Source organism: Lactuca saligna, chromosome 9 (genome assembly GCF_052625555.1).
Source record: "Lactuca saligna cultivar CGN05327 chromosome 9, ASM5262555v1, whole genome shotgun sequence".
NCBI lineage: Eukaryota > Viridiplantae > Streptophyta > Magnoliopsida > Asterales > Asteraceae > Lactuca > Lactuca saligna.
Window position 1 is genome coordinate 131,881,369 of NC_136425.1, and position 70,257 is coordinate 131,951,625.

A 70,257-nucleotide genomic window follows, 5' to 3' on the forward strand; every position below is an offset into this window, starting at 1 on the left:
TCCACTAGAGGTCGAGATAGCAGATGATAGGACTGTGAGGGTCGCCAGGGTGCATAGAGAATGTTCTCTTCAGTTGTTCGACGAGCAGTTTTCGGTGGATTTGGTCCCTATTCCCCTGCGAGGGAATAAGGTTATAGTGGGCATGGATTGGTTAAGCCCCAACGGGGCAGTGATTGACTGCGAGTTACAGCTAGTGAGGGTTCGCACTCCCAGTGGGGGAGAGTTAGTGATTCAGGGCGAGAGGCCACAGCGTGGACCAGCTTTTTGTTCAGCCGCGAGGGTGAGGCGCTATTTTCAGCAGGGTTGCGCCGGTTATGTAGCTTATGTCTTGGATGCCCGGGAGAAGGGCAAGACGATAGTTGACAATGTTCCGGTAGTGCGAGACTTTCCGGATGTATTCCCGAAGGATTTACCGGGAATACCTCCTGAGAGGCAGGTCAAGTTTGGGATTGACCTAATTCCTGGTGCGGCTCCGATAGCCAAGGCACCGTACCGGTTAGCTCCCCCTGAGATGCAAGAGTTGTCTACGCAGCTGTAGGAGTTGCTAGATAAGGGTTTTATTCGGCCGAATAGTTCACCTTGGGGAGCGTTGATCCTGTTTGTAAAGAAGAAGGATGGGTCGCACCGTATGTGCATTGACTACCGGGAGTTGAATAAGGTAACGGTGAAGAACCGTTACCCCCTTCCGAGGATAGATGATTTGTTTGATCAACTTCAGGGGGCATCTTGGTTCTCCAAGATCGATTTACGCTCCAGATATCACCATATCCGAGTTAGAGGCGAAGATGTGCAAAAGACTGCTTTTAGGACCCGTTATGGTCATTATGAGTTTGTGGTGATGCCTTTTGGGCTCACTAATGCTCCAGCCACATTCATGGATCTCATGAATCGCATATGCAGACCAATGCTGGATCGGTCTGTGATAGTATTCATAGATGATATCTTGGTGTATTCCAAGACTCAGGAGCAGCATGAGGAGCACCTGAGGGAGGTGCTAGAAGTTTTGAGAAGGGAGAGACTTTTCGCAAAGTTCTCCAAGTGCGAGTTCTGGTTGCGTGAGGTGTAATTCCTTAGTCACCTCATCAACCAGAAGGGTATCTTGGTAGATCCGGCCAAGATAGAGGTCGTGATGCAGTGGGAGGTCCCGAAGTCTCCATCCGAGATTCGGAGCTTCCTATGTTTGGCAGGGTACTACAGAAGATTCATTCAGGATTTCTCCAAGATAGCAGTACTGCTCACCCGACTGACTAAAAAGTCGGTGGTGTTTTGTTGGGGGCCTGAGCAGCAGGCGGCATTTGAGACCCTCAGGCAGAGGTTGTGCGAGGCTCCGATCCTTACCCTGCCAGAGGGAATAGAGGATTTTGTAGTCTACTGTGATGCCTCAATCACAAGTATGGGAGCAGTATTGATGCAGTGGGGGCATGTGATAGCTTATGCCTCGAGACAGTTGAAGCCTCACGAGGCTAACTATCCTACCCACGATTTAGAGTTGGGGGTAGTGGTCTTTGCCCTCAAGATTTGGAGACATTACCTTTATGGGGTCCGTTGTACCATCTACACGGATCACAAGAGTTTGAGATACCTTATGGATCAGTCGAGTCTAAACATGAGGCAGAGGAAGTGGTTGGATGTGCTGAAGGATTATGATTGTGAAATCCTTTACTATCCAGGGAAGGCCAACGTAGTGGCCGACGCCTTGAGCCGAAAGGTGACAGCAGCCCCTATCAGAGACTTATGTCTGAGGATGACAGTGATTACTCCGTTGCTGGAACGGATCAGGGAGGCTCAAGTTGAGGGCCTCAAGGAGGAGAGGCAGAAGTGTGAGAGGATAGTGGGTCGAGTAGCTTCATTTGATTATGATAGTCGGGGGTTGTTGACCTTTCATGGGAAAGTGTGGGTACCGTACGGGGGCGGAGTACAGCAGGTGTTGATGGACGAGGCTCATAAGTCTCAATTTTCTATCCACCCAGGGGCGACGAAGATGTATAGAGATCTTCGACCTGATTATTGGTGGCCCTGCATGAAGCGGGATGTTGCTTGGTATGTAGAGAGGTGCCTGACCTGCAGGAAAGTCAAGGCAGAACACCAGAGGCCTCACGGCAAGATGCAGCCGTTAGATATTCCCGTGTGGAAATGGGAGGACATCACCATGGATTTTATCACCAAGCTTCCCAGGACCGCACGTGGGGTAGATTCGATTTGGGTGGTAGTGGATCGGTTGACGAAGAGTGCTTATTTCATACCGATCCAGGAGAGCATATCAGTGGAAAAGTTAGCCGATATCTATTTACGGGAGATAGTTGCACGTCATGGAGTGCCGGTATCGGTGATGTCAGATCGAGACGTCCGTTTTACATCCAGATTCTGGAAGCGGTTTCATGACGAGATGGGTACTCGTCTCCATTTCAGCACCGCTTTCCACCCTCAGATGGACGGGTAGAGTGAGAGGACGATTCAAACCCTCAAGGACATGCTCCGGGCATGTGTTCTAGACTTTGGTGGCAGTTGGGATACGCATCTTCCGTTAGCGGAATTTTCGTATAATAACAGTTATCATGCGAGCATTGATCGACCTCCCTTTGAGATGCTTTATGGGAGGAAGTGCAGGACCCCGATTTGTTGGGGCGAGGTCGGTCAGCGAGTCATTGGGAGCACGGAAGTGGTGCTCAAGACGACCGAGTTGATTCAGCAGGTTCGTAGTAGACTGCAGAGTTAGCAGAAGAGCTATGCTGACAGGTGGCGTTCAGACTTGGAGTTCCGGGTAGGTGATATGGTCCTTCTGAAGGTCTTACCTTGGAAGGGTGTCATCAGGTTTCTGAAGAGGGGCAAGCTGGGCCCCAGGTTTATTGGTCCTTTCATGGTTTTGGCCCGGGTGGGTCGGGTTGCTTATCGGTTGGATCTTCCGGCAGATCTTAGCCAGATCCACAACACTTTCCATGTATCTCAGTTGAGGAAGTGTTTGGTGGATGAATCAACAATTGTTCCCTTAGAAGATATTCAGGTTGATAGTAGCTTGAATTACATTGAGAGGCCGGTCGCGATTCTGGACCAGAAGACAAAGACCTTGAGGAACAAGGTAATTTAGCTAGTGAAGGTGCAGTGGGAGCACCGGAAGGGGTCTGAGTGGACGTAGGAGGCTGAGGATGAGATGAAAGAGCACTACCCAGAGTTATTTGCAGATTCAGCCGTAGCAGACTTTGAGGATGAAGTCTGAGTCAAGTGGGGGAGAATTTTAACGACCCGTCTATGCTATGTGTTTTTATATTATTTATTTTAGAAGTTTGCAGAGGGACTCGGCGAGTCTATGGCCCGACTCGTCGAGTAGAGTCGTGATCTTGAGCAGCGTATAGATCGGCGACTCGACGAGTCCATATTCGGGACTCGGCGAGTCGGCCTGCCAGGTAGAAACCCTATATACCCGGGTTTGCACCCTATTTAAACCATCTTATGAGCCCCCAAACTCGTATCCTTCACCCTCAAAGCATCATTTAGCAAACCCTAACCATTCCATTGAGTATCTGAGCATTTCTTGTCTAAATCTTGAAGTTTTGAAAAGAAGAAGGAGGCTAGATCCAAAGGAGAAGAAGAAGATCCAAGGTCTTGCACCCATTTCAGAGTTTATTGAGGTAATAATCAGATTCCTCCTGTTTCTATGATTGATTCTCCTTTATAAGCATATTTAGCCCATTTTATCCATTCCTTAGCTAGTTCATAGTAGAGAAATCATATTAGATTGCTTAGCCTTCAGATCTAGCCATGTTTCAGTTCCAAAAGCGTAGATCTATCACCTTTATGGAGCCATTTTGCATGATAGCCCTAGATCTATTCTTCCAAGTGCCTTTTTAGCCTTTATATCCTTTTTCATGCATTTGTACACGTAAAGTTGGAAACTTTACGTGGTAAACCAGCCTTAGGAACTCAGATCTATAATTTGTATGCAGTGGTTTTGAGCAGAATCGAGTTTTTAGTAACTGCATGCATGTGACTCATCGAGTCGTTCTTCAGACTCAGCGAGTCAAGTCGCGAGTCCCCGATCTTTCCCCTTTGAGTGATTCCGAGTGGGGACCAGTGAGTAGTACCAGGGACTCTATAACGCCCCGGTTTTTCTCGGTACGTTTGGTTATTTTAATTTAATTATGCTTGTAACCTTGGGTTAATTTATTTAACCAATGCCTAATTTCTTATGTTATTGGACTCTTGTGATCATCTTTTAAACTCCTTTTATTGAAGTCCATGGACTATGGGCCTATTTTTAAAGTCCATCTAGTAAATAGTACTTAATGTGTTAATTGAGTCATTTGGAACACACACACACAAGAAAAACACTCTAAAACCTCCCTCTCTCTCTCTCTCTCTCTAAAATCATCCTCTATCTCTTTGGGATCAAGAGCAGCCAAGGGGATTTTTTTGGAGCTTAATTCTTGTTCATTTCCAGCCTTGATTCATATTGGTATGAACCTCCTTATCATTTCTTACAACTTGATTCATAACCTTGTTCTAGTTTTATGATTTCATCTTCACTTCTTCTACTTCTTATTTGATTTGTAATTGTATGTTATACATAATCTCAAGGTCCTATCTTCACCCCATATATGGTGGATGATGGATCTAGGGTTTTACATGTGGCAAAAGATCATGGAAACCCTAAAAGGGAGAATGGTGATTTTATGTGCTTTATATTCACTTTCATGTTGATTGTTATTACAATATTGTGGCAAAATGAAATCCTAATGATACCTAACCCTTTTTAGTACCACCATAATCAAGGGGACTAAATTGGGATGATGAACACATCTTAAAATGTGTTTCAAAGGGAGAAGGATGGATAAGCCAAAAAGGAATCACGGGTGGCTACGATTCTGTTTTCCATCAGATCTGTAGTCATTTTGTAAAACTCATATCTTGAGCTCTAGACCTCAAACGGACCCCAAACTAGTTCCAAAAGTTCAAAATTTTAGTTGAATAACTTTCATAAGAAGGACAATCTCACTGATAAGGACTTTATCTATGGGAAAGAATGGCATCTTTGCTGTTAGGTCTGATCCGGGTCTATTCTGATATGTCATTTTGTTTTCATAATTTCTAAGGCTTGGAAAAGGATCCAAAGTGATTCCAAGTTTCTATATGTTCCTTATATTATTAGTTTATGATATGGAGAAGATTGGGTTTTATTTACAATTATAAAGTGGCTAGAATGGATCCACACTCCAGATCAGTGGGCAGTCACCAGCTTTTGCTAGTGTTGTGATTGTCCACAATGTGAATTTTATATCTGGAGTTTGGGAGATGATTTTCATTCAATTCCAACTCTGAGACTTTCATTTGTATGTGTTTTACTTCTATTAATTTTGGTTTGGACTAATTCTACTCACAAGTTAGGTAGAATTGGCCAACATCACTTGACTGTATTGTTGGAGACAGAAGTGATACACCATTTTGTAAAATTCATATTTAATTCATCTTTTGGAGTTAGAATGAGTTCTTTATAGTTTTGGAATCCTGAGCAATCATAGTTTCCTATAAAATTTATTTAAAGCTATGTTTCTGTTTTAGATTTTGGATTAAATCCCTTTTAAACAGCAAGTCTGTTTTAGAGACCTTGCTGTGACTACTCTTTTCTCAACTCATAGCTTCATTACTTCTCCTTTCTAACCTTTAGTCCTTCTTAGGTGGGGTTTTGAAGTTTGCTCAAGCTTGGTAGAATTATTTGATTCTTAGCTATCCTTACTACTCACTCAAGGTGAGTTCTCTCACACCGTTGTATTGATGATTGTGTTTGCTAGTTAGCTCGTGTGTGATTATTTGAATTTATTATAAAAGCATGCTATATAAGTATTGTTTTAATTCGTACATGTGCACTGTATGTAACTAATCATGGATATGGGGACACCACCAAAGGATACGGATTTACCGGTGCGGTGGGTAGGTAAGATCACCAACGTAATACTCATCGTGAGGTGCGGTGATTAGGGCCAAGTGATACGGGATCTTCCCGGTGCGGCTCAAACCTACAAGTCCTTCTTGTATTACTAGCGTTGATTCGTTCTTTGCCCTTATTATTAAAACTATAATTGGAAAATGGATTAGGGTTAGTAAATATGAATGTTAGTACAATGTCTGTGTTTGAATTCACTAAGCTTTGTGCTTACGGTTTCCCTTATAACTTTTCATGTGTTAAGATTAAAGAGGCTAAGGCTTGACATGGAGCACCGGGACATCACTACTAGTTATTTTTGTTGGGACCTTATTATTATTATTACCTCTGCACTTATTTTATAAGATTATTAAGTAGATGGATTATGTTATGACTATTTCAGTTGTTTTAATACAACTCGGCGAGTCTAAGACAATCTTCTTAGATTCAAGAACAACTCGTCAAGTTGTTCATACAACTCGGCGAGTCGGATGCAGATAGCCTGAGTTTTAGAATCGAATGGGAACTCGTCGAGTTTATGCCATACTCGATGAGTAGCAGCGACCAAGGTTCAGAAATGAGAGTAGGGACTCCGCGATTTGGCGGCCCAACTCGACGAGTCAGGTCAACTGTAAGTTGACTTTGACCAGCAGAGTTGACTTTAGTTCGGGGTAAAAGAGTCATTTTACCCCAATGCAGTTATTAGTATTTGATTGAGTGTATTTGTGGAATTGTAGCCGGGGAGATACCGGAGCAGCAGCAGATAGCTTCCAGAGCCATACACTCAACAGCCAGATCACGAGGTGAGTTTCCTTTCAGTAGGAACGGGTCTAAGGCCACAATGTCGTCCCGTATAGTTAGTAGTAGTTTCCGGACTTTGGTCCGATGCAGATTTTAGTATGTTTGATGCCTTCATGGCTCAGACAGGATTTATGTGTCATGTGTTCCGGGTTACAACCCGATGCAGTATACAGTTTATGTGTTCATGCTACTTGATATGTTTATGCTATGCTATGTACAGTCAGTTCTGGACTTCGGTCCGATGCAGTTAGTTCCGAACTTCGGTCCAATGCAGTTAGTTCCGGATTTCGGTCTGATGCAGGGGGCAAGGCCTCGGTAGTTCCGGACTTTGGTCCGATGCAGAGGGCAAGGCCCTGGTTAGTTCTGGACTTCGGTCCGATGCTGTTTCCGGACTTCGGTCCGATGCAGTGGGCAAGGCCCAGTATGTGTTTATATGTATTGTATGGTATGTGGTAGTTTGGGGGAGCTCACTAAGCTTCGTGCTTACAGTTTCAGTTTTGGTTTCAGGTACTTCCGCAAGCAAAGGGAAGAGCTCGGGTTGAGGGCATCGCATACACCATAGTTTCAGTTGTCCTGGGAGATGTTTTAGTTTTTCATAAATGTAATTTGATACAGTTTTGACACAGTCTACATAACACTTTTCTATTGTTTTGAGATATTAACGTATGAGTTTTATTTTATGATATTATCTTAGTATTTTTAGTAATTGTTAAACAAAAAATTTTGGGTCTTATTTTGGGATGTTTCACAAAGACCACATTTTCACTAGCTCTGTAGAATAGGTAACCAAAGGATTGTTGTGGGTAGCGATGAAAATACACCTCTCGCTCCGGGGTTCAAGCTTATCATGAGTCTCGCGTCTTACGAAACCCTCGCAACCCCAAATCTTGATGTGGTCTAGTTTGGGTAGTTTACCAGTCCACATCTCATGAGAAGTTTTGGCAACTTTCTTTGTAGGGACCAGATTAAGGATATGGGCGGCAGTCTCTAAGGCATACCCCCAAAATGAGATTGGTAGCGAAGCTCGACTCATCATGGAACGAGCCATGTCCAACAAGGTTCGATTATGCCTCTCAGCCACACCATTCAACTGCGGTGTCCTGGGAGGTGTCAATTGTGAGACAATCCCACATTCCCCAAGATAGTCGAGGAACTCTAAACTTAGATACTCACCACCTCGATTGGATCGAAGCATCTTAATGTTCCTGCCCAATTGATTTTCAACTTCCTATTTAAACTCTTTAAACCTTTCGAAAGTCTCTGACTTATGCTTGATTAAGTAGACATATCCATATCAACTATAATCATCAGTAAAAGTCAAATAATAACGATTAGCATCCTTTGTGGTATGTTTGAAGGGCCTACACACATCCGTGTGTACAAGATCCAACAAACCTTCACCCCTCTCACAAGAACCTGTGAAGAGTGACTTTGTCATTTTTCCAAGTAAGCATAATTCGCAACTATCATCTGACTTTAGTTCAAATAACTCCAATACTCCATCCTTTTGGAGCTGGCCTATGCGTTTCTTGTTTATATGTCCAAGACAACAATGCCATAATGATGCTTTATCCAAGTTATTATCATTAACATAATCAATACACAAAACATTATTTCCTAAGTTATCAACCACAGATACAGTTTCATACACACCATCAAAAGGTAATGATTTAAAACAAAGAACATTATTAAAGAAAGCATTAATCGAAACAACTTCATTATCAAATGAAAAGGTGAAACCTTGTTTATACAATGCATGAAAGGAAATAATATTTTTGCCATTTCTAGCGAATAACAACATTTATTCAAATCTAAATTAAACCCACTACTTAGCGATAAAGTATAAACTCCAATCTTGGTGACAGGTAAAGCTTTCCTATTCCCCATGTCTAAGTTTATTCTTCCATGCTCCACATTCTCACTTCTTCTTAGTCCCTGCAAATCAGAACAAATATAAATACCACAATCGGTATCAAGGACCCAAGAGTTAGAATGGGGTGAGTTATTAGATAAGATAGTGTAAATACCTGTATGGTTGGGTTTAACTTTCCCATCCTTCACATCTTGCTGGTATTTTGGGCAGTTCCACTTCCAATGTGACTTTTCATGGCAATAAAAGCATTCAACCTCTTTTGGGTCAGAAGAAGGAGTGACGAAACCTTTCTTGGTTCCACTTGAAGAAGAGCTAACAAGGGTCCTCGCCTTGGTACCCTTCGAAGAGCTCTTTCTTTTCTTCCCTCGACCTTTCCCGATTGCCAAAACCGGGGCGGAGTTTGGAGTAGGAGTGTTAACAACTGACTTACCCTTAAGACCTGTTTATGCGGTCTTTAGGAGTCCCTGAAGTTTGCTGAGTGTGACCTCTTCCTTATTCATGTGATATGACATGTGGAATTGATCATAGCATGATGGTAAGGAGTGTAAAATGATATATATTGCAAGTTCCTCAAGGAAGTTCACATTAAGCTTCACCAATCGATCCACATACCTTTGCATTTTCTGCATGTGGCTCGTAACGGACTCTCTGTCCTTCATCATGGTTGCTATCATGGAGCAAATGATTTCGTACCTCTCTTTTCGTGCACTTAGATGGTATCTTTCCATCAGATCTGGGTGCGTTTCAAAAGGGTAGAAGTCCTCATAGGACTTTTGGAGTTCCGCTGTCATGGTGGCCATCATGATGCATGCTACTTTGGTAGAATCCCTTTCATGTGCCTGGAAGTCAGCGGTCTCCTGGGGAATTGCAGTGATCTCATCAATCTCCTTAAGCTCCTTATCGAGGACATATTCTTTGTCCTTGTAGCGGGTAATCATCCTGACGTTTCAGATCCATTCATTGAATTTGGATCCATCAAAAGTAACTTTCCCACACAAGTTCATAAGGGTAAAGGAGCCATTAGGATTAGAGCCAGAAGCAGCATTGTTTGAAGACATCTAAATGAAGAGAACAAGATTAGCTTAGATATTAAAAGAGTCCTTAATAAAACACCCAAATGTAATATTAAGGCTAGGATCCAATCACAATATATTATAACTTAGAAGAGGTATGTCGTAATCCAAACTATAACAAATTTGAAAGGTAGGTGAATGACGATTCACCGATTTCCACCATGAGAAACGAAATACAATTATTAGGTTTTTAATTGGTTATTAGAAATTCATAGATTCTTTGAGATTCATTGAACTTTTCAATGGCATGTTTCAATCTCGAGTGTGCCCTCCAAGTTTTGTGACTAGGATATCGAGGATCACAAAACGTGGTGTGAAGTAACCATGCAAATCACTTGGTACCCTTAAAGTTGATCACTTAATCGATGTGCCAGGAAACCACACACGCTCCACTGATACTATGATAAACCTTAATTTACCCTTTACCTACGTTGTTAAGTCCAAGTTAGTATGTCGGTTAACCACACACGCTCCACCACCGACTTAAACAAAGTGTAAAGTGTAATTTCATGGATTAGCACCTTATTCACATTTTTCCTAAAGTAACTAACATTAGGAATTTAATAAAAGCATTTAGTTACTTTATAATATTCATCATACTTTTAATGAGAATTTATAAGTCCTTGTCTTACCCGTTCGGCTAACGACCCTCCACCGATCAAGGAAACGGTGGGTGAGAGTGGACACCCATTAAGTTGCCATTTTATAGGCAACAACCTTATATCCCCTTATAGACCGGCTTCGTGAATGAGGCGTACTAGTGGTAAGACGACTTGATCTTATACATACATATATATATATATATATATATATATATATATATATATATATATATATATATATATATATATATATATATATATATTATTAACTTAAAATATTTATAAAGTATAAGGGTTAAAATTTAACATTTAAAATTCTAAGGGTTGGAACTAAAGTTTATTAAGTAACTTTACATGTTCTAAAACTTGAGGGCAAGTTTTGTAACTTTACAAAACCTTTCACATTCATAACTTATGAGTCATTAAAATGAACACTCTTCATTTTATAACTTATGTCTTCTTTTAATGGCTTTTAACACAAAGAGACATATGGTTATCCATAACTTAAGGACAAGTTATGGACTCCATTAAAACACATAAAGATCATGAATTAATCATATAAACAAGTAACTCCTATGATCTATCAAGAACTCATAAGAACATGAATATTCATATCAACATTTCAAGAACATATGAGCACGTATAATCATGAAAAATTGATATTAGTCATTGTAAATGGATTAGAACAACCATTACACCATCAAAAACAAGTTTTATAATACCAAAATAGTTTAGAGTAATGTTTCTAGTCCATATCTAGCAGCACAAATCGAATTTCTGCATTCTGCATGACCAACTCGTCGAGTGCACTAACAGACTCGCTGAGTTGGTTGCATTTACACTTGGACTCATCAAGTCCTCCCCATGGACTCATCGAGTCCCCTGAGCAGACAACAAAAAACTTGATTTTTAACACTATTTTGCATCAAGTATTCACAAACAAGCCTAGGCTCTGATACCACTGATGGGTTTTGAGCATTCTAACATTTCCTAAGTGTATATGCAACCCTAATAAACCTTGGATCTATGTTTGTCTAAATACATGCAAAATTTGGTTTCCAAGGTTCATAAGCCTATCTAGCATACATGGGGAACTTTTTCCTTAAAAGGATGGCTAGAATTACATACCTTGTAGTTGATTTTGATTCCTTGAAACCTTGAGAGCCTAGCACCCCAAGTGTGATGCCTCAAATGCTTCACACAACACCAAATACTTTTGGACTGACTTTTGAGAGAATACACACTCTAAACATCGGCCTAGCCCTCTTGTTTCTTTGTGTAGCCGATTTTGGTGGAAGTATGTCCCTTATATAGTGTGACACATCTAAGGTTACACCATGTAAACCCTAATGTGTCATGACTCTTCATGTCCATGACCCATGGGTTTGTAACTCCCATGGAACATCCATGGAGCATCCTATGGGTTTAACCCAACTTGATAATCCATGGAGCCTCTTAGCCCACTATACAAGTTATGGATGATTTACATAATCAACCCATATATTTAATTAGTTATGTTTTGATCACTTAATTAATTCTTGATCAAACTAATTAAATAATACTATTAATATATTAGAACTTATAATATATTAATAAACCACAAGTGTTATTTCTCTCATTTAGTCTATCCAATTGCATGGTGCCATGCAACCCAAATGGACCATGTCGGGTCGGGTTAAGTACATACCAGAAATAGCTATGGACTTAGACACCTTATCCAACAATATCACCACAACACCCTACAATATACATAAACATAGCGAGCACCCAATCCTCACTCCTATAGGAAGGCTAAATATCTCATAACTGACCTACCACTCCCACACAACCCATCCATCCATGAAATTTCCACTAATCATGTAGCACTAATGTATGCTAGCTATACATAACGGTGGACCCTATAGACTTTCGAATATCCAATCCTACCCTAAGACCTAATCAATAAGAATAGAACATAAGGCCAAATTAAACATTCTCAGGCTATGAGATCTTAATTATATAAAGTCGTGATGCATACACAAGCAACTACAACAATGATGTCAATCTCATATTAGGAAAACCCTAGGCTAGAAGGCATCATGTAATCGGGCAATTCTATCATGCAATTCTTGAAGATCCCTAGCCTAGTACTAGCAAACTGTTCTAACATATCAATTAATCAAATAACTGTATGGTATTTTGGGGTTTACTTACTGGCCCCGGATGATCGTACACTCTGCATCCTCTTTTACTTATGTTGAAAACCATTTAGAAATTATTTTGAAAATCCTTCCTTAATTTGAGATTGGATTCACACGGGTGTTCCTCCAATTCACTCAACTCAAGGCTTTGATACCAACTTGTAACACCCATAAAAATTCAGGCCAATTTTAAACTTTTCAAAAACATTTAAAACCAATAGATATTAAAAATTTGTTTCCAAAATAGTCTACATCAAATTTTCCCCAGAAACCATAACAAAATGTGAGGAGTTGTATGATCACGCCTTTTCCTTGCCGCGATCCCCAGGTGTACCTGAAACAATAAACTTAAACTATAAGCCCGAAAGCCTAGTGAGTTCCCTCAAAATACCCATACCCACAAAAATACACATATAACCATAAACAACATACTATGGGTCCAGTCAACCATCGGGTTGGAATACCCCAGGACCACAACCAACGGGTTTGAATGCCAACATACTATGGGTCGAATCATCCTCGGGATGGAATACCCTAGGCCCACAACCAACAGGTTGGAATGCCTACACACTATGAGTCCAATCATCCTCGGGATGGAATACTCATGGCCCAAAACCAACAGGTTGGAATACCCATTTCTATTGGCTTTCCCACAAAGCAGATAATCCTCAATCGCCAAACAAACATGTGCACATATATAATAGATAATCACATGACAGTCTATAAACAGATAAACCGATCTAACAAATCATAACAACATAGCAACATCCTATCTATCAGGATACTGATCTAACGGATCATAGCAACATATAACATCCTGTTTACCATGATAATGATCTAACAGATCATACCACATAGCACATAATACCATCCTATCTACCAGGATACCGATCTAACCGATCATACCACATACCACATAATATTATCTTATCCTCTAGGATACCGATCTAATATATCATACTAGCATACATAACCAGATAACAATCCAAAGGGCCGACCTTGGTTCCTTAGAACCTTGAGTATAGTGAGGATAACTCACCTCGCGAATGCCAACTGAAAATATAAAGCTCAACTCTTGGATCACTGCCACAAACTCCACTACCTATAACCAACACATCACAAAGTTCATAAATTCCCAAGATACCCCCAGAAGTCACACAGTCCATCCTCGGTTATAGCCAAGGCTAAAGGTCAAGGTCAACACTCCATGTTGACCTGACTTGTCGAGTGTATCCAGCCACTTGCTGAGTCCATGCATAACTTGTCAACTTGCTCAGTCCCCTGAGCAACTCGTCGAGTTCCTAGTGTTTGTGGCCGATAACTCTCTTACTAACCCGTCGGGTTCCCTTACAACTCCCTGAGTTTGTACATGTCCAAGGGTCGGGAGGACCCTAGCTGACTTGACGAGTCATTCGACTGACTTGCCGAGCCCAAGGCAACCTTCAACGGACTCGCCAAGTCACTTATCCGACTCGCCGAGCCCACAACCATCTTCATCGGATTTGCCGAGTCGACCATGCCACTCACCGAGTCCCTTCACACCTTCATCCATACATATGCTTTTTAAGCCATACAAAGGCTCCAAATTACAGATCCAACCTCCCCTGGCATGCTTATCATGTAAAGTTGCAAACTTTACATGCATGCAAAGCTTTAAGGCCCTAAAATGACAAATCTAAGCTTGCAGTGAAGTCTAACACTTTAGGGAAGGCTCATACTTGCCAAAGCTGATAACTTTATGGATCTAGAGGCCTAGGGAAATCCAGATCTAAAGTTGCAACCCCAGATCTTGACTCAAACACAAGAAACCTTTCCTAAAACCCACACAAAACGAGATTAAAGATGAGATGAGCCAATGAGACAGCCTAATATCTTCCAGAGAGTGTCAACTGAAGTAGATCTTCGCTTCCCACTAGTTCCTAGCTTCAATTTACTTGTTTCCCAAGAGTTCCTCACTAAGATCTCTCTTCCAAGCTTTATCACACCAAAGAAACACACACACACACACAATTTAGGGTTTAAGGGTGCCAATGAGCTTTAAAGGGGACGCTGGGGGAGGCCAATGATCCTTTAAATAGGGTGCATTACCCCGAAATTTAGGGTTTCATCTGCCAGCTCCTACTCGTCAAATCCCTTCTTGGACTCGACGAATAGATCACTAAAACACATTGACCAACCCGCTGCTACTCGATGAGTAGGGCAACCAACTCGTCGAGTAAACCCTGAAATCAAGAAAATTCTTATATAAATCAATACCTGAAAATCGAGGCGTTACATTGGTTATGAGTTTCATCCAAACTCGAACAACTAAAAACCGAGCCGAACCTATAATATTAATAAGTATCTCCAATATAATACAATATTAAATATATGATATATATATATAATTATATTTGGATATGAAAATTTAAAAGGTAATTATTTTGAATTAAATTGGATACTCAATCTTCTACCGTATTAATAAGCTTATAAACATTGAATTGTTTGCTTTTTTTATAATAGTGCACTTTATGTTTTTAGTTTTATAGCAAAATATTTTTTATTTTTATCTCATTTTCAACAATTATAATTAACCAATAGTGATTATTAACCAATAAAATCCATTAACCAAAACCAATATTAATAATATCCATTGTCTACCAAAATAAATTAATCATTTATAGATAGGCTTTATCCAAAAAAAACCAAACCAACACCCCAAAATATGTTAACAATGTTAACAACTTCGCCAACCAAATATGTTGTCAAATCAAATCTAATTCCACATCCACTTCCACATATTAAAATTTTGTTACTCCTAAAAACATATTTTTCTAACTAAAAAAAGTAGCAAACAAATATAGTTTCTTGCTTTTATTTAAAAAAAAATCCAAAAATATATCTTGGATTAGAACGAGAGGTTCCTAAAACGCACTTCTCGTTTATTATAAATGGCCCACACTCAACTGAACACTGGTTCACAGGAATATCAACCCAAACAGATTCCCAAAGCAAAAGGCTTTCATTGCTTATTTATTGCACATAATCTGTTTGCTTTTTTCCTTCAAAGAAAATGGGAACAGAAGGCTCTCCGCGTGATCCTCTTCTTCTTTCCATCAAAGAAGATCCTAACGGCTTCGCTTACATCAACAAAACATCTTCTTTACTAAAATCCACCAAATGGGTTCTAAAATCTGCAATGTGGTTAATCTTCATTTCCTGGGTTACTTTCCTGTTCTTAGTTCCATCAGACTCGGTGAAGCAATTATACACGAAATTGGTTAAGGCTACTTCTGGAACTCTTTTTGGAACTACAGGTAAGCATCGAATTTTAGCGCTTCATCCCTTTTTCTTCATCTATATTTAAGAATTCAGATAAATTTTAAGTAATCTCGAAAATTATAAATTACAGGAAGCATCTTTCTGATATACAGTGGTCCAGTACTTGTCATTGCGTTTCTTGCTATAATTTACCTCGGGATATCTGGGGAAAACGAGGTTCAAGAGTAAGAAGTTTCGTTAAACGTTTAGGGTACTTCAAATACGTTGATCAATGATTATCTTCTTTTCTAAGCTTGTATTATGATTCTGTTCATGTAGGAAAAAGACAAAACACGCAAGTTTTCGCTTATGGACATTCCCGATTATCGTTGATGGACCTTTCGGGGTTGTTACTGCAGCGGAATTGATTGTAATTCTGTTGTTTTCTGTGTATCTCATCTGGGCTATTATCGCTTATACCTTTCAGAACATCAGTCTCTTGCCCTTGTTTGAGATCACCGATGCAGGCAAAAGGTACACACTATGCTTTATATTGGTATTGTTTATTGGGTTTTAATTTTATTCTCAAAGTTTCTGAATACTTTAATACGTACTTAAGTCTATACTTTACCCATCCCAATAAAATTAGAGATTGTAAGACATGAGAGCAAGTACATGTCTACAAACCACGAGACAGAGAGCAAATGCTTGCCACACCTTTTTTGATAGGGCAAAAGATTGCAATCTTGTACGATGACATCATCATGAGTCATATATTACCAATCTAATACATATGTACGATATGGTTTTGTATGTCGTTTCCATGGCTTTAACTTTATTTACTTTGTATATTTTTATTTTGTAGCTTGTTAAATTTCATCACTTACATTTTGTATTTGGTTTTATAAACTTTCAGGAATCTTATATTGCTAGAACTAACAGGACTACGCCTAGGGTTTATCGGATTGATTTGCATGGCATTTTTATTTCTACCAGTTGCAAGGGGATCCATTCTTCTACGACTTATAGATATCCCTTTTGAGCATGCAGCTCGATATCATGTATGGTTGGGGCATCTTACAATGATACTCTTCACTCTTCATGGTCTGTTTTTTGTGATTCCATGGGCAATCGATGGTCGTCTCATAAAAGAAGTGAGTATTAATTTCTCTACTTCTCTAATGAATTAATCATTTTCTTTAAAAAAAACTCAAGAAAAAACATTAACAAAACGGGGTCTTGTAATTTTCGCAGCTTACAGCTTGGCAAAACGTTGGTGTTGCTAATCTTCCGGGAGTCATTAGTCTAGTAGCGGGTCTTTTTATGTGGGTGACATCGCTTCCACCTGTCAGAAGGAGAATAAACTTTGAATTATTTTTCTACACGCATCAGTTATACGTTGTGTTTGTTGTCTTTTTGGCAATGCATGTTGGGGATTTCATTTTCAGTATAGCTGCTGCAGGAATATTTCTCTTTATGCTCGATCGGTTTCTTAGATTCTTTCAATCACGAAAAACCGTGGACATATTATCTGCTAAATGTCTTCCATCCGGAACTGTGGAACTTGTTATTTCAAAACCAGAAGGTAATTACTATTTTGACACTGTTAAAATTTTTCTTACATTTTACCTAACTTGTAATCTATTGGAATATGTAGGGTTACAATACAATGCCCTTAGTTGGGTTTTTCTTCAAGTTCGAGAGTTATCATGGTTGCAATGGCATCCTTTCAGTGTCTCGTCTAGTCCTCTAGATGGAAAACGTCATATTGCTGTTCTCATAAAAGTTCTTGGAGATTGGACAGAGAAACTAAGGGGACATATCTCAAGTGTTCCTGAGGAGGAGCAGGGTGAAACCGATGACCTCCTTCACCCAAATTTCACACTAAAGGCATCCATAGAGGGACCTTACGGGCACGAGTCACCGTACCACTTAACGTACATGCCCTACTCCGTATGCATATGATATAATATGACTAAACAAGTTGTACTGTATTTGACATGCATTAGATTGGAACTGCGACTGATGTCAATAAGACAAAAGTTGCAATTTTTGTCCACCCAAAATGGCGAAACAAGGTGTGGTCGGTGCAAAAGATGTAAACAGCCTCCTCATCCTTATATAAAAAGGGAAAGCTCCATAAAAGTTCTTATATTTTGGTATGGTAATCGATTTAGTACTTGCATTTTTTTTATTCAATTAAGTCCCATAAACCGGCAGTTGTATTCATTTTGACCCTTCTATCCGGTCAACTGGTCATCCACTTTCAAAATTTACACTTTTGGTCCGGATGTTGAATTTTATTACAAATTTGATCTAAAATTTATAGTTTTGGCCCGGATTTCAAATAAGATTTTTATAATAAAAAAGAAAGTTTTTATGTGAAAATATGTTTTTTTTTGTATAAATATGATTTTATAACGTAAAAAAAACATATCCGAAACAAAATTTGGAAGAAAAACGATGTAAACAAACTAAATTTAGAATGAATTTGTAACAAAATTTTGAAATTTTGGCCAAAGTGTAAATTTTGGACCAAATTTGTAATAAAATTTAAATTTTGGGCCAAAAGTGTAACCTTTAAAAGTGGGATGACTTGTTGACCGGGTAAAAGGGTCAAAATGAATACAATTGTTGTTTTTTAGGACTTAATTGAATAAAAAAAATATAAAGACTAAACCGATTATGATGCCGACATCTATGAGGTTTTCCCAAAAAATAACCTTGGAATGATTGTCGGGTCCTATCTTGTCCTGTCTAACAAAAATTGCCATATTTCATAAAATGATCATGGTATACAAGTCGCTTACTTGTAAATAAAATACTTTTTGTTAATTTATTAATAGATGACTGTTCTTGTTGTTAGGTATGAACATCTTATTTTAGTTGCGGGTGGAATTGGAATTTCACCGTTCGTGGCTATCATGAGTGATATTCTTAATAGAATCCGGGACTCTAAACCTTGTTTGCCTAGAAATGTGTTGATAGTTTGGGCGGTTAAAAAGTCCGATGAGCTTCCACTTCTGCATTCACTTGACATGAACTCACTCTGCCCGCATTTCTACAATACACTAAATCTCGAGATTCAAACCTACGTCACTAGGGAATCAGAACCCCCATTGGTATGTTTGTTGGGCCAACTTTGTTACCTAGTACAATACATAACAGTTATATATTGGACTAAGACTGATGTCAATAGAACAAAACTATCAAGTATTTGTCCCACCCAAGAAAGTGGGACTCGAACTCGGTCTTGATCTATTATCTGTGAAAATGACGTAAATGCCCTCATTCTCATAATCGAAGATAGCCCTACAAAGCTTGTCCAATCTTATCATTGTCCTATGTAACAAACACAAACTTTAAACTTTGGTACTACTTGATATGGCGAGATCAAAGAATGAATGGAATGGAACGTTCCATTGTAATGCAAAAAAAAAAAAAGTTGTTTTTTTTGTGCGATGGAATAGAATGGAATGGAATCCTTTCATTATGTTAATTTTATTTCTTTACAAGTGCTTTTTTTTCATTCCATGGTATGGAAAGAAAAAAAATGTAAGGGGTGTTTGGATTAGTTTTTTAGCTTATTGCTTATAGTTTATTTGTGGTGGGAATAAGCAATAAACAATAAGCATAGGGAGAGATGCTTATTAAAATTAGCTTATTTAGGTTAATAAGTTGGATTTTATCCAAACACTCAAATTAACTTATTGTGGGAATAAGCAATAAGCACCTCTTTTTTTCCTATCAAAACATCCCCGTAATATAACCATTTTTGTTCATAAAATTTTGAATTTTCTTACATACGGATAAATTTTTTATTTATAAAATCATTGATTTTAATTGAATTATATTTATATTTTTTAAAAGGAACTAGAAAATATATTTTTATTATGATATTTTTCGGTTTAAGTGATCTTATATCATGTCAAAACTATATTTATATTTACATATAATATAAAAAAAATTCATATGAAAATGCATTGTATACCTAAAGGCTAACCACACTTGATCATGGAATGTAATGACTCATTCCATTATCTTCCATATAACATTACTTTGGCTATTTGTTTCCTTCTTCATTCCATTCCATCCAACCAAACAGACCCTTAATATAGTTTTTTTTTCTTCAATTTTCTTTCGGCCAACATCCCAAATTCTAAACTTTGATCTTTGACCACAGGAAGAGGGTAAGGTACCCGAGTATGTGAGCTCTTCTGTCTTCCCTACTCCTACCCATGGTGGCATGTCTACTTTGGTTGGAACGGGAAGCATAATATGGTCTGGAGCTTACATGGTGGTCTCCACACTCGGTTTCATTGTTCTCCTCGCGATGTTAGACATGTTTTACATCAACCCTTACAAGATATCATATTGGTGGTACAAAGGGCTTCTATTCACCATATGCATGGCTGCAAGTATTATTCTCTTTGGAGGCTTCGTGATCGGTTTATGGCATCTTTGGGATAAAAAAACCTCATTCGAGAAAAACAAAAACTCCGAAGATGAAAAGACAGTTGGTGGCTTACAATATTACGAGTCTAATGTGCACAAGAATTCTTCACGTCGCGATTTTGTCAATAACATAAAATATGGTCAAAGACCGGACTTCAAAGGTAAATATTACCAATTTTGTTGACTTAAAATAAATTTGTTGACATTCTTTTTGTAAATACAGAAATATTTGGAAGCATGGCTGAGCGATGGGGGAATGTTGATATTGGGGTGATGGTGTGTGGGCCTACAGCTCTTCAAACAAGCATTGCTAAAGAGTGTAGATCAAAGAATTTTGGGCGGATTAGTGGTGAGCCGATCTTCCATTTCAACAGCCATAGTTTCGATCTCTAAGTATTGTAAGAAGATGGTTGCTATACATATGGCTTAATTTGGACTCGGCCTTCGAGTAATGCAAATATTACCAAATTTCAATGCTATATACAACTTCAAATGCATTGGAGATATGGAGATTTGTAACTTTATGGTCGAAACTTGGCTGTTTCTGTATATATAAAATGAAGAAAGTATAAAATTAGAAAGACTAGGATCCGTAGTAGTATAGTGAGACTAGGATCCATACTAGTAATAGTGTAAGTTGAGTTAAGGTGCTTTCATGTTATACCATTATAATGTAAATTTTGATGCAAATATATGAATATGTTATTATACTTGCCTTTTTGCCATTAAGACATTTGTAAAGATTGTGTTCCTTTATGTTTACCCTAGCAGTTAGGTCTTAACTTTAAGCATGAACATCGTCTTCCTTGGTTTTGAGGCGATTTACAAGTTGGTTGTAGGATCGGTTGATGAGATGTCAGAAAGATGGTGTTTACCCATTTTGTTTAATACTAGATTCTGGAACAACCAAAAAACACAAATACACTTTAACCTGAAATACAATGTTTACTAACAATGGCAAAACTATATCTAAAATGCAACGTCCCAAATAGTCTCCAAATTTTGAATAACTTGTCTTGAGCTAATGCTTGATTAAGATATAGGAAATACTAATATCCCACAAAATTTATCATAGTTAAATAATATCAGGTTTTGTATGATCCAATTGTTATTTTGCCTTTACATTTTGTTAGTAATACAAAACGTCCATATCTTGAAAACTAACAAAGTTTCCATAAATATCATACGTATTAATTACATGTTCTTAAGGCGCACCTAATATGATCATGAATCATGATTATTGTATGAAGGTGGGATCGTATTAATGTCAGATATTTTTCAAACTTCTTAGGATAAATTACATGAATGGTCCCTATGGTTGGGGTAATCTGCACACTTGATCCCTTACCTTTTTATTTAGCTCGGAAAGGTTCCTATAATATGTTTTTTTACGTCTTTAGTCCCTTACCGACTGAAATTCACATTATTGCCCTTAAAGATATTTTTTTTAATATTTTAATTATGATTATTTATTACTTATTATTAAAAAATGATAACTAGCTTTGTGATCCCACACAACCTCCTATCCTTGCCTTTTCTCTTCCGTCAAACCCAAGCCTTTTATGAGTTAGTTGCTTGGGCCTTGGAGTACCCAGGCTTCTCAGGTTTTTTATTTGTTTTTTTTATCTAATAATTAATTGGTTAGGTTCAAATATGTCACCCAATTAGTGATGTCTCTATATTTCGTCCAATTTATATTTTTTTGTACATCTAGAGACTAGAGTCGGACCTCAAAATTGAATATATGATAGCTTAGGAAAAAAAATGACTAGAAAAACCTAATAAATGCTTAAATCTTGTACTTATGAGTTGTGGTGTACACATGAACACAACACATATTGGTGAAGGGGGTGTGAAAAAACCGATGAAAACTAAAAATAAATTAGAAATCAGAGCCGAAAAATCAAACTATCCCTAAAATTGTCAGTATGGTGTTATTGCTCCTTAGAAACTAAAAATTTCAGTTCGATTTCGTTTTAAGCAAAAAATCAAAAAAGCCAAACTGATCCCTTTTGTTTTTAACATACATCAAATATGTATAATGTATAATATTTATTAGTTAATTGTGAGAGATTTTGATTGTATGTGCTAGAAAAACATAAGTAATTATTAAAAGTCACTAAAACAGAAAAATCATAAAACCAACAACTGAATTGTTTAAGCTTTTGTACTACTTGACAACGGGAAGTTTTATCTTATCTTCATACTCTTATTTATAGATAAAACATTTTTATGCAGAAAGTAAAGACATGCAAAAAGGCAAGACTTAACCTTGCTATGAATCAATATACGACAAATACATAATCGTACTGTCACACCCCCAAACCATACGGCGGAAACGTCCGAGGGTGGATGACTTTATTCGTAGTATCACAACACATGCATTATAGTAATCAAAGTATAAACAACAATTGTATTAAAAAGTGTAAGTTTATATATGTGTTCAATCATAGTATATTGACGAAAGAGTTATAGCAAAACATAGAAGATTTGACTTAAAACAACTCAATCTTCTCAAAAGCTCGGGGAGTACTTGTTACTGATTCACTGAGAATACAAGTAATTTGAAAAGATAGTATCAACATAAAGTTGTGTGAGTGCATAAATATTTATGTTTTGAAAGCATGTTTTCTGTTCTTTAAATATGTAAATTGTTCCCAGAAAATCCTATATTTTGTAATGTATATGAAACGTAGTTTTAATCCCATAAGACCCTTCTATTTTGTAACGCATTGTTCTATATTTATATTCCTTTGTAAAACCTATAAAAGTGAGTGTGCATGGCTCCACCAACTGTTATTGTATACTGTAATGTACTACTGTAAATTGTATCTTTGTAAAACTGGTACTGTGAAAACGTACTCATGTTTTAGTTAATTATACACTAATCGTATTGTTAATATCTTTTTAATGAGTTATTATAACCATACTATGACTAGATGACCTAAAACAAACGCTTTGAAGGCGTTTAAACTGTTGATAACAATTATCACTCGTAGGCGTGTATGCCCGACTGTAGCTACCAGCCCGACTGCGGGGTTGTCAATCCCAATATAGATCCATACACACTTGTTTCGATCCCTAACTGGAGATTTTGCTTATAATATTAGGACTTTAACTATGTTGTTTAAATGAATAAACAACCTGAATAAGTTGACTCATAAAAAACATATAGACGTTACGTGTATAATAGTAATGAAAACCCAATCATTCTGAAATAAATGATTAATAGTATGTTCCTTGTTTAGTATACTTGAAATGTATTTGTAAAATTGTATATCCTTGTTTATTATTGAATCAAGCCCATGTTCTTGTAAAATAATGTACTCTAGTATACTTGGATTGTAAGTTAGTATTCTTGCATCATAAATTATACATATTATAATTTATATGTACTTTCTGTAAAGATACTAATTGTTCATGAATGCAACCCCTTGTTCGACATGTTACAAAGGATATTGAAACTGAAAGAAATAACCTTGATATTTATATGCATACACACACACACACACACACACACACACATATATATATATATATATATATATATATATATATATATATAACACTAAAATTTAAACGACATTTCGGACAAATAACCGATACCCTAAATCTACATCCAAACAAGGAAAATGAAATAAAGTGAGTTATCAGTCCTAAACCCTTTAAATCTTATATATATATGATTGTTTGGGAAAAATATAAGCTTGTAAAACATTTTGAAGAGTTTAACATTTTAAAATACTTTTGATGACTTGATGTGATTTTAATACAATTTGAAACCATTTGATTTGAAGATAACTAAAATCCATTTTATAAGATATTTGAAACCATTTGTTGATAACACAAGATCATTATGTTAGACTTGTATCCCCCCCCCCCCCTGCCCCCTTAAAACTATAAAAACTATGAAAATACGGGGGTATGAACTCACCTTTTGGAAGGTGATTTCAAATGATGATTTAGTATAGGATGTTTAGTTCCACAAGTGAAATCTCGTAGAAAAAGAGGTCCTATATAGCAATTTGTATAACATATATGCATCCAATTAGCTAAAGCAATCATATGAATGATTGGAAACTGGACTAATTTGTAAGTATAACTTACAAATTGGAGTGTTAGAAGCTAAAATGAAATCTGATAGGTGTTCAGGGCCAGGAGGTGTTCATGGCCATGGGTGTTCACGGCACTATGTTCTTGGAGAAATGAAGAGCATCTGATGATCCTAGGCTAGATTCTAAAAAGATTAAAAGGTTTTCAGGTGGTTGTTCTTCTTGTTCTTCACATGTTCTTTGTGTTCTTCATGAAAACTGTTAGATCTTATGAAAAACTAGTGATTTAACACTTGAATATGATGAGAGAGGATGATCTTAGCATGTTCTTGAGGAGAGAGGTTGTTCTTGGCTGGTGATACTTGAGAGAAAGGGTTGAAATTGTGTTTGAAAGTGTAGAAATGAGCTAAAAGTCGGCTGAAATCTATATATATGCGAGGGTTCACAGCCATTAACCTCGTTTACGGTCTGAAGGTGGTGGTGGCTGAGAAGGTGATTACGGCCTAGAGGCAATTCGCGGCTGAGAACGAGATCCAAGGTGATAAGGTTTGATTCCCGAAGTGATAAGATCCGATGAGTTTGCGGCCGAAGCCAGATCATGGCCTCGTTCACGATCCGAAGGTTCACGGTCCTCATTTGCGGTCCGAAGGGAAAGAAGAGAAAGATGTGCGAACCTTCTTGGTTGTAAGTATTTTACTTCTAATTTCAATCAAAATTATTCTAAGGATTTTTAACAAGCCAAGGTTATTATTCCAACCTTAATAAAAACCCAAACAAACAAAAATGACTTTAGTTGACCCAAGTTTGACTTTGATTGACTAGGGTTGACTTTACAAGCAGTAAAATAACAGGATGTTACGTTATCCCCCGTTAAAGATAATTTCATCCCGAAATTAGGACTAAAGCATTACAGAAAGTGTTAGGTGCATTTCATGTGCCCATTTTGTAGTTTTAACCCATATAAGTGCATTGCATTTAGGTTTAGACTCATGCATTTTGCATGTTTTTCGGGATTTTTCATGAGGCAATTTCATTCAAATACTTTTGTGATATTTTAGGGACTTTTGGAGGTAGGATCTTGTTGGAGGAGGTAAATAAAAGTTGTGGACAAAATTTCAGGACTTACGGAGCACCGAGGAGCAAGATATCAAAGAAATGAGGATTTTGGCTTTACAGACGTTTACACGGCCGTGTAAATTGAAGCATTGCATTTACACGGGCCGTGTAAATGTATATTTCTGCGTAGTATATTTTTGCGTTTACACAGGCCGTGTAAATGATAGTGTTAATTTACGCGGGCCGTGTAAACGTAAACTTGAGTTTTAAAGCAGTTTTTCACCATTCTTAGAGGGGAGGAACCGACTTTTTACTTTGGGGGTCGACTTTTGGAGTAGAGAAGGCGAATTTATTGAGGATTTTGAAGTTGATTAACACTTGGGAACATTTGATTTCATTTTTTAAGAACTTTAATTTCATTTTCTAGATTTGTGATCTTGTTCTAGTCATGAGTGACTAGAACCCTAGTTTCTCCAACTTCATGTCTTGACTTTTTAGTTGTGATTTCAATCATGTGATTTGATGTTTCCTTCTTATTCCTACCTAGTGAATTTGATTTTGTTTCAATTTAATGTTTGATTCTAATTGTGATTCTTATTGGCCATTTGAATTAGGGTTAGGTCATTCAAGTTATCAAATTACAAAATCCGTAATTGTTTTGTGAATTGAACTAAGTAACAAACACTAAATTGATTTCCATTGAATGAATTTAGTGTAAATCTTATTCACATACTCTTACACTCCCAAGCTTGTGAGGAGTATTGGGTGTTGTTGGGAACATTCACATAAATCTTATTGCAACCTTTTGATTTCTATCTAAGAGCTTGTTTAGACATAAATTAGAAGGTTAGGTTATTTTCAAAGAGCTTGTTTTGAATTTGACAACTTGGTGAATGGGAAGTGTTAGAACGTGTTAACATTTTCAAGTACAAACTTAGGTGGAATTGAGTAGATATCATTTCATCCTTGGAATCACATTGTTAAATTGTCTTGCATAGAGTTGGAGTTCTCAAAAATCCTGAATTTGGTTCATTTAATTGATCATTTACTTATTGCTTTATCCTCTTGTTTAAATCATTGCATACCAATCCACCATTTATGTGACCATTATTGTACCTTCCGCAAAAAGGTATAAACATTTGTTCTGTGTCTCTGTGGATCGACCCTACTTACCTTGTATTACATTTCTAGTACGAAGTAGTAGTGTTTAAGGTGTTATTTTACCCCTTTATTTGTTGGGTTTGACACGCTTAACAAAAAGACAAGGGAAAAAGATGTGGATACTTTTGTTGCATTTGATCCGCCCTCTCCCAAGTGAATTTAGGTCCCCGTTTTGCATTCCAGCGAACCTTCACTATCGGGATACGGCTTTGTTTGGTTCTTTTAACTTCCCTGTCTAGAATTTCTATGGGTTTTTCCACGAAATTGAGGCTCTCATTTATCTCGATCTCATCGGGTGGGATCACAAGTGTCTCGTCGGATAGACATTTTTTCAAGTTAGAGACGTGGAAGGCAGGATGTATGTTACTTAGTTGTTGTGGTAGTCGAAGTTTGTAAGCTATACGACTGATTCTAGCAAGAAACTCGAATGGTCCTATGTACCTTGGATTCAGTTTTCCATGCTTTCCAAAGCGTATCATGCCCTTCCAGGGTGAGACCCTTAACAAGACGTGTTCACCAACCTGGAATTCCAAGGGTTTTCTCTTTTTGTCAGCGTAGCTTTTCTGTCTATCTCTGGAAGCTTTAAGTCCCTCCCGAATTTGTACGATTTTCTCCGTGGTTTCTCGAATAATTTCCAGACCAGTGAGAATACTATTTGGAACTTGACCTCTAGCTAGTTGTGTATCTCCCACTTCAGCCCAACACAGAGGTGATCTGCACTTGCGGCCATAGAGGGCTTCGAATGAAGTAGCCTTTATGCTAGTGTGATAACTGTTGTTGTAAGAGAACTCGACAAGGGGTAAATAAGTATCTCAAGCCTTTCCAAAGTCTATCACACAGGCTCAAAACATATCTTCTAGATTTTGAATCGTCCTCTCACTTTGCCCATCAGTTTGTGGATGGTAGGTTGTACTCATGTCCAGCCTAGTTCCCAGAGAGTTTTGTTAAGATTGCAAAAAACGAGAGGTGAATCTACTATCTCAGTCAGAAATAATAGATATTGGCACACCATGAAGTCTAACTATTTCTATGATGTAAGTTCTTATTAGCTTCTCCAACTTATCGGTTTCCTTTATTGCTAAAAAGTGTGTGGTTTTGGTCAATCTATCGATGATTACCCAAATAGTATCATAACCACCCGTTTTTTGGGTAACTTAGTTACGAAATCCATCGTAATCCGCTCCCACTTCCATTCAGTGATTTCAGGTTGTTGTAATAGACCTGAAGGCTTCTGGTACTCTACCTTTACTTTGGCACAAGGCACTTGCCCACAAAGGTAGCAATCTCGGCCTTCATGTTAGGCCACCAATAAAGTTTCTTAAGGTCCACATACATTTTGTCTGAACCTGGATGAATAGAGTATCAGGTTTTGTGTGCTTCATTCATAACCACGTCTCTATAACCACCGAACTTTGGTGTCCAGATTCGATTCATAAAATAATAAACTCCATCATCTTTGACTTCAAAGTTCTTACATATTCCTATCAGAGTTTCACCTGCCATGTTTTCGGGTTTTAAGGCCTCGAGTTGAGCCTCATTGATCTATGTGGATAGATGTGAATGGATTGTCATGGTCAACGAATTTACTCGACGTCCTGAATATTCTTTTTTGCTAAGGGCGTCAGCTACTATATTGGATTTACCAGGGTGATAACTAATCTCGCATTCGTAGTTGTTCAGTAGTTCCACCCACCGTCGTTGCCTCATGTTCAGCTCCTTCTCGTCGAAGATATGCTGAAGACTTTTATGGTCCGTGAATATTGTGTATTTCGTGCCATATAAGTAATGTCTCCAGATCTTCAGAGAAAATACCAATGCTCCTAGTTCAAGGTCATGTGTTGTATAGTTGACCTCATGTGTCTTGAGTTGTCTCGAGGTGTAGGATATAACCTTTCCTCGTTGCATAAGAACACATCTGAGCCCTTGGTTAGAAGCATCACAATACACTACAAAGTCTTATGTCCCTTCAAGAAGAGACAAGATTGGTGCACTGTACAGAGCTCGCTTCAGCGTTTGGAATGTTGTTTCTTGTTTCTCTCCTAGCTAAAAATCACACCCTCTTATGTCAGGGTGGTAAGCGGTTTAGTAATTCGGGAGAAATTCTGGATGAATCTGCGATAGTAGCCAACAAGAACTAAGAATTTTCGAATTTCTGTAGGTGTTTTGGGTGCTGACCAGTTCTTAGTTGCCTTTATTTTGGAAGGGTCCACGTGAATTCCTTCTTGACTAACCATGTGGCCCAGGAAATCTACCTTCCTTATCCAAAATTCACATTTTGAGAACTTTGCATAAAGTTTCTGTGCTCTTAGGGTTTGTAATACTTGACGAAGATGTTAGCCATGCTCCTCTTCGCTTCTTAAGTAGATAAGGATGTCATTAATGAAGACTATGACGAATTTTTCCATGTACGGATGACACACTTTGTTCATTAAATCCATGAACACAGCAGGTGCATTCGTCAATCCGAAAGGCATCACTACAAACTCGTAATGACCATAACGAGTTCTGAATGCTGTTTTGGGAACGTCTTCCTCCAAAATTCGTAACTGGTGATACCCGGATCTTAAGTCTATTTTGAGAAGTAGCTCGCACCTTGAAGTTAGTCGAATAGATCGTCAATGCAAGGTAGAGGATAACGGTTCTTAACGGTAAGTTTATTCAGCTCGCGATAGTCCATGCACATGAGGAATGTTTCATCCTTTTTCATCACGAACAAGACTGGTGCTCTAAGTGGTGAGAAGCTTGGTCTTATGAAGCCTTTGCTAAGAAGTTCGTTCAGCTGTCTGGACAATTCCTGTATTTCTGATGGTGCAAGACGATAGGGGGATTTGGCTACAGGGGTAGCCCTAGGGATTAAGTCGATTCTTAATTCGACTTGTCGTTCAGGTGGCACTCCTAGGAGATCGTCGGTAAATATGTCAGGAAAATTGAAAACCTTAGGAATGCTCGTGATGTCTTTCACTTCTTGCTTTTTTTTCTACCACGTGATCTAAGAAAGCATATGTGACAACTGTCAAATTCTGGTCAAGTCAAAGTCAAATAAAGTCAACAAGTCAAACCGATCAACTCAACTAACCCTTGTGTATTAGGGCTTATGTTAGGTAAATACTATACTACTCGCTATTCTAATAAGAAGTCATAAATTGAAAAGTATGTACATCTAGATTTTCTTAAACTAAAACTGTGGTAAGTAATGAACCAAACCGATAAAACAATGCTTCATACTCATCGGGAGTGTGTAAGACCTTTAAACATTGCTTAATGGAGCTTACGGACCTTGCGTTGTGAAGCCGGACACTCACAAATGTCACACACGAAACCTCTTTCAATCGTTTTCACTCTATCTCTTTGTATGTGGAATCTCTCCAATAATGTGAAATCTCTCCAATAATGTGAAATCTCTCCCAAATCTCTCTTTGTATGAGAAATCTCTCCAAGAACGTCAAATCTATCCCAAATCTCTCTTTGGATGTGGAATCTCTCCCAAATCTCTCTAAGTATGTGAAATCTCTCCTAAATCTCTCTTTCTATGAGAAATCTATCCAAGTATGTGAAATCTCTCTCAAAAGTTCCTTAAACTTTTTATAGTCTTTCGGGCCATCCTGACCCTTAACCGGGTCAAAAACGACTTAAAACGGGGTAAAAACGAGTAAAATAGGCTTAAGGACCCGAAACCCCTCTTAAGGAGCCGAACCCTCTTAAGGAGCCAAACTTGTCAAAAGCGAACCTCCCTTCGGACCGAAGCTCGCAGACCCGAACCCTCCTTTTCGGGCCCGAACCTCACACAAGGACAAACCCGAGTCTCGGTCCATTTCGCTCCATATTGCCTTTCGGTCCATTTCGTTCCTGCTGCTTTTGGACCGAACCTGCTCTTCGCTTCTTGCTGTTTCACTTCATTTCGCCTTCGGCACCTCCAGCCCAATCCGAGGAATCTCGTTGTAATGCCCTTTTCTTCCTGGTTTTCGACTAGTTTGCGTTCTAGGCCCGATTTTAATTATTTTAACACGGGGTTTTCACCCAAAATCATATTTTAATATATAGAACCCCTTATTTCCCAATTAATCACGTTTTTAGAGTATAATCCTTATCCAAGAAGAGTGGGTTGGATATTATTGGTGGAGTGTTGACTTTGCTTTAATCTATGATACAAGCAACCTCCCATACCCACTCCATGTCACTATTCCCCATCAGCCCATACCTAGTCACTTCATTGTACTTTTCCCACCTTTTTCCAACCACACAATCGGTCAAAGGTTAGAAAACCCTCCTCTCTCTTCACATTTCTTTCATTTCCTCTCATTCCTCCATCAAGAACAAACTTCACTTTCTCTCATTTTCTCTCTCTAAAATTCGAGATTCAAGGCTATACTCCAAGCTTTTCTTCTACTTTTGGTAAGTATTAACATTCTCCATATGATTATTTCACTTCCTTCTACTCACATCATAGATATCTTACACAAACTCCATCCTTTGATGTTAGATTCTCGAAAATCTTCAAGGCATCTTCAAGTGTTCTTGAGTTGATCACTTCCATTCTTCAACAATCATCTTCTAAAATCACTCGAGGTGAGTTCATACCCCTACATTTTCATGTTTTCTCAAGTTTTTTTTTTTATTTGGGGGGGGGGGGGGGGGGGGAATACAAGTTAAAACACCAAGAACATAACTAAAGTTATCTAACAGCTTTCATCAGAAAAGTCTGACTCCATTCACGGACCTTTTTGGACAACTTAAACATTTTAGTTTTCAAAACTATTTTAGGTTCAAGTAGCTTCAGTTCTTAGCTTTAAAATGACTACTTCCACATCTCCACACGATTTTTCTACAATTGATGGTGATTTTTACAAAGCAGCCTATCTTTTCAAACACAAATCCGGACCTGTCTGTGAATATGAGCATTTTAATACAAGTTAAAAGCTTCCAATAAACATGATAAAAATTATGAGTAATCTAGACACATTTTCGGAACTCTCAGAATTTACGGATTTGGTTTTCGACTTCGTATGATTTTTCTATGACTTTTCTAAAACTGCGTAGAAAGGTTAAAAATAGTTATCAACTTATAAGTTCCAAACACTTTGTAAAATGTTGAGCAAAGTGTTAAATCTTTGATGACTTCATATTTTAAATGTATTTCTTGTAGTGGTATAATTATATAATAGAAAATACTCACTGAATTTGTAAGAATCCTCCATCATTACCATTAGTACAAAACAAAGCAAGATAAACTTAGCTATATTGTGCTATACATTCGACTTACATAGAAAAGGGTTCTTATACACCACAAACAAACATACTAAAATATAATATGTATAGTTAGGTTGCATGTTCATTTCAAACATTTTGATAAACTATAATAGGTGTAGTTTATGATCATTTACATTATAAAAGGTTTTCATACGGAAAGGGGTACAAATACAAAGTACCGGTTTTATACAAAATGGGTACAAATACAAAGTACCGGGTTTATACAAAAAGGGGTACGTTACAAAGTAGCGAGTTTTCATATAAGTGGGGTACGAATACAAACTAATGAGTTTTTTATACAAAAGGTTTTCACACGAAAAGGGGTACATTACAAAGTACCGGGTTTTCATATATATGAGGTACGAATACAAAGTACTGGGTTTAAATCAAAAAGGGTACATTACAAAGTACCGGGTATTCATATAAATGGGATACGAATACAAAGTATCGGATTTTTATACAAAAACGGGTACAGATACAAAGTACCGGATTTTTATACAAAAAGGGATATAGATACAAAGTACCAGGTTTTTATACAAAAAGGGGTACAGATAAAAAGTACCAGGTTCACATAAGATAGTTATTATGATATTAAAACTATACTTCATCTAGAATTGTTAGATTTCAGCTACAATTGCTAAGTATATATGCTAAAGTTATATAAGAATCTAGTCACAATCGACTTAGAATTTATTGGCCCGCCTTATCTCCTGTTCCTTGTTTGGTTGTAGACCTGGGGCAGACACATTATATTCAACGGTTTATTTAACTTAATTTTTATATAATTTATATACGCTGAGTGATTATAGAAGGAATCTATGGGTCTTTCTAGGATTTATTATCGCATAACATAGAAGCATTCATTTCATACATAATGAGGAAAATATTGGATTTTCTGGAAATCAAACTCTATCGCTTTTACAAGGAAAACGGTTTCTTCCTAAAACAAAACTCTTATGAACTCACCAACTTAATTGTTGACACTTTTTCAAAACTACTTGTATTTTCAGGAAATCAGTGAAACAGGGAAACATCATCGCTTTGAGGATGGGACGTTAAATCGTCAAGCAATCTATTTTGTCATCATAATGTAATTGATTTTGAAACATGTAAACATATACTGTGGTGTAACTTTTTCAATTATATTTATGATGGTTGTATTTACTTTGAGCACTATTATACTCGTTGTTGTGATACTATACATGAAGTCCGCCACCCCCGGACGTTTCCGACATCCTTGGTTTGGGGGTGTGATAGATTGGTATCAGAGCATTGTTTATAGTGATCTAAGTATATCGAACTACATAAGATATACAAACTATAAACAAATTTGGGGCTAAGGGTCTCTGATTTTAAAACATTTTAACGGGTTATACTTTTAGAAAATGAATAGTTTCTTATTAAAAGTATACATGCATGCATACATACTAAGGTCAGCATCATTCTAAAACAAAACAAAAGTAATGATTGTTGGATATCACAGGTAAGCTCGGGGATGTATGGTCAGTCTTGGGAGTGGCATAGCCTAATCAACTGTGCTGATCCGAGGAGTGATTTGCACATGCCCAAGAATGGTTGTGATATATATGGCAACAAGTCTAAAAACTTACCAACACTACCACAATGAGAACATTAGAACCAAACATAAAATTCAAAATACTATAGGAGTATTTTGTAATATCATAACTTATATGAAAACTAAATAGATCCTTAATAATAGGTGTATAGTTACTAAGTGGATACTCTAAAGTTATATATAACTTAGATATCATAGACTTAGAATCTGTGGTCATTTCCTTACTTCCTTTTCCTTGTTTGGATGTGGACTTAGGGTAGGATCACTTATTCGAAGGTCTATCATATCTTGTTATATGTAATTTGTGTGCATTATGTCATTATAGAAGTCACTAATAAGGATCACCCCTATAAGTAATTAGTTATAGAGTAGACGCCTAGTAATAATCTCTTCCACTCCTATTCTCACATGTACAACACAGTAAGATCTTACTTACCGGATGACCCCTACTTTCCCAACCCGAACCCGAGGAATGGTGAATGGTTATGAGAAGAATCGGAAGTGGAACCGGAGGTAATCAATCCTCCATGCATAGCAAGGGTTTCTGCGAATTGTTTCGACTAAATCGAACCTGTGTCCCGTTGGGCAACCATGAGCGAGGATTGAAGTTGACAACAAGGACAGAAACCACCATGTGGAGACCAACGAGGGTGCTATGACCCCAACTACGGGGGACCGACTGACAGGGCCCTCCCAGCAAAGACCCAGAAAATCGCGAACATCGAGGATTTAAAACAGGGAGACTACAAACCAAGTTTGAAAGTTGCATGCTACTACAGAACCAATCATCTCATGTACCTGAGACTCGGAGAAAGACTACGATTTCAGTGGCCAACATTCTTTATAGGACCTTATCGCCGCTCGTGAAGAGGAAAGAGAGTAACAGGGTGGACACACGACATTCAAAGAGAGGATGATTGCAACCAAGTGTCGTTAGGCAAAGTTGCAAGATTCATCGACCTTGCCTCAGGCATCACAAGGGATGGGTAGTCGTGAGTAGAGTTTATACCGCTCACAAGACCTGGTAAATTAGGTTCGTGAGTACGCGTTGGTGCTACTCTATTCTAGGCATAAGCATGACACTGCGATTTGAGCAGTCATACTAATCAAGAGATTCAGTTGCTATCAAAACTTTTCCTTACAATAATCTAGTGAAGACCTACATTTTGGCCAAAACTTTCTCTGAAACCAAAATTTCTAGAATCATATTATCAAAATGGATTTACAGCAGATCCATCAGACTCAAGGGTCTATTAAGTCTTAATCATACCACTAAGCATACATCAAATGGTCGTAAGAAAGGCCTAGCTTGGATCAAATTTCAAGGTTTCACTTGGATACAAAACCTACTAAACTCATGAAATTCATTCATATGGACTTCCTTTATGAATTACATACAAAGCATTCTTAAATCGGAGCATAATACAGAAAAATCTAGTCTAATAACAACCGAATTGTCCTTACTAGTAGGAACTTACCATCTGACCCTTTTTTTTCAAACTTATGACAGGATTATGCCACCAAGGAAAAGACCCAGACCTTCCGGCAGCACAGCACCACCACCTGCAACGCCACCTCCACAATTTGATCCCGCAATATTCCAAGCTGCATTAATAGCAGTCGTGGCAGCTGCAATGTCACAAATTGGTACAAATGGTACAGGTGGTACTGGATCTGGAGCCACAAATTCTAACCATGGGGATAGTACAGGACGCACAAAGGAATGCACTTACAAGGACTTCACAAATGGCAAACCCGATTCTTTCAATGGAAGCGAGGGCGTCATCGCACTAATGCAATGGTTCAAGAGAAGCGAAGCAATCTTCAAAATTTGTGCTTACCCTGAAGCGAGCAAAGTCAAGTACACGGTATTCACCTTCATTGGAAGAGCTCTCACTTGACATGTTTTCTCCCCCCAAAATTTTGTATTCCCCCCCCCCCCCCCCCTAAAAAAAAAAAACTTGAGAAAACATGAAAATGTAGGGGTATGAACTCACCTCGAGCGATTTCAGAAGATGATTGTTGAAGAATTGAAGTGATCAACTCAAGAACACTTGAAGATGCCTTGAGGATTTTCGAGAATCTAACATCAAAGGATGGAGTTTGTGTAAGATATCTATGATTTGAGTAGAAGGAAGTGAAATAATCATATGGAGAATGTTAATACTTACCAAAAGTATAAGAAAAGCTTGGAGTATAGCCTTGAATCTCGAATTTTAGAGGGAGAAAATGAGAGAAAGTGAAGTTTGTTCTTGATGGAGGAATGAGAGGAAATGAAAGAAATGTGAGGAGAGAGGAGGGTTTTCTAACCCTTGACCAATTGTGTGGTTGGAAAAAGGTGGGAAAAGTAGGCTGATGGGGAATAGTGACATGGAGTGGGTTTGGGAGGTTGCTTGTGTCATAGATTAAAGCAAAGTCAACACTCCACCAATAATATCCAACCCACTCTTCTTGGATAAGGATTATACTCTAAAAATGTGATTAATTGGGAAATAAGGGGTTCTATATATTAAAATATGATTTTGGGTGAAAACCCCATGTTAAAATAATTAAAATCGGGCCTAGAACGCAAACTAGTCGAAAACCGGGAAGAAAAAGGCATTACAGCGAGACTCCTTGGATTGGGTCGGAGGTTCGGTCCCTACTGATCAAGGGCTGAAGGCGAAATGATGTGAAACTGCAAGAAGCAAAGAGCAGGTTCGGTCCAAAAGCAACAGGAGTGAAATGGACCGAATGGCAATATGGAGCGAAATAGATCGAGACTCGGGTTCGGCCTTGTGTGAGGTTCGGGCCCGAAAGGGAGGGTTCGGGTCTACGAGCTTCGGTCCGAAGGGAGGTTTGCTTCTGACAAGTTCGGTTCCTTAAGAGGGTTCGGCTCCTTAAGAGGGGTTTCGGGTCCTTAAGCCTATTTTACTCGTTTTTACCCCGTTTTAAGCCGTTTTTTACCCGGTTAAGGGTCGGGATGGCCCGAAAGACTATAAAAAGTTTAAGGAACTTTTGAGAGAGATTTGGGAGAGATTTCACATACTTGGAGAGATTTCTCATACAAAGAGAGATTTGGGAGAGATTTCACATACTTAGAGAGATTTGGGAGAGATTTCACATACAAAGAGAGATTTGTGAGAGATTTGACGTTCTTGGAGAGATTTCTCATACAAAGAGAGATTTGGGAGAGATTTCACATTCTTGGAGAGATTCCACATACAAAGAGATAGAGTGAAAACGATTGAGAGAGGTTTCGTGTGTGACATTTGTGAGTGTCCGGCTTCGCAACGCAAGGTCCGTAAGCCCTGTTAAGCCATGTTTAAGGGTCTTACACACTCCCGATGAGTATACAACATTGTTTTATCGGTTTGCTTCATTACTTACCACAGTTTTAGTTTAGGGAAATCTAGATGTACGTACTTTTCAATTTATGACTTCTTATAAGAATAGCGAGTGGTATAGTATTTACCTAACATAAGCCATAGTACACAAGGGTTAGTTGAGTTGATCGATTTGACTTGTTGACTTTATTTGACTTTGACTTGACCAGAATTTGACGGTTGTCACATCATCCCCCCGTTAGAGGGAATTTCATCCCGAAATTTGCACTTTGAATGGGGATCCAAGAATTCGGAGGAAAGATGGGGGAAACACAAATTCTAAGGAACAACTCGCCTGATGTCACATGACGACCTTGGAAGTTCTTATTGTTTATGCTCTCAGTTTAATCCTTGGCATTACTAATATGAATGTTTTATGACGTAGTTAGCGAGTTTCATCATTACGAATGTTTCACAAATTGTGATGAAATTTGTATTATAAATCCTACCAATTCCTTTATAACTGTCTGGTGTATACTAGTCGCATATCATTAAGATTGCAAGGGCATTCAGATAGGTGACCATGCCTTAAGCCCACAACCAAACAAAGAACAGGGAATGAGGTGGAATCATGCATTCTAAGTCCATAGAATCTTAATGATATATGACCATAATGTTTACACTAGCCATCATAGACATACTAGTAAAAACCTTGTGTTTTTATATACGTGATAAGACTTATCTGAGTTTTTTCGTGTTCTCGAGAGTCATGCTCGATATACTTTAATCGATGCTAGATTTAGCATATAAAGAAATTTAGAATTTAAACATCGATGTTAGAAACACATACTGATATTTTGCGGGCTGTTCCGGGGTGGTCTCTCCTTCGGTGATCGCAAGCACCCTTCCACCATCACTGGCATCTCTTGTTCTTGGGCAATCCCTTTTAAAGTGTCCCATTTCTCCACACTTGTATCAGGCTGGGCTTAGTCCAAAGCCAGGGACCTCGTTGATAGGTCTTGCTGGTAGCTTACAGAAACGGACAGTGTGCCCCTCTCTGTCGTAATTTTTGCAATGCATCTTCTGGCAAGCCCCAGTGTGATGGAAGTTACAATTGTTGCATTTCGGAACGGTTCAAGCGTATTGTTTCATGGGAGTTGGCGGGGTGAGGGTTGTGGCAGCATGAAAAGCAAAAATATGTTGCTTCTTAGTGAAGTCCTGGGCTGGTTGGTCCTTCTTGTTGTCCCAAAACTTCCTTTTGTTGTTCCTTCCTCTTGCTTGGTTAAGGGTGGTTATCATAGTGTCATGGCTGGCACGATGGTCAATGAGTTGTTGTGCCAACTCCTTGGCGCTATCGAAGGTAGTTGGTATTGAGGCCAACACACTATCTTGAGTTTCTGGGGACAATCCCCAGAGGTATCGCTCCAACTTTTTGTCTTCCGGGGTGACCATAGCAGGAAAAAGGAGTGCTACATCACAGATTCGGTTTGTGTAAGTTGTAAGGTCGGAGCCTGTCATTTTGAGATTCCACAGTTCAAACACCAAGAACATAACTAAAGTTTTCTCAAGTTTTTAGTGGATTAATACAAGTTAAAACACCAAGAACATAACTAAAGTTTTCTAACAGCTTTCATCAGAAAAGTCGGACTCCATTCACGGACTTTTTTGGACAAATTAAACATTTTAGTTTTCAAAACTATTTTATGTGCAAGTAGTTCCAGTTCTTAGCTTTAAAATGACTACTAGCACATCTCCACACGATGTTTCTACAATTTTTGGTGATTTTTACAGAACAGCCTATCTTTTCAAACACACATCCGGACCAGTCTGTGAATATGAGCATTTTAATACAAGTTAAAGGCTTCCAAAAATCATGATAAAAATTATGAGTAATCTAGACACATTTTAGGAACTCTCAGAATTTACGGATTTAGTTTTCGACTTTGTATGATTTTTTTATGACTTTTATAAAACAACGTAGAAAGGTTAAAAACTAGTTATCATCTTATAACTTCCAAAACACTTTGTAAAATGTTGAGCAAAGTGTTAAATCTTTGATGATTTCATATTTTACATGTATTTCTTGTAGTGGTATAATTATATAATAGAAAATACTCACTGAATTTGTAAGAATCCTCCATCATTACCATTAGTACAAAACAAAGCAAGATAAACATAGCTATATTGTGCTATACATTCAACTTACATAGAAAAGGGTTCTTATACACCACAAACAAACATACTAAACTATAATAGGTATAGTTAGGTTGCGTGTTCATTTCAAACATTTTGATAAACTATAATAGGTGTAGTTTATGATCATTTACATTAAAAAAAGGTTTTCATACGGAAAGGGGGTACAAATACAAAGTACCGGTTTTATAAAAAATGGGGTACAGATACAAAGTACCGGGTTTATACAAAAAGGGGTACGTTACAAAGTACCGGGTTTTCATATAAGTGGGGTACGAATACAAAGTACCGGGTTTTTTATACAAAAAGGTTTTCACACAAAAAGGGTACATTACAAAGTATCGGGTTTTCATATATATGGGGTACGAATACAAAGTGCTGGGTTTAAATCAAAAGGGGTACATTACAAAGTACCGGGTATTCATATAAATGGGGTACGAATACAAAGTACCGGGTTTTTATACAAAAGGGGGTACAGATACAAAGTACCAAGTTTTTATACAAAAAGGGGTACATATACAAAGTACCTGGTTTTTATACAAAAAGGGGTACAAATACAAAGTACCAGGTTCACATAAAATAGTTATTATGATATTAAAACTATACTTCATCTAGAATTGTTAGACTTCAACTATAATTGCTAAGTATATATGCTAGAGTTATATAAGAATCTAGTCACAATCGACTTAGAATTTGTGTGCCCGCCTTATCTCATGTTCCTTGTTTGGATGTGGACCTGGGGCAGACCCATTATATTCAACGGTTTATTTAACTTAATTTTTATATACTTTATATACGCTGAGTGATTATAGAAGGAATCTATGGGTCTTTCTAGGATTTATTATCGCATAACATAGAAGCATCCATTTCATACATAATGAGGAAAATATTGGATTTTCTGGAAATCAAACTCTATCGCTTTTACAAGGAAAACGGTTTCTTCCTAAAACAAAACTCTTATGAACTCACCAACTTAATTGTTGACACTTTTTCAAAACTACTTGTATTCTCAAGAAATCAGTGAAATAGGGAAACATCAGCGCTTTGAGGATGGGACGTTAAATCGTCAAACAATCTATTTTGTCATCATAATGTAATTGATTTTGAAACATGTAAACATATACTTTGGTATAACTTTTTCAATTATATTTATGATGGTTTTATTTACTTTGAGCACTATTATACTCGTTGTTGTGATACTATACATGAAGTCCGCCACCCCCGGACGTTTCCACCATCCTTGGTTTGGGGGTGTGACAGCATAGTACTCCTTGCAAAGATACTTTTATGCCTTGATACAAGAAATGATCTGAAGGTTCATTCTGAGTTTGTCACCGTAGATGATAAGAGTTTTGTTATTCGGAAAATTTAAGCGAATGGCTCTTTCATAACATAGGATGTCAGCATGGTTAGAGCACAACCAGTCCATACCAATAACGATGTCAAAACTTTTGATAGAGACCAGCATAACGTCTATTGGGAAAGAGAAGTTATTAAAGGTAAGGGTACATCCTATGTATATGTTGTTAGTATATTTGGATTTCCTATTGGCCATTTCTACTGTGAAGTTCCATTTAGTGGTTGGCATTTTTGTTTTAGTAGGTGCTCAAAATTATGGCTCACGAAGCTCTTCTCAACACCACAATCAAATAGAATGCATGCATAAGTATTGTTGAGAAGAAATGTACCCATGACCACTGTAGGGTCCGCCACAGCCTCTTCGTGACCAATGCCGGTATTCTTCCAACTCCCCTAACATTTCTAGCTTTCGTATAATCTCTTTTGAAATGTCCAACTTCCCCGCATTCATAACACGCTTGACCTACTCCAGCGGTAGGTACTTGGTTAATCCGTTGGGGTGGTGATCTATAGAATCGGGTAGTATGCCCTTTTCTATTGTAGTTTCAACAGTGCATTTCTCGGCAATTTCCATTGTGGTGGAAATTACGCTTGTTGCATTTATGAATTTTACCAGCATAAGGCTTAGCTAGTGTGGGGTTAGCAAAAACAGCAGTAGGTACAGTAGCAGCATGGACTGCCACTAATTGTTGCTTTTTCGAGGGCTCCTGAGAAGATTGGCCCTTTCTTTTATTCCAATTTTTCTTCTTGCTGCTGTTGTTGTTGTTGTTATTGTTGTTGTTGTTGTTTCCCTTGGGTTGTTCTGGAGCAGTAACCACATAGTTTTAATGAGCTCCATGGTCAATAAGTGACTATGCCAACTCTTTAGCACTGTCAAAGGTAATAGGTCTAGAAGCAATGACACTTCCTTTAATCTGAGGTGACAGTCCCCAGATGTACCTTTCATTCTTTTTTCTCTCTAGATCAACCATATCTGGACATAGGACCGCTAAGTTGTTCAACCTATTAGTGTAGGTTGTTATGTCTGAACCAACCATAGTGAGACCCCAGAGTTCTTGTTCGAGTTTCTGTATTTCACCCCACGGATAGTATTCCCGCATCAATATTGACTTCAGGTTCTCCCAACTTATCGAGTTAGCCACTACTAAAGTTAGTGACTTAACATGGCCATTCCACCATGTTTGAGCTCTATCAGCAAAGGTACAAGCAACGAATTTAACCTTGCTGCTTTTCGGAAAGGAGCAGCTTTCGAAGACTGCCTCTGTTTTCTCAATCCATTGTCTTAAGGCCATAACTCCCCTAGTCCCGTTAATGGTCCTGGGTTTGGCGTTTGTAAAGTCCTTATAGGTACACTCCCGATGGTACCCGTAACTTTCACCCTGATTGGAGGGGTGTGTGCCACTCCATTATCCACTTACAACAGTGGTGGTTATATGTGGCATAGTAGTAGCAACAGTTGTAGTGACCGCCGCCTGAAACGTGGCAGAGTCAAATTGAGGAGGTGGTGTTGGCGCTTCATTAACATTGACACACCTTATGTTTCTATGTGGAGACATTTTTCACTTTAAGAAATAAAAGATGAAGAGACAGTTAGATATAAAAAATGAACATGAATTTGATATCTCTGAACTAAAACACTTAGTTCAATATGAATCTTGTAAAGAATTGGTAATAGAAGTGTACTACAAGTACAACTTGCAACTGGATAATATGAATTTAAGTGGTTATTTTTCGAAGAGTATAAAAATTGATGTCAATTGTATTAGCAAGATATGTACATAGTGTTTGGAAAATTTGACCTTAAAGCAGGTCTATAATATACCCAAATACTAGGAAAACATTGACATCAAACCAACTAGTCATCTCGAGCTCTTCCCCTTCGAATCAAAAATACCTGAAACATAAATTGAAAAACATAAGCACAACGCTTAGTGAGTTCTTCAAAATAACACATACCATACATATCAAACATATAACGGTGCCAACCCATCATCAGATTGCGCCCGACATTGAGCCTCACTCGAAACATGTCTGTTAGCCATCAGGCCCACCTCGAAACGGGCCCTGTCCGATATACATAAAACACATAAGAACATGCAAGAATCACATATATAAATACCATACAATATAGTCATTAGGCCCTTCCCAGCATCGAGCCCTGTCCAGTATACATATAAGATATCATACATGCCAAAGTTACACGGAAAACTAGCATCCTAATCATAATAAACTATGGGTTGGCATTGGTGTCTTCAACTCGCCAAGAATAGTGAGGAAACTCACCTCAATCTACTGAATCTATCGAATAAAATCTCATACTACTAATCCAGAAAAATCCCCATGCTAATACCATCAAATAATATCCATTTAACACTTGGTCCACAATCCAAAACTGGAATCCAATTCTGAAGTCCAACCCTCAAGGTAAAAATCCATTTTATCCTTTCCGTACTTGGCCTAAAATCCAAGGCCCAATCCTATTAGTCTAACAAGCCCAATAAGGCCCAACTTCCTAGTTGGACCCAAAACTCATCATGGGACAAATCCAAGGTAGCACATGTAATGCCCGTAGATCCGGGCTAGTCAATTTAGAGATGAAAAGCGTCAAAAAAAACTTTTTGATTGAAGAGTGTGTATAATGAATAATCATAACCAAGTTGTAGTATATGTCACAAGGTTTCCGTGCATATAAAGAACGCTGATATCTGAGATATAACGAACAAGTTATGACTTGTCGAAGTTTCGCGACTGAACCGGCACGACACGGGGTGACGTAAATAGTGAATTTACATTAGAGCGATATTTGGAATTAGTGATCTAAATGAAAGTCGTAGAATATGTTAAACCGAGAGCATGCATGAAAAGAACACCCAAATCTGACTTCGTATGAGGAAGTTATGATTTTTCGAAGTTTCGACTTAGCAGTGTACAACCCGAAGTTCGAATTTTAGATCGAGCGATATTTAGCCGAAACAATCTAAATGAAAATTGAAGATCTCATCGATAGAAGCCCAACAGTGAAAAGACAGACGAAAACGAAGTTCAAATGAAAGAGTTATGAATTTCGAACGAAGTTTTCCTGTCTCAGCCTACTAAAAATAATATAATAAAAATAAAGTCAAAATTAGCAAATAGAGTCTAAACGAGAGTTGTAGAGCATAATCTCGCCTACACGTGGATATAAATCACGTCGAAAACGGAGCTCGTATGTGAAAGTTATGAATTTCTGAAGTTCGGGGCGTGAACCCCTAGGCTGTGTCAGAGCTCACGAGGTGAGCATTAGTGGCTCACGAGGTAAGTAGATGATGGACATCTTGATGAACGCAATGACATATCGTGCTCACGAGGTGAGCATATGTAGCTCACGAGGTGAGCATATTTGGCTCACGAGGTGAACCTAGTATTTTTGTCCTATAAATAGAATTCAAGGGGAAGCCAAGTTTGGATGCTCATCTCTTACTCTCCCATTCCCGATACTCTCTCTAAGCCCTATTTTAACCCCCCTAAGCACCGGTATCATCCCGAGACCTGAAGCAAGTCCCGAAGCTCGAAGATCCCGAGAAGTAAAATTCTCGAGCCGCTGCGTGAAGCCCGGTGTTTGTGAAGATCTCCCGGTTTCACCGAAGAATACTATTTTTACAAGCCATAGTGCTGTCCGAGCATCGTCTAATCAAGTGAGTGTATAGTCCCTTTCATAAACACGATTTTAGTACAAGTATTGATTGAATGTATTAAGTATATGTTTGGTGTGAGTGTATAGTCCCTTTCATAAACACGATTTTAATACAAGTATTGTTTGAATATATTAAGTATATGTTTGGTGTGAGTGTGTAGTTACTTTCTTCTAACACATAGATATGAAGTATTTGCTATGAAATATGTGTTATCTGTTTATATATTGTTTGTTTATTTGAGATGTATGGTGGATGAATGTTTTATACAGGATTGTATATGATTTAAACTATATATGTAATTTATATATACAAATATGTTGGGTAGAACATAGGTAGATGGAATATTTGGTGTGTGATGAGAGATGGTTTGAGTAAATGATGCGTGTATAGGCTTGATCTAGTGAGTAGGGTAGTGTTTAGGTAAATTAAGCTAGAATAACAACCACAAATATACGGAATGCAAAGGATAGATTTGATAAACAAACTAGACCTATAGCTTGTAAATCTGAAGACAAACTAAGACCTATTAGTTTGAATTCGATCAACTCAAGGATCACGTCCAAAAGATGATAATTTGTGAACTATGACAATAATTCAAAGTGAAAATAAGGGTTCTTTGATTAAAATTCGTGCATTATCTTTCCCATGCATAAACTTGGCTTTATATGAAGCCTTTATTACAAACTTGGTGGTTACAAGCCAACCAACCAATTATTCATTAAAACTAGTAAATGAAATTTAAGGAAACTCTTGAAATAACACAAAAAAAACGTCCAAGACACTTGAGGATGAAGAAAAAAACATCTATGCTTCATTAAGGAGCCATAAGAAGCATTAATGAGCCATCAGAAGCGTTAAAGTGTAACCCTAATCCACCAAAGAGTGATAAAAACGGCTAGGAGGCTTTATGAAGTAAAAAGTAACGGTTTTAGCACTTATGAAGCCTTAAAAATGTTTCCCTAGGCTTCATGCAACCCTAATTCAATTTGTGGGTTACCATGCACAACCCAACCATTGAGCCCAAACCACCTTCTAGCCCACTAGTAATCACTACACCATCACATTTTTGGTTTTCATGATCCATGCATGGATCATCCCCTCCCCCTTTGAAAGGAATTGACCTCAATTCATCAAGTCCATCATCATCAAGATAAGGTGAAAGATATCCCACATTAAAGGTACCATGCAGTCCATGGTCTCCTCCTAAATCTACCTTATAAGCATTATCATTGACACGTGACACCACTTTATAAGGACCTTTGGCTCTGGGCATTAACTTGGTTTTCCTTTTGTTAGGAAAACGTTCTTTCCTCATATGCACCTAGACCAAGTCACCATCTTGAAAGACACGTGGTTTCCTATGCGTGTTTGACTTCTGTTTGTACAACTCATTCACAATTTCAATCTTCTCACGAACTTGTTGGTGTAGTTTCATCATGGCCTTCAACTTGTCATTAGCATCCTTGTGAACCAATTCATCCTTTAGCAATGGAATCAAATCCAAAGGCATGTAAGGATTCACACCATACACTACTTCAAAAGGAGAATGACCTGTTGCATAAGTAGGAGAACGATTATAGGCAAATTCAGCATGTGCAAGTTTGATGTCCCAATCTTTTTGAGTTTTGCTAACCAACTCTCTCAACAAAGTACCCAAAGTTCTATTAGTCACCTCCGTTTGCCCATCCGTTTGTGGATGATGGGATGTACTAAAAAGTAAATTAGTACCCACTTTCCTCCATAAAGTGTTCCAAAAGTAATTTAGAAACTTGGAATCCTTATCAGAAACAATTATTTTAGGAATACCATGCAAACGAACCACCTCTTTAAAGTACAAATCAGCCACATTAGATGCATCATTGGTTTTATGACATGGCACAAAGTGAGCCATTTTTGGAAACCTATCCACCACCACCGTAATGGAATCCTTCCCCCTTTGAGTTCTAGGAAAAGCCATAATGAAATCCATGGACACATCTTCCCAAGGACGAATAGGAACCGGCAAAGGAGTGTAAACACCATGCTTGAAAGTGTTTTCTCCATGTGACATGTAACACACTTGCCCACTATGTTGGTTACATCCCCCAACATTTTTGGCCAAAAGAAATGTTCTTTAAGCACCTCCAAAGTTTTGGTAATGCCAAAATGACCAGCCAAACCACCGGCATGAGCTTCATGAATAAGCAACTCCCGTATTACATGTTTTGGGACACAAAGGCAATTGCCTTTGAATAGAAAGCCATCTTGAATCACAAATTCACCATTAGGGCCACCTGTACATTTCAAAAACATATCTCCAAAGTCCATATCATATTGATAATGGTCCTTTAGAGTTTCAAATCCTAAGAAACGAACATCCAAAGTCACCAATAATGAGTAACGCCTCGAGAGTGCATCAACCACCAAATTGCTTTTGCCATCCTTGTATTTTCATGAAAAATGAAAGGATTGCAAGAACTCCACCCACTTTACATGTCTTGTGCTCAACTTTTGTTGCCCATTGATGTACTTCAAGGATTCATGATCATAATGCAAAATAAAATGATTTGCACGCAAATAATGACTCCAATGATCTAATCATAAGTGCAATAATTCAAAACGAGCACCACCCAACTTTTTAGAAAAATAAGCAATAGGACGTTTGGATTGGATCAAAATAGCCCCAATACCAACTCCACTTGCGTCACACTCCACTTCAAATGGTTGAGAAAAATCTGGAAGAGCCAAAATAGGAGCATCACACAACAATGCCTTGAGTTTCTCAAACGCCTTTTGAGCTTCTTCCCCCCATGCAAAAACTCCTTTCTTCAAACAACCTGTTATGGGACTTACAATGGTACTAAAATCATGAACAAATATTCTATAGAAAGAAGCAAGACCATGAAATGATCTAACTTCAGAAATGTTAGTAGGAATAGGCCATGACTTGATTGCTTTAGTTTTGGATGGGTATACGGACACGTCATTTCTTGACACCACAAAACCCAAAAATCCCACTTCTTCAACCAAAAACCAACATTTTTCTTGCTTCCCATAGAGCTTTTGAGCTCTAAGCGTCTCGAAAACCTGTTTTAAGTGCACCAAATGATCCTCCAAGCTCTTGCTATATACCAAGATATCATCAAGGTACACCACCACAAACCTGCCCAAAAAAGATTTTAGCACTTCATTCATTAGTCGCATCAAAAGTGCTAGGTGCATTAGTTAGACCAAAAGGCATCACGGTCCATTCATACAAGCCATGTTTAGTTTCAAAGGCTGTTTTCCATTCATCCCCTTCACGCATACGAATTTGATGGTAACCACTTCTCAAATCAATTTTTGAGAACACAATAGAACCATGCAACTCGTCTAACAAATCATCAACTCTAGGAATAGGAAATCGGTATTTTATGGTAATGTTATTAACAACCCTAGTATCAACACACATCCTCCAAGAACCATCTTTTTTTGGAACCAACAAAACTGGAACTGCACAAGGACTTAGGCTTTCACGAACATAACCCATTTTCATGAGTTCATCAATTTGTTTTTGCAAATCCTTTGTCACCTCCGAATTACATCTATAGGCAGCTTTATTAGGCAAAGGGGCACCCGAAATAAGGTCAATTTGGTGTTCGATACCACGGATTTGAGCCAAACCTGGTGGTAATTCGCTTGGAAACACATCTTGAAACTCTAAAAGCAAATCAACAATAGCGTTTTCTCCATGCACCATCTTCTCCACCTTTGCATGCTCTTTGGGACAAGCATGTAAATCACATCACCTTTGTCAAGAACTTGCTCCACCTCCCTTTCACTAGCAAACACAGAAAGATTAGGTTTTTTAACTTGTTTAGAATTCATGGACCTTATCGACGTTGGGGACATGGGTTTTAACACAATTTTTTTTGTTGCGTTTTAACTCATATTCATTGCTCCTCCCTCTATGTAACAGGTCCCTATCAAATTGCCAAGGACGCCCCAACAAAATATGACATGCATCCATAGGAATAACATCACATAACACTTCGTCTTCATAAGACCCCATAGTTAGACCAACTCTAACCTGTTTTGTCACATTTATTTTGCTTCCATCATCCAACCAATGAAGAACATATGGTTCTGGATGGTTTGTAGTAGACAAACCCAACTTGGTCACCATTTCATTAGAAGCAACATTAGTACAACTTCCACCATCAATAATCAAACTACACCACTTGTCTCTAACCAAACATTTGGTGTGAAACAATTGGTCTCGTTGATCCATATCAGCCACAATTTGAACCCCTTGAGTTTTAAGGGTTCTAAGCACCAAAACTGTATCATACACCGTTGCTTCATACTCTACCTCCTCCTCTTCTTCCTCTTCTTTTTGTATATCATGAAAAATACCCGCCAACCTCTCTTCTTCCTCCAACTCTTCACGACATTCAACAGCCTCCCTTAAAGTCACCACCCTTTTGTTTGGACAAGCATTTTTGTAATGACCAAAACCTTGACACTTGAAACATCTAATTTTCGCCAAACTAGTTTCTTTGGTACCACTAGTAAGTTTAGGAGCAACGGGAACATTACTAGAACCAGAAGGAGTAGAAACATAATTTTGTCTATTGCTAGACTCGGGCTTGGACCATGACTTTGACTTGGGACTTTCGAGACTTGAACTTGAACTCCCACCATAACGTGCTTTGGCTTGCCCCTCCAACTTCAAACACAAACCACAAAGAGTTCCAAAATCAGCATAAGGATACAACTCCACAACATTGGCAATGTTGTAGTTCAACCCTTTTAGAAAACGAGTCATTTTTTGTTTTTCAATTTCTTCAATATCCCCCATCAAGGACAACTTCTCAAATTCATCAATGTATTCTCCAACACTCATTTTTCCTTGCCTCAAATCAGCAATCTTCTTGTAAGTGGCAATTCTATGAGTAGAAGGAACATATCTCTTTCTTAGCTTTCGTTTTAGAGAAAGCCAAGAACAAATTTTTTCTTTGCCTTCACGGGTTCTCTTGGCCTTAAGCCCTTCAAACCATAATGAAGCACCAACGCTTAGCTTGAGAATGGCATACTTGCAACTTTTTTCGTCATCCACTTCCTTGAACTCAAACATTCTTTCAATCTTCCTTTCCTACTCCAAGTAGCGTTCAGGATCGGTTCCACCAACAAATTCAGGCAATTCAGACACCTTGAATTCTTCCACAACCCTATGTTCACCACGGCGGGGTTGCCTTCGATTTACACCTTCTTGGATGTTTCTCAATGCTTCTCAAAGATTTTCTAGGAACTCCGAATCATCAAAATCCATTCTGCGCTCTGATACCACTCATGATGCGTGTATGGGCTTGATTTAGTGAGTAGGGTAGTGTTTAGGTAAATTAAGCTAGAATAACAACCACAAATATATGGGATGAAAAGGATATATTTGATAAACAAACTAGACCTATAGCTTGTAAATCTGAAGACAAACTAAGACCTATTAGTTTGAATTCGATCAACTCAAGGATCACGTCCAAAAGATGATAATTTGTGAACTATAGCAATAATTCAAAGTGAAAATAAGGGTTCTTTGATTAAAATTAGTGCATTATCTTTCCCATGAATAAACTTGGCTTTATATGAAGCCTTTATTACAAACTTGGTGGTTACAAGACAACCAACCAGTTATTCATTAAAACTAGTAAATGAAATTTAAGGAAACTCTTGAAATAACACAAAAAAAACGTCCAAGACACTTGAGGATGAAGAAAAAAACATCTATGCTTCATTAAGGAGCCATAAGAAGCATTAATGAGCCATTAGAAGCATTAAAGTGTAACCCTAATCCACCAAAGAGTGATAAAACGGATAGGAGGCTTTATGAAGTAAAAAGTAACGGTTTTAGCACTTATGAAGCCTTAAAAAATGTTGCCCTAGACTTCATGCAACCCTAATTCAATTTGTGGGTTACCATGCACAACCCAACCATTGAGCCCAAACCACCTTCTAGCCCACTAGTAATCACTACTCCATCACATTTTTGGCTTTCATGATCCATGCATGGATCAGTAAACCCTGGTGACTATGAGATGTAGTGCCTATTAGATAAACCCTGGAGACGATGTGACTTCGTGCCTATTAAAGTGAACCTTGATGACTATGGAGTTAGCGCCTGTTAAAGTGAACCTTGGTGAATATGAAGTTAGCGCCTGTTAAAGTGAACCTTGGTGACTATGGAGTTAGCGTCTGTTAAGTGAACCTTGGTGACTATGGAGTTAGCGCCAGATAGCTATGGATTTAGTACCTGATACATAAAGTTTAGTAGCAATGGACTTCATGCCAATTCCTTAGGAAAATCCTTAGGAATGAAGGAAGGAAGGATAGTCGATTCTTAGGGTAAAACCTTAAGAAATAAAGAAGATAATGGGATGGGTAATTGGGTTGATTATTTGATGATTAAATATAATAAATATATTATTATGGGTTGAAAACCCTATATGATCACCAGGCTCCCAAGTCTGATCCACTCAGTTTTCTTTACATTACAGGTAATGGCACAAGGGTATAAGTTGGAGGACTTGACGAAAGATTTTGGATTATAGATCAGTAGTTGTAAATAACTGTTGTAAGGTCTATTTTATACTGTTTATGCTTTTGGTCTGTATCAGAACATGACATCCTGAGATTTTTTTATTTAATGAAAATACATTTCTTTAAAGAAATACTTTGATAAATTCTTATCATATTTTGTTTTGGGAACAAATTACGCAACTATTTTCTTTAAAAGATTAGTTTGATTTTAAAACCAAGCATAAACAAATCGGCCTTTTCTGGCCGTGAAACTGGGGATGTCACAGCACAAGGCCTTATAATTCTCCAAAAACAAAGTACTATTGGCCCAACAAGGCCCAAACCCTGAAAGTCCAAAAAATAGCCCATTATACAAAAGTTAACAAAAGTCAAACTACTGAGTATACTTGTTGTACTCAGACTTACAGTTAATGTACTCCTTTCGGGGCCTTTACATGTCGTGTACGAGCTAGGTATGCCCCGTGTACTCCACAAACGACCAACCCAACCCATTAAGCACTTAATCTATTAAGCCATCACATCCAAGTGTTAGATCTAGTCCTAAATGGTGACTTAACACATAAAGTTGGAAACTTTACACCAATGCATACTTAATGGGACCCAAAACCCAAAGAGAACCATAATAAGGATCCTAACACATGCATGGGCCAACATAACTCATAAAGATTGCATTTTTATGGACAACGGACCTCAAAGGTGCTAAGATCTAACATCCATTACTTCTGGAGTATACCATAATCTCAAATATGACTTAAAGGACCCAAAAATGCACAAATAACACCCTAAATTGGATCTAGTGTAAGGAAACATCAAGTTAAGCGCTTTATACCTCAAATAACTTACAAATGTGAAGTTGATTATGGATTTATAAGCTCAAGCCACTCCAAAGAAACCACTAATTGTTCTTCTTCCTTCAAATCACTAAAAACACCACCAAAACTCACTTCGAAGCTCCAATCTCAGAAATGGCAATTAGGGTGTCGAACTTAGGGTATAGAGAGATGGAAGCTGGTCATAAGATGCACCCACATGAACATAAGTTTCTTAAATAGGGCACAAACCCTAGAAATTAGGGTTTTCCATTGCTTAATTTACGCCCAATGTACTTCTACGTACACCCAGCATACGAGGTTGCCTCCACGTCCAACCAACAAGCCAGTTGCTCAATGTACTCCTAGAGTACGCCCCATATACCGAGCTAGAGACTAAAATAAAATGAATTTTTACATTAAGGGTTAAAAAGAAACATACCAATGCACGTGAATGCTAAATAATGAGATTCACAGTTTTGGTTTACGGCCTAAGTTATTAATTGGGTTTATTTGATTGGTTAACACGGGGATTTTCCAGATCACCAGTCTGAGCTTTTATTTAAGATATTTAGCAGCTTTAGTTAAGTTTCCTCACTGTGCTTGGCCGGTCGAAGGTACCAATTCCGAACCATGATTTATTATGATTAGGATGCTACTTGTCTATGTGACTATGCATGTGTAGTTTGAGATACGCATATCGGGGCGACCCGATGCCAAGCGAGGTCTGATGAGTGTATTATATGCTATTTATCTTAGTGATTCTTGCATGTTTTTTATGTATCTGTATGAATGTCAAGCGAGGCCCGATGCTAAGCGAAGCCCATCGCATATTATTGATGGTTTTGTTCCGAGTGGGCTCGACACCGGGCGAGGCTTGATAGGTGTTCGACATGGTCTATTGTATGTTTGATATGTATGGTACGAGGTATCTTGGGGAACTCACTAAGCTTCATGCTTACAGTTTTTAGTTTATGTTTCAGGCACTTCCAGATTCAAGGTGAAGAGCTTAGGATGATTGCATCGCACACCATATTGTTCTGCATTTTATTTGACTCTAATGTAACTGGATGATTATTGACATACTCTGATTTTATTATGGTTTTTATGAAAACGTTTTGTATGATGGTTGTATTATAATAAAAATGAAATTTTTTGTTGTAAAATTTGGGACGTTATAGATTTATGTTTAATCTTGTATACCCACCTACAACCTATAAATTTTCTATCGGGGGAAAATCAGTAGTTATCCAAGTTTGGTTTCTTTACAAAGCATCTATTTCCTCAATCATGTCCTTGACCTAATTTGGATCATTAGCAGCCTCAAAATATGACTCAGGTTCAAGAGCCTTATTTAAATTTGAAACAAAACACTTACTTTCAGAATCAAGAAAGGAATAACTAACATTTCTTTCTATATGATATTTATACTTTCCTTCTATTTTATAATCATTAAACTTTTGAGGTAATTTAGATACTCTATTAAATCTCCTACTTCCCTTAGAATGTAACTAAAAAAAAACAAGTAAAGAATGGACATTTCCCTCAGAAAGATTGGGAAAATCTAAGCATCCAACTCAGGCTACAAAGAAGTACTTAAGGGAATGCATTCTTGACTCGACCCAATTACACCAAAAAAAGAGGTACCATCCTGGTCAGAACCAATTGCACTAAAAGGGACTAGCACCAACATTTCCACCCTGATTGTTGCTAGTAGAATCTCTCATGAGATGAATATCATCCATTGTATCAGAAACAATCAACTCATCATAAGAAAAGTATTCCAAGGAACACAAGAATTTGACAAATACTCATAAAAAAAGCACCATCAGATGTAGAAACTATTTTGTAAGGAAATACAGATTCATAGAACTTCACATCCTTAGCAAAGAAAGAAGTTCTATTATTAATACTATAAAGCTTATACCTTTTTTCTCATTGGAATAGTCAATTAAAATACATTTCTCAGATGTTTTAGAAAACTTATCAAACACATTAAGTTTAGCAGCAAAACAAAGACAACAAAAAACTCTAATGTTATCAAAATGTGGAGAACATTTATAAACCAATTCAAAAGGTGACTTCCTTTTGAAAACAAAAGAGGGAAGCCTGTTAATTAAAAAACTGTTTATAAGAACAACATCTCCCCAAAATATTTTAGGTAATCCAGATTGAAAAACAAAGACCTTGAAACATTCAAAAAATGCCTATGTTTTCTTTCAACCACACCATTTTGTTGTGGTGTATGAACACAAGACGTTTGATGAATAATTCATTTACTATTAAAAAAGTTTTTCATTCTAAAATTAACAAATGCAATTCCATTGTCAGATCTTACAACTTTAATTTTAATATTGAATTGATTTTCAAGAAACAAATAATTTTTTTTGAAAACAAGTAAACACTTCTTCTTTAGTTTTTAATAGGTAAACCTAAGTAGCTCTAGAGAAATTAGCAACCACAGTTAGAAAAAATCTAAAACCCCCAAAGGCAACAACCTTATAGGGGCCCCCAAACATCAGCATGAATAAGTTCCCCTAAACACTTAGTCTTATGTTCACTTAGAGGAAATGACTCTCTAGTTTGTTTAGCTTTTTGATACACCTCACAAGGAGGAATAAGTTCATTACCAAATTTTAACAAGTTCTTAGAACAATTTAAATCCTGATTAGCAGGATGTCCAAGTCTACTATGCCAAATCAACTTTGAAACAAAACAAGTAGGTGATTTAGAAAAACCAAGACATACCTATATTTGCATTATTAAGCTAGTGCATGCCTCCAAATTCGTTACCAGTCTCCTTGGATAGTGAATCCTAAACAACAACCTTATTTTCATCAAAAAAACAACTTGGAATTTATTGTCTCTACATAACTTGTAAGCAGATAAAATATTAACATGAAAATAAGGTACAACAAACACATCAAGAAAAGACATAGAATTAGACAAATGCATATTCCCAATTTTATTAACTACTTGGGTGATCAAGTTTAGGATTATGCTTGGAAATATCCACAGTGTCAAAAAGTTGCAATTCAGCAGTCATATGTTGACTAGCTCCTGAAACAGCAACCCAATTATTATTGTTAGAGAAAACATTATTACAAGTTATACCTACCATATTGGCATTCGCATCATATCCTCAAGAACCTATCTTTCACTTAAAAGTGAGAGAGAGAGAGAGAGAGAGAGAGATGATCTTTGAGTATTGATCAGCAATAAGAAAGTGTTGACCAACCTTATCCACAGAGCAAGTAGAGGAAATATAAAGTTCATTCACATGTGAAGCAACAAAAGGAACATTGCTTAAAAAAATTATTAATACCGCTAGAATCATTATTAGGTTTAAAAACTTTTGGAAAATCAATTAACTTGTAACATCTCTCAATGGTATGGCATTTGAGACCATAGTGTTTACATTGAAAAACTTGAGTTCTTTCTTTAGATTTTCTAGAACCATTGATTTTACGAGCAAAAGCAAAGGACTGAATCCGATTTGAATTCATAGTTGTAGAACTGTGCTTCTAATTAGACTCTTCTCTAGACACAATTGAATAAGAAAATTTCTCATCAGGTAAAGGGTCAAGAAGTAAAATATAACTCTTGACCTGAATGAAAGAGCCATATAAACCACAAAGAAATTGCATAAGCTTCATTAACTTGGATTGATTATTAAATTGAGTTGCAGCTTCACATGTATAATCTGTTAAATGGGTAAGGCCATGAAATTCCTTCCAAAGGGCATCAAATTTGTTAAAATAATCTAAAACACTTCAACCACTTTGAGTAAGAGAATTAATACGTTGATGTAGATTAAATACAATTGATCCATCAGCTTTATTACATGTATCAAACAACTTGATCCAAATATCAAGAGCAAATTCAAAACAAGCATGTCCAACACATATAGACTCAGACAAGGACCCTAAAATCCAAGAGAAAAAAAATGTATCTACTTTATCCCAATTAAAAGACTTAACAAAATCATTCTTCTGTTTAATAGTGCCACCAACAAAACCAATTTTATTTCAAGCCTTCAAAGCTCAAATCATAGAGCTCCCCCAGATCCTAATATTTTTAGTTTCATGAAGTTTAAAACTAATAATAGTGGTAATTGTGTTATCAAAAGGATGCAAATAATGAGGATCATAAATCAACAAGATCAATTTTACCAGATGATTATCTAGTTTATGGAGCAGGAGGAGGACCAGATTAAACAGAGATCCACTAAAAACTCACAGAGATCAGACCAAGAATGCATAAAGAAAGACCACCAGGATTAACCCAAACAAAGAAGATAAAGCATGTGTGAATTACAGTAATCTCATATAGCTCTACAAACCACAAAGTTGTTTCGACAGATCAAAAAGATCTAACATTGAGGCAGAACCACATCCAAATACCAAGAATCATCCTCGTTTATAAAACTCGTTTGCACGAGTTTAGTGTTGACAGAAGAGGATTGGTGTTGACCATTAGGACAATAATAGTTACCTAAGTGTTTACTGCCAATCTCTTGTTTACTACTAAACAATTTGACAATGAAGTGGTGGACATGATGACACCACCAACAACGATCTCACAAGAGATGAAGACCTTCAAACAGGCAGACGCGATGATCGAAGATCATAAAAAAAACAACAAGAACGATGAACAGATACACGGAAACTACAGAAACCCTAGACCGATCAACAAAAAACTTGCAAAACACTAAAAAAACTCGAGAACGTTCAAACAAACTGAAAATCTAAACTAGACGTGGAATAACATGAACTTAAGAACAAGACGAACCTCGCTCTGATACCATGAAAAGAACACATAAAGTTGACAACATCAACAATTCTTTTATTGATGATAACGATCAGTTAGTTTTGCAAGATACTTATAATAGAAATCCTCACTGCAAACAACTCTCAATCACTCAACCTAAACTATACAAGAACAACAATTACGGGAAGAAGACTAGATGAACAAACCCTAAACAAATCCTAATCGTCTGAGAAAACAACGGGAGCTAAACGTGAGAGAGAACAATGCGATATGAAATCTCCCAACACCATCAACACATTATGCATGATGGGTAATACACCGGGTATGGATATAACCCGTGTGTTTCTTATCTTTGAGTGAAAAAGAGTCGCATCCAATCTAATAGAAATTGCAAGAAACACCTCCTCTAACAATTCTTCACAAAAGAAAACTATATACACAAATAATAAATAATTATTAAATGAAACATGAATAAAAAGGATATAATAGCAACAAACAATGAAAAGTTTGAACAAGATGTTATATAATTCAACATAAACTTATTAAAAAATAAGCTCGGTAAATAAATCCTTAATAAACTAAATACAAACACCCTCTAAATAACTAGATGATAAAAATGTCTATTTTTTTAACACCAAAAACTATTATTTTACAAGCAACAATCGCCAGATGATTAATAGTTGAGATTAAAGGTTGTCAACCATATAACATATCCACCATACAAGTTCTCTAAACATACAAAATTCAAAATCCTTCCTACAACGTCTTTTACTTTCTACATTCTCTGTTCATTGGAATGTTGTATAACTTCTTTACAGTTGTTGAATCTCAACGAATCAGCATCCTAAAGTCAATGAAGCACATTGCCCTACAAAAAGTTCAAAGTAACAGATCAAACAACAATGATCAACAACCACTCCAATAAGGTGTTGGAAAATCCAAGATATGGTGTTGTCCTTTTGCTTTCAAATCTAAATTTTGAGCTACAGGTTCTTCATAAAAATTATCCATGGCATTTAAGTTCTATTTAAGCAATCAATAAAATAAATTATGAAAAGAACTTTAAGTGAAAGTCAAATAAAAATATATGATCATCACATACCCTCACAAGGATCTCTTGCTGTTGCATTGGTTTGTCTCTGAAAATATAGGAAAAATAGTTCAAACAATTTAAAACATGCTCCTTGTTCCATTTTGTATTTAATTGTTTTCCATTTAGTTGGTGTTTCTATTGCTTTTCGAACATTGTAGCTCGAATCTAGAATATCTCATTTAAAAAAACATTATTAGAGGTCCCCCTACTTAACCTTTTTCAAAATCCATCATTGGTCGTGACTCCTTTCGAGGCTCGAGCAGCTTTCTACACAAAAGAATCAAATATTAGAATTAGACAACGTTTCATATTTACATTGGCAGAAACTAAAAAGGTTTGAAATAGAACTTGGGTTCATATTTAACCTTTTTCAAAATCTAGCAAATCAAAAAGTAACTTTTCGTTAAGGGGCTAGCGAAATAAACAATTTATTAATTGGGAAGAACCTTTTTCAAAATCTAGCAACTCAAAAAGTAAATTTTCATTAAGGAGCTAGCGAAATAAACATAATTTATTAATTGGGAAATATGTAATTTATCCATAAAAGGCACAAATTTTATTTAGTCAAATGGCTAGATCATTATTTTAATTTGTCTCGACCATTGTCATGTTGGTGTTCTATTACCAAAAATATATATATTGATACAAATGCCAACTGCACACAAAATTGAAAGAAAAAAGATGAAATAAATGATAATACTAAATTGGAACCTAGTTTCTTTTAACTTTCTTAAAATCAGCAATGAACAAAAATGACCCTCCTAACTAACTTTTTTTTTATTTATCATCAGATTTCCAAAAAGATTCAACTACTAACGACCTTTTCTTGCTTTGACCATTTTGCCTACGACTTTTAGTAACTGAATAACTGACTTATCCCGTTTTCTTATATATTATCTATCACATACCTAGCACCAAAGAATGTAATTACGGGAATACTTGTAATGAGCACCAGTTTTGGATAAGAATGATCTTACCTCTTTTTTTCAGGACATCTCCATCTATCTTAAACATTTCATCCAACACTCATTACGCATCACAAAAAGTAGGAATGCTCAACAGAATAAGATATCTGATTTCGGAATCGGAACCGTCTTAAAAAGGCTCTGATTTCATTTCCTAAAGTTTTGGAACTACTTATACGGTTCTTATTTTTTCAGAACCGTTAACTAATGATTAACCCACCGACTGAAAATTGCTCTCATTGTTATTAAACTTGGAGTTAAAAACTAAAAAGGATGTGTGTTCCAAATTGTCTATGTATTATGTAATAATATACTTAGAAGTTAAAGGACTATTTATGACATTAATGGTAAAAAGTGTGGGTTATTTTGCAATGAATGATAGATGCTTTTAAAGAAAGAGAACCGTTGGATTAGGCATGTGGTCTCTTGAGCATTTGGTGTCGGTGGGAATGTGTCGGTCCTCAGTAGCCGCGGTGCATATTAAAGTCGTTTTTATGGGTCCATGACAACCACTAATGCCCTGTCCTTCCAACTTTCTTGACGTCCTATTCATGAATAATTTTTTCGTAATTATACTAATTTTTTTAATATATATCTTTGTTTTGATATAACAAGTACTTAATATTATGATTATATTATAATGTTGGTTAACTAAGATGTGTAAATATTATTTGGATTCTTACCAGAAAACCTCCATCATCTTAATATATATATATATATATATATATATATATATATATATATATATATATATATATATATATATAATATCACATGTAACATATTTCTTGCAAATATTAATGAATCATTACGCAATGGAACAACAATTCCATAAGGTATTATTACCGAAGGAGTTCAAACATATGATTATTAGATGAACATATGTTAAACCTTACTCATTAATTGGAAACTCGGAGCGTAAGTGCAACGTAATTATAATTTCAGAATATATATTTTTTTTCGCTTTAACTTTAAATTAGAGTTATTTTACATTAATCGTAGCTTTATACAATATATTTTTTTCGTCCTAATCTCAGTGGCATTTATGGGGAACACTACCTACTAACGTGAAGTGCAACTCAATATTGATATCGCGCGAAAGATGTCTTTCCTAAGATTCTATTGTTTTTCATCGATTTAATATTGTCTTTTTGAGCATGCTCCATTAATTACAAGATTTCCCGGCCACGAAGCATTCGACCCAACTTTTAATCACAAAATTCATGTCTAAAATCTCAAAATGGAGAGTTTGTATGTCACAATAACATGGGCAAACTAAATTGGGATATGCAGTTGGTAGGGAAAGCCAATATGCTATGCCTCCACTCACTTGTAATATTGACATTGTAATATTATTGTAATATGGACATTGTGTGATACAGTGATAAGAACAACCATGATATGACTCACATACTTGCTTATAAGATAGATGTTCACAATATCTCTTTGATGATTGTGTTGACTAATAATTTGTGCCAAATACTGCCTACCAAGAAAAGCAATAAGTTGGTAAGCTTATTACTTATTGTTGTAAATCAAACCAATACACACGCAAGGAAACTGACAAATAATATTGAGAATTATATGTCGATTAGTTGTGATTAATAGATCCAATTACAATTAATATGATTACTAAGTGTCATCCAGAAACCGGATTAATCATTCTATTATATTTGATAATAAGAAAGATAGAAGGAGAGTGTCATGTTGTTCAGCGAAATTAAAAGCAATACAATAATGTAACAACGATCTATTGACGACTGATCTTGATTTTGGAATAACTACACGGATCGGACTCATGTCCTTAAAAGTTTTTATATTGCTTCTATTGGTTGTAAGCAACAGAGTAAAACCCTAGGATTTAATGCAAATCTATCGATTTTCCAACAGCACCGGAAATCGATAAACACAAAACGAATAGTTAGAAACTGGATGAAAATCGCAGAGAGAGGGAGAGAGCTTCAAATTATCATAAGTCTCAAATACGACTCCTAGGGAGCTGTATTTATACGCATTGAAACCCTAGAAGGCAGAAAAGGGGCCCACACGAGCCGACCCTTGAAAACCCTAGGGAAACGACTTACTCTCCAAGCTAGCCGTTTTCTAACCCTTCCAAAATATTATGTTGTCATATCTACGAAGTGGTAGAATATTATGTTGTCATATTTATGAAGTGCTGAAATATTTTGTTGCCATATCTACGAAATGGTATAATATTCTATTGTCATATCTATGAAATGACATAATATTATGTTGCAATATCTTCCCCTACCAATGTGGGATAAAGGAAACTTGCCAACTTGCAAGATTACCACTATAATTTCCAACACTCTACCACCAAGCTGGAAAGTTTCCTTTCGCACAGATACATGATGTCACTTGGGTGTCATGAAGATTAAACCCTAGTTTAATGAGAACATGCAAGAAAAGACCAATTCAGTGGTATCCTTATAGGTTTAAACCATTAAACGTGTGACCTCTCCAATTTACCCCCACACATCACATGTTATCTTTGCGTTCTCTTGAGCGCTAATATGACCGTACACTATAAATCCTTTTCATGACCTTTTAGAAGATAAACCACTAATCTCCACTTGAGGCGACACCACATCTAGATCATAGAGGCAAAGTTTTACAACATCTTCGTTGCTTAGATGTCTCCCAAACTTTGTTAAGAGTCATAACTCAACCTTGTTCTTGGCAACGACATACTATACTACCTCACATGGATCTATCATTAATGATAGCACCTTCTATCATTAGTGACTTGGTTGTTACCCTTTGAACTTGAGGATTAGGATCACTAATGTCAAGTTGGGTTTCCATAACTAAATGATTCTATTGTGGTTTAGACCCATGACTCTCGTCGTAGATGTAACCAAATCTCTCGTTAAAAGTTTGGTAAACGGATCTACCAAGTTCCTAGTTGTATCACAAAATTATGTCTCAGACCTACATGTCTCAAATTCCCATTATATATCACATTATATACTTTAGACAATGTGGCCTCACTGTCACAATACATTGGTATTGAAGGCATTGGAATATCTCACAGATGGATATCCATAAGTAGATCTTAAATCGACTCTGTCCCTTTGCCCGGTACTATTAAGGAAACTAGCTCTGCTTCCATCGTTGAATGAGCTATGCATGCCTGTTTCTTGGTCACCCAAGAAATAGCACCACCGGCTAGCGAATAAATCCAACCACTTGTGGATTTTGAGTCACTTGTGTGATCTATCCAGCTAGCATCAAAATACCCTTCTGATATTCCATTTGATGTTGAATACTTTAACTCAAAAGTACTTGTCCTTTTCAAGTATTCCAGTACTCTACATACTGCCTTCCAGTGCTTTGTCCCTGGATTGACAATATACTGACTTAGTTTGCTTATAACGAACGCGATGTCAAGTCAAGTGTAATGAGTAGCATACATCATACATCCAATTACACTATCATATTCTAGTTGAGCCATTGCTCGACCAGAATTCACATTTAAATTTACACTTCAATCAAAAGGAGTGTTGAATTCCTTAATGTTCAAATGTTGAAACTTTGTCAGAATTTTCTCTAGATAATGAGATTGACTCAGAGAAATCTGACCGCTTGTCCTTTTCACCTTGATACCAAGAATTATATCAACTTCTACAAGATCTTTCATCTTAAAATGCGAGGATAGGTATTTCTTCGTCTTAAGAATACCTTCTAGTAAGCATCAATGATCAACATATCATCAACATAAAGATATATACCAAATATCTACTCGGATGTGTATTTGGAATAAAAACACATGTCAACAGTATTATGTTGGAATCCGAAAGTAGTTACAGTGGTGTCAAATCTCTCATGCCACTATTTGGGAGCTTGCTTCAACCCGTACAAGGATTTAACAAGTCTACATACTTTGTTTTCTTATCCAGGTATCACGAAACCTTCAAGTTGCTCCAAGTAAATCTCCTCCCTGAGATAACCATTCAAAAAGGCTATCTTCACATTGATTTGATGAATGTATAATCCTTTCAAGATAATATTGTTGTGAGAGTTCTAATAGAACTAATCCTAGAAATTAGGTCGTAGGTATCAAAATAATCGATCCCTTCTCGTTGCTTATAACCCTTAGCAACAAATCTTTCTTTATAGGCTGATATGGATCCATCTGGGTGATATTTTCTCTTGAATATCTATCTAGATTCTATGTGTATTTTTCCCTTGGGTGATCAGCTAACTCCCAAATTCCATTACCCATAATTGAGTCCATTTCATCATTGATTGCTTCCTTCCACAAAAGAGAATCTCTAGGTATTATGGCTTCAATAAAGGTCTTAGGATCATCATCCAAGTCAATGGCGAAGATGACATCTCTTATCACTTTCTCTTGTGCTCCTTCAACAAAATAAGAATAGAAATCATCTCCAAAAATTTTCTCTATTCTAGCCCTAGTACTTCTCATTGGTTCCTCCTCAATAGGAGGAGGTAGGAGTATTTCTCGAGAAGTACTTGTAGGTGTAGTATGACTGGAGTTTTCATCATCCCTACAAAAGTTGTCCACAAAGAATTCCACATCTCTAGATTCCACAACAACGCTTGATTCAATATCTAATAATTAGTAAGCCTTGATATTGTGAGCATATCCACTAAATATACTCTTATTAGCTCGTGCCCCCAATTTGGTTCACTTAGTATCGGGAGCCCAATAATAAGCGACATTCCCCCACACTTTCAAATAGTCTAGGTTAGGCTTTCTACCTTTCCAAAACTCCTAAGGGCTTGTAGGAATCACACGACTAGTGATCCTATTATGAACATAGCAAGCAGTCAATAGTGCTTTCCCCCTACTGATTGTTTGGTTGACTCAATTGGCTCAACATATAGTTGACCATCTCACAAAGGGTTCGGTTCTTTCTTTCAGCCAAACCATTCTATTGGGGAGTATATTGTGAAGCTCTATCATGCTTGATTCCATTCTCTTCAAAGAATGTGTGAAAGTCTTGATTGAAACATTCACCACCTCTGTCCGAGTGAAGAATTTTGATGTGTCTTCGAAATTGATTTTCGACCTCAACCTTATACCGTTAAATGCATCAAAAGCTTCACCTTTTGATCTCAACAAACAAACATGTAGATGTCGATCAGAGTCATCACAAAATATGATTACATATCTTTGTCCCCCACGAGTAAGTATTCCATTTAATTCATATATATATATATATATATATATATATATATATATATATATATATATATCATAATGAATCAACATAAGTAATGATGTATTTATCTTAATTGATGGAAATGGTTTCTTTGTAAACTTTGATTTCACAGAAGTTTCACATTTTTTAAAATCTTCTGAGTCATATTTGAACATTCCTTGTTTGCATTATCTCAATATTTTTAACATTAGTGTGTGCTAAATGATTATGCCATAAAGAAATTGAACAAACAAAATAACTAGAAATTTTCACTTCATTAACATTTGCAACCAATCCACCAATTACATTATTACTAGCAACACTAGAAACACTTGCAACACTTGCACCATAAATATCAACACTAGATCCACTTGCACTACCCTCATCACTAAGTCACAAAAAATACATCCCCGAACAACTGTTCTCCCTCCCAACATTTCTTCGACCCTTAATGATCATAATCTTGCCTTTCTCAAGCTCCATCTTGAAAGCACCTTAGTCAAACTTGTCCATAGAAACCAACCCCTTCGAGATAGTAGGAACATGAAGAACATCTCCAAGGTTAACCAATTCACCACGTGTGAACTTTAGATGAACATCACCTCTTCCTTGAACTTCAGTTTGTGACCATTATCACATACACCTACCGTTCCTGGTGGCGATGGACGGTAAGTGTGAAAGCTCTCTCGTTGCCCACAAACATGCATAGTGGCTCCAGTATCTACGAACCATCCTCAAGAACAGATTGCTTGGGTAAGCAAAGAGGTCATGAAAATCTCTCCAATGTGCACACTTGCCACCATATCAGTTACTTGCTCGACTGCATGTGCAACTGGTCCTGATTTATGATCTTTGCATTCTCTCGCATAGTTCCCAATCTCTCCGCAGAGGTGGCAAGGTCTGACTGTCTTCTACTTTGAGTTAGGATTCTGACGACTTGGTTTCTTGAAGCTTTGTTTCTTGGATCCCATGTTCATTTTGATTTGTCCCCTAAACTTGGTCATATGACCAGAACCCCTAGTTGATATATGGTGCACATTCGATCTGACTTTACCATACTTGTCCCTGATTCGAGTTTCCTCCTCAATGCGAAGGTGTTCCATTAGATCATCCAAGGAGTAATCCTCAGATTTGTGTATCATTTTCTTAGAGAAGTCTTTCCATGAGGGTAGAAATTTTGCAATGATCGCACCAACCTGAAAGAGTACTGGTATCAAGATGGTGAGCGCATTTAGCTTGTTGACCATGACATGGAGTTCGTGCAGTTTCTCCATGATAGGTTTGTCATCAGCTATTTGAAACTCTAGGTACTTTGACACTAGGTATTTGTTAGTACCTTCCTCATGTGCTTTATTATTGAGTTCCAAAGCACTCCATAGATGGCTCTCTCGGATCTTTAACTGGCGTGTAAAGATGATAGAGCTGATCAGACAATGAGTTCTTGATGTGACCCACACACCGTTCCTCATACTCTTTATGCAGAGCCCATTGCTTTTCCGAATCAGATATAATCGTTGGATCCACAATTTTTTTCCCCTCGGGAATTGGATCAGTAGGAATTGGGGTCAAATCTGTTTCCAAAACATAGGCAACCTTCAACTCATGAAGCATGAACTTGACCTCGTCATCCTAGTGGGTGTAGTTCTGACCATCAAATCGATCAAGCTTGGCAAACTCTTGGTTCATGTAGTGGATACTAGCAGTTGGGATTTGGGTGTCCATTAGTCTGTTGATTTATAAACATAAATAGTACAAAAACCTTTATGATTGTTGTATATCAAACCAATAGACATGCAAGGAAACTGACAAATAATATTGAGAATTATATGTCGATTAGTTGCAATTAATAGATCCAATTATAATTAATATGATTACCAAGTTTTGTCCAGAAACCAGATTAATCCTACTTGATTAGATCTGATTATAAGAAAGGTAGAAGGAGAGTGTCATGTTGTTGGGGGAAATTAAAAGGAATACAACAATGTAAAACCGACCTGTTGACGACTAACCTTGATTTTTGAACAACTGCACAGATCCGACTCCTGTCCTTAAAGTTTTTAACTTCGCTTCTATTGGTTGTAAGCAACAGAGTACAACCCCAGTTCTTAATACAGATCTATCAATTTTCCAACAACACTGGAAATTGATAAACATAAATTAAATACTTGGAAACTGGAAAATTATCCCAGAGAGAGGGAGAGAGCTTCGATTTTTTGTGAGTCCCAAATATGGCTCCTAGGTAGCTGGATTTATAGGCATTGAAACCTTAGAAGGTAGAAAAAGGGCCCACATGGGCTGACCCTTGGAAACCCTAGGGGAACGAATTACTCTCCAAGATAGTTGTTTTCTAACCCTTCCAAAATATTATGTTGCCATATCGATGAAGTGGTAGAATATTCTGTTGTCATATCTACGAAGTGCCAGAATATTTTGTTTACATATCTACAAAAGGATAGAACATTCTACTGCCATATCTAGGAAATGACAGAATATTTTGTTGTCGTATCTTCCACCACCAATGTGGGATAGAGGAAACTTGCTAGCTTTCAATATTACCACTATAATTTTCAACACTTATTAGCAATAATTAGCCTAAACCCGTGTATCAGCAAATCAAAAAACACTTCGTTACTCGTCGTGCTCATAATATGGACTATATGGAACAAATCAAAGTCTCCTTAATAAGTTCATTGGTGAATCACTTATAGTTATAAGGTCAGTCAAGTGATTAATACTAGTGTTATTGGTGACTTAGTCCTAATTCCACGCTTGTAGGTTGTTGTTTCAAATAAAAAAAGATAATGTTTGTTAAAGCATCTATCTTTTTGTTAAGATACTAATACATTAGCAATATGTCATAGGAACTTTTCTCTTAAATTAGATTAATGTTAACTCTTGCAGTTATACATAATCTTGTGATTTACCAAATGGATATGAAAACTGCATTCTTGAATGGTGACTTGGATGATGAAATTTATATGAAAAACCTAAAGGGTTTGTGATGCAAGGAAATGAACACAAAGTGTGAGAAAATGCATATTCTTTTGCCATCTACGAAAAATTTTCCCTTCAAACTTTTTCAATTTATCAAATTTACTTTTCATATCCTTCACAGAATCTCCATTAGCCATGATCACAATAATACTTGGATTTTTGTTAGAAAAATCTATTACTTTGATTTTTGTTAGAAATATGTTTCTATTTCTATTAGTGATTTGGGATTCAAAGCACTTGGAAATTCTAAAATCGCGATTGACACTTTCAAATCGAATTTTTTGGGTGGTACTCCTAAATCCTCAATTGGATAATTCTAAGAAGTTTGAGAACATGGAAAGAGAATGAGAAGTATGTTTTTGTTAGTTGTGTTCTTCAACGTATTGTTCAACATGAAATGTTTGACCAAAATTTTCTTAAATATGTCTCTTTGTCAAAGACGGGTAGACAACAGTTTCTAACATTCAAAATGACACAAAATGGGCATTTAAATAATGTATAAAAGTATAACCAACGTATGTCCCAAAAACTGTCAACAATAGTCAAAACAGACACAAAAATAGTCGTTTTAACAATTGGATAAAACAATGAACTGACGGGTAAAACATCAAAGTGAACTTGTTCTAATCCAAGAATGTTGCGATTCATGGTTAAAAAAAAAACAAGTTCATTGTAACCAAGCTTGTTGCAACATGGTTCGTTCCAATGCGGTCGTATTTGTATCGTTCTGATACGATCACAAGTGAACAACAACATCCAATCTAATGTGAATGTTCCGTTATATAACATTCCAACGAGTTGCAAATGATTGCAACATGTTATCCGATGTGAATGTTCCAAAGTGTTGCATTCTAGCTACTTGCGAATGATCACAATTGAATAGTAACTACTTTCGTTTTGAAAGTGCATTTGCATTGCAATTAGTTCCAGTGTTCCAAAATCGCATCCGCATCACAATCAGGTCCGAGATCGATCTCGTTTCGAGATCAATATTGGTCTGATATCAACTGTGTTGTAAGATTTGTTTCAGTCCGAGAAAAACTTATTATGAGATCAATCTCGGTTCCAATATCAGCTCATTCCGAAATTACTTTTTGTTCTAATTTCAAACCAATTCTGAAATCTATTTATCCCTTAGATGAAATCTTGAATAAACTTAAACAAGCATGTAATCCACACCTTCCTTACTTGTTTAATATTCATCAAGATTTATTTTGGTTAACAAGTCAATTCATTACACTTAAATATACCTAATGAAACAATTCACCAACAAACCTCGCCCATTTAAGTTTAATCTTTATTAAATTAAAAACAAAACATAACAACAACAAACTGATGCATAAATGAAATGTCGTGATGATTGAATTTCATATTAGTATATTATTCATTCCAAGTAGTCAAATATCATGGTGTCACTATGGATTGAACCCTTTCTATCTAAGTTAATACATGAAGATAATATACACAACATTGTACATTCTCATAATTTCTAACATGACACTATATTTTACAAGCTTGTGTCCGATCATTTAATAAGCATATCAAAGTCAAGTCCTAAAATCTTGAAGCAACTAAACTTCATGCTTATATAGGTATTTATTTTGTTCTTGCACCTGCAAATAGGGATGGAAAAAAAACCCGCACCCGACGGGGAAACCCAAAACCCGATCATTTCGGGTGGGGTAACAGGTCATTATCGGGTTTTTTATCGGGTTCAGGGCAGGGAGTGGGTTATTTTCGCCCCAACCCGCCCCGCCTCAATTATATATATATATACATATATATATATACATATATATATATATATATATATATATATATATATAATTTGTTCGAATCCTTTTGATGTTAATTGCACGCATTTAAAGATAAAATACTTACTGTGGCCAATCTTTTTAGTTATTAACAATCTATTGTGAATCATCAGTTTTTATATTTTGACGTATTACACTAAACTTAAATCAAATAAGTTTTAATATAACGTCTAGTTTATTGTATTAAAGTGTTGCATCATATTTTTAATTTAAAATAGAGGCTAGAATATGTATTTTTTATAAGAAATCGAGGTACCCTAAAACAGAATAAAGATTTTGTAATAAATTGTGGTAAACCCGATAAGATACCCGAAACCCGATCGGAAAACCCGAAACCCGACGGGGCACCCTGATAAGATACCCGAAAGATACCGGGGCGGAATTGGGAAACCACGCCCCGCCTCGTTGCCATTCCTACCTGCAAATGCAAATTTTCAAATAACTATTAAGCAATAAAATTTCAACCTCCTTTACTTGTATTTGTAGTACTAAACACATACCTTGCGATGATGATAATAATGTGTTATAATCTTTAAATATTAAGCTTTCCACATTGAATTTAGCATCTAATATTTCATTATATTGGAATTGGGTATCTTAATATAAAAGATTTTATGTCGACTTTAAACCTATCCCCACAGCCGCCTTGTGCATAAGATCTCTAGCTAACCCTTTTGTTAGATGATCAGCCAAATTTAACTCAGTTATTACAAACTCAATAGATACTATACCAGTCATGATAAGCTCATGAATCATACTACGTCTAACACATAAATGCATAGACTTCCCACAATACACTTAAATATAATTCATAGCCAAGGTCGTTGCACTATCTGTCACATCCCTAATTTCACGGTTAGAAAAGCCTGATTTGCTTATGCTTTATTTAAAATCAGAGTATCCTTTTTAAGAATAATATTGTATAATTTGTTCTCAAAAATATGATAATTATATTATTAAAGCATTTCCGAAGAAATGTATTTACATTATATTAAAAACGTTGGGATGTCATCATCAATACAGTGCATAAGCATAAACAGAAATAGTACAGGCCTTAAAAACATCTATTATTCTAATGGGCTATAATCCTTAGATCTCTTATCTAATCATCACACAAGTGCTTTTTTTCCACTACCTATAATACAAGAAACTGAGTTGGTCAAGTTTGGGAGCATGGTGAGCACATAGGGTTTTCAACCCACAATAATTAAGTTCTTTAATTCCATCAAATCATTCTAACCGATTATCCATTCCCGTTATCCTCACTTCCTGTCCCTAAAGTATATAATTTAGAGGACCTATCTTAAGGATTATCACCAGGAACACAATATTGCTTAGGGGATTCCTCAGCAATATATGTCATTAAGGCAATCATGAGGGGGATGGAGTACACTTGGTGAACATATCGTTCATAAACACCTACAAGTTGCGAGTCTGCCATCGTTCCACTAGACTGTCTAGAATAGTCAATGGTCGTCATCATTACTTCGCTAGATGACTGGGTTAGCTTTCAACATCTAGGCCACTCATCATTTATTACATCTTTAATCATCTATATCATCCACCCATCTTTACCCAACATAATTATAGGTATAAAATACATATACACTTTAAATCAAGTAAAACATGTATAAATCGTTCATCTAGCATAAATATCAGGAACATGGATAATAGGAACATATAGAAAGTAATTTATATTAAATACTTCATATATATGTGTAAGATGAAAGTAACTATGCACTCACTTGTTAAAGTGACAATTTGAAATTCGGGGCAGCATTTCGCTTCTAACAATTGTCTTTTCCTTTGATGAAACCTAGTATCATTCTTACTACGTTCTAGTTTATTATTTATTGCGACTAATTTTTGGTCTAGATTCATCATTAACTCAAAGTCTTTTTCATGATCTATGAATAAGGATCAACCAGGCAGGACAGTTAGGAGGCAGGACCTTCAGCGTATAGCCTTTCTGAAATCCAACAGCAAAGCCAATGTGACCATTCTAGACACCTCTCCCGTAAGTAGATCAATAAATATAACGACTTTGAACATTGATAAATCTTGTCTATAGGTTCATAATAATGATAATGAACTTAAACATAAGTTATACTTAAAGTAGGGTAAGCATAACTCACTTACAATATGGTTTAGTGAGGAACTGGGCTTTGCGTGAGCAAAACTTCTAAGCTGAAAGAACTTCTTCTTGAGTCCTTCTAGCGACCCAAGAATCGCTTCTAACGCCTAGGAGGTGCTAGGGAAAATCATAGAGGTTTTGGGAGGTTTGAGAGAGAATGGGTTGACGAGGTGTGG

The 70,257-nt window shown here is 36.9% G+C and overlaps 1 protein-coding gene and 1 pseudogene across 1 annotated transcript; one reads left to right on the forward strand and one right to left on the reverse strand.

Moving 5' to 3' along the window:
- The first annotated feature begins 15,387 nt into the window (after nt 1-15,387).
- Nucleotides 15,388-20,850, forward strand: LOC145017240 (ferric reduction oxidase 7, chloroplastic-like). The gene is made up of 9 exons (XM_078975301.1): nt 15,388-15,739; nt 15,835-15,928; nt 16,023-16,217; nt 16,600-16,837; nt 16,938-17,268; nt 17,341-17,620; nt 18,550-18,805; nt 19,867-20,299; nt 20,362-20,850. The coding sequence occupies exons 1-9, from the start codon at nt 15,496-15,498 to the stop codon at nt 20,529-20,531; spliced, it is 2,241 nt and encodes a 746-aa protein (XP_078831427.1). The 5' UTR covers nt 15,388-15,495; the 3' UTR covers nt 20,532-20,850.
- A 13,881-nt stretch (nt 20,851-34,731) lies between these two features.
- On the reverse strand, nt 34,732-48,856 carry LOC145016718 (uncharacterized; annotated as a pseudogene).
- Between the last annotated feature and the right edge of the window lie 21,401 nt (nt 48,857-70,257).

What these genes read in the sequence shown, in the direction of transcription:
- LOC145017240 (XM_078975301.1), top strand. Translation starts at nt 15,496, where the DNA reads ATGGGAACAGAAGGCTCTCCGCGTGATCCTCTTCTTCTTTCCATCAAA. An exon ending in ATGGTCGTCTCATAAAAGAA is followed by an intron (nt 16,838 to 16,937) that starts GTGAGTATTAAT and finishes TAATTTTCGCAG; the next exon opens with CTTACAGCTTGGCAAAACGT. An exon ending in TCAAAGACCGGACTTCAAAG is followed by an intron (nt 20,300 to 20,361) that starts GTAAATATTACC and finishes TTGTAAATACAG; the next exon opens with AAATATTTGGAAGCATGGCT.